At 43.1% G+C, this 72089-nt stretch overlaps 1 protein-coding gene and 3 long non-coding RNA genes across 8 annotated transcripts; 2 read left to right on the forward strand and 2 right to left on the reverse strand.

Moving 5' to 3' along the window:
• Positions 1-14635: 14635 nt before the first annotated feature.
• LOC133499569 (uncharacterized) lies at positions 14636-48080 on the reverse strand. Its single transcript, XR_009794695.1, has 3 exons — positions 47952-48080; positions 47845-47859; positions 14636-15009 (listed from the first exon to the last, which is right to left on the reverse strand). It is a non-coding gene; the product is annotated as an uncharacterized LOC133499569 (long non-coding RNA).
• On the forward strand, positions 24150-46594 carry LOC133499568 (uncharacterized). 2 transcript variants are annotated; one of them, XR_009794694.1, is made up of 4 exons: positions 24150-24202; positions 24341-24572; positions 45524-45586; positions 45917-46594. It is a non-coding gene; the product is annotated as an uncharacterized LOC133499568 (long non-coding RNA). The 2 variants fall into 2 exon arrangements; XR_009794693.1 differs by having other exon boundaries at positions 24161-24572.
• On the forward strand, positions 25541-29276 carry LOC133499918 (uncharacterized). The gene is made up of 2 exons (XR_009794778.1): positions 25541-25660; positions 26035-29276. It is a non-coding gene; the product is annotated as an uncharacterized LOC133499918 (long non-coding RNA).
• A 1803-nt stretch (positions 48081-49883) lies between the features above and the next one.
• On the reverse strand, positions 49884-56167 carry isl1a (ISL LIM homeobox 1a). 4 transcript variants are annotated; one of them, XM_061817359.1, is made up of 6 exons: positions 56026-56167; positions 55685-55874; positions 54729-54874; positions 53337-53620; positions 52246-52413; positions 49884-50888 (listed from the first exon to the last, which is right to left on the reverse strand). In XM_061817359.1, exons 1-6 carry the CDS (start codon positions 56051-56053, stop codon positions 50772-50774), a joined length of 933 nt encoding a protein of 310 aa, XP_061673343.1. In that variant the 5' UTR covers positions 56054-56167; the 3' UTR covers positions 49884-50771. The 4 variants fall into 4 exon arrangements, 3 of the variants coding, with proteins under 3 accessions (XP_061673343.1, XP_061673342.1, XP_061673344.1); XM_061817358.1 differs by having other exon boundaries at positions 54729-54988; XM_061817360.1 differs by having other exon boundaries at positions 53337-53649; positions 54719-54988.
• Positions 56168-72089: the final 15922 nt, after the last annotated feature.

Here is a 72089-nt window from a genome sequence, read left to right on the forward strand (position 1 = left end):
CAGGTGGATTATATTTTGTGCAGACGATGTAATCTGAAGGAGATTACTGACTGTAAAGTAGTGGTAGGGGAGAGTGTAACTCAAGAGCATAGGATGGTGGTGTGTAGGATGACTCTGGTGGTGGGTAGGAAGATTAAGAAGACAAAGGTAAAGCAGAGAACCATGTGGTGGAAGGTGAGAAAGGAAGAATGTTGTGTGGCCTTTCGGAAAGAGGTAAGACAGGCTCTCGATGGAAAGCAGAAACTCCCGGAAGACTGGATAACGACAGCCAAGGTAATCAGAGAGACAGGCAGGAGAGTACTTGGTGTGTCTTTTGGTAGGAAAGGGGAGAAGGAGACTTGGTGGTGGAACCCCAAAATACAAGGAGTCATACAAGGAAAGAGATTAGCGAAGAAGAAGTGGGATACTGAGAGGACTGAGGAGAGGCAAAAGGAGTACATCGAGATGCGACGTCGGGCAAAGGTAAATATGACAAAGGCTAAACAAGAGGCATATGAAGACATGTACACCAGGTTGGCCACGAAAGGAGAAAAGGATCTCTACAGGTTGGCCAGACAGAGGGATAGAGATGGGAAGGATGTGCAGCAGGTAAGGGTGATTAAGGATAGAGATGGAAATGTGTTGACTGAATAGATAAATAGAATAAATAGATGGAAAGAATACTTTGAGAAGTTGATGAATGAAGAAAATGAGAGAGAAGGAAGATTTAAAGAGGCAAGTGTGAAGGACCAGGAAGTGGCAATGATAAGTAAGGGCGAAGTCAGAAAGGCACTACAAAGGATGAAAAATGGAAAGGCAGTTGGTCCTGATGACATACCGGTAGAGGTATGGAAGCAATTTGGAGAGATGGCTGTGGAGTTTTTGACCAACTTATTCAACAGAATACTAGCGGGCGAAAAGATGCCTGAAGAATGAAGGAAAAGTGTTCTAGTTCCCATTTTTAAGAACAAAGGGGATGTTCAGAGCTGTGGGAACTATAGAGGAATAAAGTTGATGAGCCACACAATGAAGTTATGGGAAAGAGTAGTGGAGGCTAGACTCAGGACAGAAGTAAGTATCTGCGAGCAACAATATGGTTTCATGCCTAGAAAGAGTACCGCAGATGCATTATTTGCCTTGAGGATGCTCGTGAAAAAGTACAGAGAAGGGCAAAGGTAGAGGTGGCGAAGGTTAAACGAGGCTTATGATGACATATACACCAGCTTAGAGACGTAAGAAGGAAAAAAGGATCTCTGCAGGTTCACCAGACAGAAGGACAGAGATGGGAAGGATATGCAGCAGGTAAGGGTGATGAATGATAGAAATGAAAATGTGTTGACTTGTGCCAGTAGTGTGCTAAATAGATGGAGAGAATACTTTGAGAAGCTGCTGAATGAAGAAAATAAGAGAAGGAAGAGTACAAGAGGCAAGTTTGATGGACCATGAAGTGGCAATGATTAGCAAGGGGGAAGTTCCAAAGGCACAACAAAGGATGAAAAATGGAAAGGCAGTTGGTTCTGATGACATACCGGTGGAGGTATGGAAGCAATTTGGAGAGGTGGCTTTGGAGTTTTTGGCAAACTTATTCAACAGAATACTAGTGGTTGAGAAGATGTCAGAAGAATAGAGGAAAAGTGTGCTCGTTCACATTTTTAAGCCCAAAGGTGACTTGCAGAGCTGTGGCAACTATAGAGGAATAAAGTTGATGAGCCACACAATGAAGTTATAGGAAAGAGTAGTCGAGGGTAGACTCATGATAGAAGTCAATATCTGCGAGCAACAGTATGGTTTCATGACTAGAAAGAGCACCACAGATGCATTATTCGGCTTGAGGAAGCTCGTGGAAAAGTACAGAGAAGGTCAGAAGGAGCTACATTGTGTCTTTGGATCGAGAGAAAGCCAAGGACAGAGTACAAAGATAGGAACTGTGGTACTGCATGCATGCGTCTAGTGTGGCGGAAACATGTGTTGGAATAGTACATAACATGTATGATGGCAGCAGAACAGTAGAGGGGTGTGCCGTAGTTGTTACAGAAGAATTTAAGGTGGAGGTGGGACTGCATCAGGGATCAGTTCTGAGCCCCTTCCTGTTTGGTTTGGAAATGGATAGGCTGACAGATGAGGTTAGACTGCAATCCCCTTGGACCATGATGTCCGCAGATGATATTGTGATAAGCAGTGAAAGCAGGGAGCATGCAGAGGAACAATTAGAAAGATGGAGACATGCACTGGAGAGGAATGAAGCTTAGCCAAAGTAAAACAAAATATGCGTAAATGAGAAGGGTGGAGGGGGCAGAGGGAGGCTGCAGGGAGACGAGATAGCGAGGGTGGATAACTTCAAATACTTGGGGCCAACAATACAGAGCATTCATGAGTGTGGTAAGGAAGTAAGGAAACGGGTCCAAGCAGGTTGGAACACCTGCCGGAAGGTGTCTGGTGTGTTTTGTGACAGAAGAGTCTCTGCTTGGATGAAGGGAAAAGTTTATAAAACAGTGATAAGGTCGGCCATGATGTATGGATTACAGACTGTGGCACTGAAGAGACAATAGGAAGCAGAACTGCAGGTGGCAGAAATTAAGCTGTTGAGGTTCTCGATAGAAGTGAGCAGGTTGGATTGAATTAGAAAGGAACTTATTAGAAGGACCGCCAAAGTTGGATGTTTTGGAGACAAGGTTCAAGAGAGCAGACTCCGATGGTTGGTACATGTCCAGAGGCTAGAGACTAAGTATATTGGTAGAAGGGTGCTGAGGATGGAGCTGCTTGGCAAAAGAGTGAGAGGAAGACCAAACAGAAGGTTGATGGATGTTGTGAGGGAAGACATGAGGGCAGTTGGTGCTCGAAGGAAAATGCGTGAGATGGGCTATGATGGAAAAAGATGATGCGCTGTGGTGACCCCCAACGGGACAAGCTGAAAGGAAAAGAAGAGTGATACATCTTGGATACACTGTGGTGATTGGAGTGCATGTGGACGAGGTGGTGCCTCACCTGCTGTAAATCCACTGACAGATGGCAGGTGAGATGCTGAGCTGGAGAGGCTTGGAGGAGAGGAGTTCAAGGATGAAGGTGTTGAACACAGAGCTGGATTCTACGACCAGGATCTTCAAATAGGTCCCTGGGGTGTCAACATGTTCTAGGAGGAAGTGCTTTTCCATGTTGACTGCATCACCCACAGACCTAATTTCTCCTTAGGTAAACTGTACGGGGGTCTAACAGGGTACCTGTGATGGTCTTGAGGAGTTACAGCACAAGCAGGAAATACAACAACATCCACACAATGTAAGAATAGCTGAAAACACAGCTATAGAAACTAGGACAGAGAACACAAAGTTTTTAGATTGGCCTAACTTTTTTTTTTTCCCCAACATTCAGATGAAGTATGCCTTATGCCCATATTTAGTCATGACTCCATAATTTCCTCATGTCCTCAGTGGGGCTCTGCTCTGTAGCCAGATGTGTCCTTGACCGCATCTCTGCACGTAGGTAAACCTTGATGAACTGCATACTGGACACTTTATAATAACCAATTGCCAGCTAGAACCGGTTGAGACAGAAAAGGGAAAGCCGCGATGTAATGCCATAGGTTTGATACCACCCTTGGTCCGCCCTTCTGACAAGATAAAGGATGTATGCTTTCTCTGTACCTTCACACTTGTGATCTGCTCTCAACAGCCATTATCTGTAACTCATAAGTGCCCGGAACATTCTGTAAGTAAATTTTTCGAAGAAACTGTTCATCATCTCCAGCCTTTATTTGGATAACCAACATTGTCACAACCCGAAATTAAACAACAATTGGTAACCCCGAAGTGATTTCGGACTGAGGTGTTGGTTGACAGAGAGAATATCGGCCGGCCGACAATTGATAAGGCAAGAGGACATTTATCCTCCAAAAATGATCTTCTGTCTGTGAACAGGAGTTGAGGTCCGTGTCATGTTTGAATTTGTGACATTGTGAAATTGGTTTCTGGCTGGATGAGCAGTAGGGAAACTTTGGGTGGTATAGTCCTGAGTAGAGGTTGAAAAGCTTTAGAGTGTATGGGCGTACCACTCTAGAAAGGGTTTAGATTAGCCCTGTATTCGAAGGTTGTGCCAACACAAAAATGTTGTAAATCTGCCAGATTTACCAGACTGCCAGACACACCAGTAGGTTGAGGGCCAGTCTAACCCTACTTTCTGGACCGAGAAGTTGTCCCGTTCTTTTCAGAGATTCCTAGAGACTAGAATTCTCATCATATCATATAATAATAATAGTAATCCATCTGAGCAATGTAGAAATGAAAGTGACCTTAATAAAATGGCCTAAGAAGGGTATGATGATACCCAGTGGTAATTAAAAGGGAAAAAAAAGGGCATCCTTTTGCCACTGCTGGCTCGTGAGCGTGTCTCGCGCGCGCGCACACACACACGATTGTAGTATAGTGAGGCAAGCGTGCGTATGTGTATGTATATGTGTGTGTGTGTGTGTGAGTGCGAAAGCAACGGAGGCGACACTACTTGTACGTTTGCTGTTCTCATTCCTGTTTTTTTATATATATGCATTTTTAAGGCTGAGTTCTTTGAGTTGTTCGCTGCGTGAATGCGCAAGGAGGCCTACACTATGCTTTGTTGTTGCTTTGTCACTTATTTGCCTCTCTGTGACAAATAGAAAGACCTGTTGACTACCAAAAGAGAGGGAGAGAGAGGAGGGATTCGATTTAAAACAAGGAGGGACAGTTTGATAGGGAAAGTGAATGGTTCGATTTGCAAATACCAAACCATTTTGAACAAGTCTTGCTAAGTGAACAAGTGAAAAATGCATGTGATGTGTGTGTGTGTTGGAAGGTTGCCTGAAAAACAATAAGATAGTGAGAAAGAACAGTTAAAAGAATGGATGAGGAAGTGTTCCATTTGCTTCGACTGCATGTTTGGTGACATTAATGAAAGAAACGGAATAAGCTTGTGTTATAAGAGCTCTAAAGTTGGAAGTGGAAAAAATTAACAGAAATGTGAATGAGATTACTGAGGAAGTTGTGGAAATGAAAGCGGAAGCAAGAATGATGGCAATGGGATGTGCGTTAAAGTTGTCCCGTTTGGCTGTCAAGGAAGAAATTGTTGGTCTGGTACCGTCAACACCCAAACTGCCCTCCTTACTTGAAGGAGAAATGGCCTTGGGCGCTGTCTCCAACTAATCCATTTGTACCATCACCTTACCATAAACCAGGAAAGCTTTAAATGAATTTCATGTTCCAGTATTGAATGTAATTGCGGGCCGGCTCGAAGTAGATGTAGACGATCAAACATCTTTCACTTGTGCACAACAGACATCGAACATGGATACAGTTGCGGAAACTTTGGCTGCTGGAGTGACCGCCGCCATTTGTGAATTAGAAGGCAGATTGGAAAAAGTGGCCAATTTGAGAGCTGACCCATTCACGTTTGACTCAGCTAGGACTGTACAAGGCAGAATTAAACAGACACCAAGAGGTTCCATAAAATATCAGAAATCAACTTAAGAGAACCGCTACTGAACATGAAGATAGAGTGAATGCTGAAGCGGAGAAACAAGACAACGCTGAACAAGAAGTAGCCCAACTGAAAAGAGAACAGTGAGTTGCTGTCTACGCTGCGGAACACGCAGCTAGAGGCTTTTCGAATGGGGAAGCAGAAAACAGGTTACAGAATCAATTAGTATAATTAAAGTCTCATGTCCAGAATCTTTCAGGTGCTCACCCTGACTCCGTTTTGGATCAAACCAGAGGTCCTGAAGACCCAGAGGAATCCGGCATAGGTCCAGCTTTTCCTTCTCATCGGCCTGTGACTCGTTCCCAAATCTTGGAGGCACCCATGTTAGCCAAAGTTGACCCGGCGACTGGTAACTCTGCTATGTTTTACAAACGTTTCTCTCCCACTGATGTGAGAGTGTTGCTGCCGAAACTTCCACCCATGCAATCTGGTGGTGCCAATTGGCTTCAAGCAGTGCAGAGAGGGGTTACGGGACAAATGTTAACAGCAGGTGACATCCGTGTTCTCCTTACACAATTATGTCCGGTTTCACAGTTAACACCTTGATGCAAAATTCAGGTTTTTCTTCTCTCCTCGATCATCAGGCTCTTACACAAGAAAATTATTTGACCTTGTCTGCAGCGTTAGATACTTTATTTCCCATCCCTGAGTGGGTCATTTCAGATGTGGTTTCTGCCAAAGCAGATGAGCAGCCCGTGGCTTTTCTTGACCGAGCCCTCACTGATTATACTCTGAAAACAAAACTCGTCCCGACAGCCTCCGCTTTGCATTCACAAGTGTTCCAAGCAGCCATTTAGAAGGGCGTTCCCAGTCTGTGACGCAGGCCATGGAGGCCAATCCGGACCTTCCTGGTGCTGAGGTTGACCGGTGGTAAACATCATTTGAGGAGACATGCTAAAGAAAAACACAAAAGTACAGAAACACAACTTGCCATGTTGCAGTTGCAAAGTCTGAAAAAGTAGGAAGAAACTGCTCTTGCTCTGATCTCATCTCCCTCTGTCAGTTCCGGGCGCATAATGTATCAAGCAGGTTCATTCATGGGCCGAGGTGCGCCCCTGGTGGCCGTAATGTGTGCTTCAATTGTGGACAGCCTGGTCATTGGGCCCGCAAATGCTGACAGCGACCTCAAGCATCTGAATGGAGAATGTGGCTACAATCAAGGAGGTTACAACCAACCCCAAGTAAGCCAAACCAACAGTCACAGACTCTTTTGCATTCTTCTGTGTTTGCGCCTTACTGTCCAGTCAATCTTTTGGGCAGAGATTTCCTCATCGCCACATGCCATCTCATCAAATGCACCCCTGATGGACTCATCCTGTAATTTCCGGATGATAACACCTACTGCTGCTCGCCTGCCTCTGCCTCCGGTGCCACCTCCCAGTTCCCGCTTGTTGAACATCGCCCTGTGGCATGCGCCACTGCCGACATCTACTGGGCATCTACATATGTCAAGTGGTGTTTGATAAACAACCTCACAATAAACATCACAAAATCTAAGAAAATCATCCTTGATTTCCAGACATATGGCATGTACCTGGCCCCACTGTTCATCAACGTAGAGTGTGTGGAGAGGGTCCACTCCTTCAGATTTCTGTGAGTCCACGTCCAACAGCCATCCAACAACCGCACCTGGAGTGCAAAATACCATGGTGGTGGTGATAAAGGCCCTTTTGCGAAACAACTTCCTGAGAGTGCTCAGGAAGAACAATCTGGAAGCCAACCTGCAACTGGCGTTGTACAGAACCACTGTGGAGAGCATCCTCGCATACTGCATCAGAGTGTGGCATGCTGAGTGTACAACAGGAGACAGGAGACCCTCTCCAAAGATTGATGAACAGCTTCCAGAAGATCACTGCCTGTTCTGTACCCTTGCTAGAGGACATTTCCAGCTCTTGCTACCATAGCAGAGCTAATAACATTTCTTAGGAGTCTTCCCACCATGTTCACCACCTGTTTAACCTGCTGCCCTCTGGCAGATGAGACAGGTCCCACAAAGCCCGGACAAACAAAAAGTAAAATGTTATATTTTCCCGAGAGCCATCAACACCTTGAACTCAAGACCACTCAACTAAACTCTACCTCATCACCGTAATGAAAGTCTATGCAACGACACTTTCTTTTGTTTTTGTTTTTGTTATTTCTCAGTGCTATAACGGAGTACAAATCCATCTATTTTCTGTAAGACTGCTTTCCTATGGAGCTGGATGGCTGTCAAAACAATGTGAGTTCAAACTATGTAGAAACGAGGGTAATGGGCACATTTTAAAAAAAAAAAAAGTGACCATTTCAATTGTGTACACTCTCCCATTTTATTTATTTATTTATTTTTTTATTATGTGCCCATAACGCTCGCATTACATTGTTTTTATACCACCTGAAGCCATTGAGGCAAGCTACCGTTGTTTCAGAGTACGGCGCTACTTCTGGGTTGGTGGTTTCATCGGCATGAGTGATGACACATTTCTTTTAAAAGCAGCTGCACAACTAGCCGTTGTAGTTGACATTTTTTTCTTGGTTTAAGTTAAAACAAAGTCCCGGGCAGTCGTTTCTGATCTTTGGTGCAGTAGCAACAAACATGCTATGCTAACAATCGTAAAATGCCAGCTCCCCGAGGAGGTCATAGAGTTCAGGTTCGGGGCGCACATTACCGTTATAAATATTAATGTGTAAGACATCGTATATCATATCGAAATGTATATGTATACCTTTTTTTTAACCACTCTATGTACCTGTATACAACTATACAATGTGATTGTATTTTTTATTTTTCATACATACATAAATATAATGTGCTCTATTAATTTTTTTTAATATTTTTGGAAAAATTGCGCATTATTTTTGAGAAATTACTGTAATTCAGGGGTACATGGCTCATTTTAGATCCGTTTCTAGGCAACGGGTTATTGTAGTGTATAGCTAGATGTTTTAATTTTGTGCTGCAGGGAAATAGCCATGAGCACCTTTATAGCTGAGGCTACAAACATGTTCATCTTCCTCAAGTATGCACTGTGCAATGCGTACTTGTTTTCTTTGTCTTTGCATAATGGTGTCTAAAATCCAATACTAACATAAAAGCTTTGCTTGTTAGTCAGGATAGCATAAGAAGGCCAAGTCCTATGAGTATTGTGATTATATTTACCCAAGACCAGTCATTCCTAAGTGCATATGGCAGACTCGTGTGAGGCCAATTACAGGAATTATCTCATTCACTATTGTAAGGGACTGTTGTGCCATCTTCCATTTATTTAATCAGGCTTTTCACTTATTACAAAAGCCTAGTTTTAGCTCCAAATGTGACATATGTGTTTGTAGAAGCCAGGCCGAGGGGAGGGAGGGTGTATTCAAATATGTCATGGTTTTCCAATCTACAGCAATTTGTCAACAATTAGCCCTGCAAATTACATTTTTGTAGTATGAATCAAAACAATATGCTAAAACATTCCCAACATTGCGAGGCCTCTATCTATTCCATTTAACTTGATGCTCAAAAGAGCCCAATATATCTGACTCTCACTCCACTTGATCACCTAATTTGCATTTTATATTGGTAAATCAAATTAAGCACCCTTGGCTTTTAACATGATTGACTGCAGGCAGAGGCAATTTGGGTGGGATTTATTTTTTCCACAGCAGAAAAAAAAACATTTTTAATGGGCAGAGCAAAGAGTCTGGGTCCAACCCCATTAAACATTTCACATTCACTCAGCTGATTAAAAAGATGTACCCCCTTTTTGTCCATTTACAAAGGAAATATGCAAAATTAAACATAGCTGCTTTAGAAAAAAATATATATTTCCCTTCTTTTTACAAATGTTGCCCCCCATTTTAATTTATTTTATTTTATTTTATTTTACCATCTCCTTGCTTTGAAGGGTGTCCTGCATGTTTTAACTGGAGCCTAAACTCTGAAAGCAAACAAAATGTATTTGTTAAGCGCATTTCATACACAAGGTAACTCAATGTGCTTTCCATGACTAAAATCATTTGAAAACAGAGAGAAAACATTTAAAATGGTATAAAAAAAATAAAAATGGCAACTATATATATATATATAAATATATATATCTTCTTCTTTTCCTTTCGGCTTGTCCCGTTAGGGGTCGCCACAGCGTGTCATCTTTTGCCATCTTAGCCTATCTGCTGCATCTTCCTCTCTAACCCCAACTGCCCTCATGTCTTCCCTCACCACATCCATAAACCTTTTGGTCTTCCTCTCGCCCTTTTGCCTGGCAGCTCCATCCTCAACACCCTACCACCAATATACTCACTCTCTCGGCTCTGAACATGTCCAAACCATCGAAGTCTGCTCTCTCGAACCTTGTCAGCAAAACATCCAACTTTGGCTGTCCCTCTCATGAGCTCATTTCTAATCCTATCCAACCTGCTCACTCCGAGCGAGAACCTCAACATCTTCATTTCTGCTACCTCCAGTTCAGCTTCCTGTTGTTTCTTCAGTGCCACTGTCTCTAATCCGTACATCATGGCCGGCCTCACCACTGTTTTGTAAACTTTGCCCTTCATCCTAGCAGAGACTCTTCTGTCACATGACACACCAGACACCTTTCGCCAGCTGTTCCAACCTGGTTGGACCCGTTTCTTCACTTCCTTACCACACTCTCCATTGCTCTGTATTGTTGACCCCAAGTATTTGAAGTCGTCCACCCTTGCTAGCTCTTCTCCCTGGAGCTTCACTCTTCCTCCTCCGCCCCTTTCATTCACGCACATATATTCTGCTTTATTTTGGCTAATCTTCATTCCTCTCCTTTCCAGTACGTACCTCCATCTTTCTAATTGTTCCTCTGCTTGTTCCCTGCTTTCACTGCAGATCACAATATCATCTGCGAACATCATGGTCCAAGGGGAATCCAGTCTAACCTCGTCTGTCAGGCTCTCCATTACTACCACAAACAGGAAGGGGCTCAGCGCAGAGCCCTGATGCAGTCCAACCTCCACCTTAAATTCCTCTGTCACACCTAAGGAACTCAATTGTTCTGCTGCCATCATACATGTCCTGTACTATTTTAACATACTTCTCTTCCACACCAGACTCACGCATGCAGTACCACAGTTCCTCTCTTGGTACTCTGTCATGGGCTTTTTCTATATCCACAAAGACACAATGTAGCTTCTTCTGACCTTCTCTGTACTTTTCCACTAGCATCCTCAAGGCAAATAATGCATCTGTGGTACTCTTTCTAGGCATGAAACTATACTGTTGCTCACAGATACTTACTTCTGTCCCGAGTCTCGCCTCCACTACACTTTCCCATAACTTCATTGTGTGGCTCATCAACTTTATTCCTCTATAGTTCCCACAGCTCTGAACATCCCCTTTGTTCTTAAAAATTTAGCACACTACTGGCACAAGTCAACACATTTTCATTTCTATCATTCATCACCCTTACCTGCTGCATATCCTTCCCATCTCTGTCCCTCTGTCTGGTGAACCTGTAGAGATCCTTTTTTCCTTCTTACGTCTCTAAGCTGGTGTATATGTCATCATAAGCCTCGTTTAACCTTCGCCACCTCTACCTTTGCCCTTCTCTGTACTTTTTCACTAGCATCCTCAAGGCAAATAATGCATCTGCGGTACTCTTTCTAGGCATGAAACCATATTGTTGCTCACAGATACTTACTTCTGTCCCGAGTCTCGCCTCCACTACACTTTCCCATAACTTCATTGTGTGGCTCATCAACTTTATTCCTCTATAGTTCCCACAGCTCTGAACATCCCCTTTGTTCTTAAAAATGGGAACTAGAACACTTTTCCTCCATTCTTCAGGCATCTTTTCACCCGCTAGTATTCTGTTGAATAAGTTGGTCAAAAACTCCACAGCCATCTCTCCAAATTGCTTCCGTACCTCTACCGTTATGTCATCAGGACCAACTGCCTTTCCATTTTTCATCCTTTGTAGTGCCTTTCTGACTTCGCCCTTACTTATCATTGCCACTTCCTGGTCCTTCACACTTGCCTCTTCAACTCTTCCTTCTCTCTCATTTTCTTCATTCATCAACTTCTCAAAATATTCTTTCCATACATTAGGCACACTACCGCCACCAGTTAACACATTTCCATCTCTATCCTTAATCACCCTTACCTGCTGCACATCCTTCCCATCTCTATCCCCCTGTCTGGCCAACCTGTAGAGATCCTTTTCTCCTTCTTTCGTGTCCAACCTGGTGTACATGTCTTCATATGACTCTTGTTTAGCCTTGGCCACCTCTACCTTTGCCCTACGTCGCATCTCCATGTACACCTTTCGCCTCTCCCAAGTCCTCTCAGTGTCCCACTTCTTCGCTAATTTCTTTCCTTGTATGACTCCCTGTATTTTGGGGTTCCACCACCAAGTCTCTTGCGTGCTCGTTCTGCAAAGAAAGGACCAGGAAGCCGGCGTTTTCACACGCGAGTGGATTTATTCCTTCAACAAACACCTGGGTCTCGGGTCCCTCTCAATACAGCCCTGTACGTCTCTGTTCCCTCCAGCCGACGTACTTCACATCCGAGTTGCCCAGGACAATTTAAAAGTACAATCTACTAATTCACTATTGGTTATGTGTCTCCTGCAGTTATCCTTAGCGCTCTCTCATTGGTCTTTCTTGGTCCGCAGGATGGTGGGCCGACTCCTCCCGCCTGCGGTTGTTGTTTTGTTGCTCTCGTCTCCCTCTAGGTCTGGGTCAAGCGTCACGTCGCCCCACACCTGCTGATTGTTGTCATCGCCACCTAACCATCGAGAACATTCCGTTCTAGCACACTATCTGCTGTAATCACTTTCTTGCCACATTCTCACACTGCAACTTTTCATCCACAGACTTTCACACATTAAGCAGTATTGCAAATACATCGCCTGGTTGATTAACTTTTATACATTTAATTTCCTTCATTCCCTCTCATGGCCTCAGCCTACTGAGGCCATACCACCGACAATTCACACTCCAAACTCCCGGAGGGCGACAGCCGTCTGCTCCTCCTGGGGGGTCCTTCTGTGGAAGCATCATGTACTGTCCACCTGGTGGGAGCGGTCCCAGGGTCCAGTTGATTGTCCGGACAGTGAGAGACCTAATACAAGGTATACAACAATATCCGCATAGCACCATGATAGCCGCAAACACAGCAATAGAAACTAGCACAGAGCCGATCAAACCTTTGTAGCTTCCAAACATACTCAGCCATTCAGTGTACCAATTGGTATCCACTCCTGAGTGGTCTTTCATTTTTTTACTCAGTGTCCGAAGTCCATCCAATGCCCTGGTGAGTCGCCCATCTGGAGCTGTGTTATTGGGGATCAATGTACAACACTGGTCCCCGAAAATGCTGCACACACCCCCTTTCTCTGCCAATAGCATGTCAATAGCTATCCTGTTTTGGAATGTCATTAATGGTGAGGCTCCCAGCTGTTCGTGCACTGCTGTCAGTGCCTCAGTGGTGAAATTTGCCAATCTCTGAACATTGTAATAGACGTAATTAATCCTTTCCACATTTTTATTAATTGTTTGATACTCTCAAATCCTGCTGACACTTGATTTACCAATTTATATTCATCAGGTACCCCTCTAGGCACCACAATTGGATCAATATATGTCGGATCCCCTTGTTTAAGCCATTCGGCCATATTTCTTTTCCTTCTATTTAAAAATGGGTCTTTCCCTAATCTATTAATCTGGTCCCACTGCGTATGTTTCAGATCCACTGCCGTCACGCTAACTGGCATGATCAGAGTAACCAGGGCGCACTTACCTGAGGCATTGGGTGGCAATCTATCGTATAACACTTTTCCTCCACACCACAGCCATACATCCGCACGTGCAAGGGGTGTACTTGCTGGCAGAGACACATTCTCAATACACCATGGCTCTGGGATTCGACGGATCCCTGCGCCAGTTCCATGTAATTTGAGAAACGTAAAATTTTGTTTTGCGACCTGGGTGTTAAACATAGGCTTTTTCTTTTCCATCCCGGTCAGCGGGAAAACTTTATCCAATTCAGTGCAGTCACCAGTTAGAATTTTCTCATACAAAAACTGCACAATGCAGTTGGGGGCAATTACTCCCGCTGTAATTATGCGGAGAATAGGGTGTGCCTCAAGGCACACTAAACAATGACCATTGATCGTGTTGGCTGCCTGTTCAGCCATTAGTAACCAATTGTTCGTTACCATTGAAATGCCTGTGTGAATTAGGAATCAATCATCTACCTTCCTGAATCCGGGGAACACCTTAACCTGAACGCTACTTACCGACTTTCCTCCTCTAGTCAGGATGGTTTTGCTCTCTGTTTGATTCTTCCTACCGTACTCCTCAAATGCCGTCTTGTTGGGGCACAAATAAACACGTGTACAGGGATCCCATCCCACCTTGGAAACACAAACACTTATCGTCGTACATCCCGGTGCCCACTCACTTCCTCCCTTTGGCACGTTCCCTGGAAGGGGGTCATTTGTTTGATTCAGAGTCATTGATAAAAACTTGGTGTTTCCCTGTCCAGTCACTCTTACATTCCTAAGTCTATCCTGCCAGATTCGTGCTTTTTCACTGCCCCCTCTGACCTCTGTCAAACCTCTGACCGATGATATGAGAGACCGTCTTCCATGTCGGGAATCTCTCAGATCCTCTCAAATCCAAATACCATCCATAGGGCAGCCACGTGGTTGCTGCCCACCCCCCAATTAATAAAATACTCAAGTCTAACATGATCACTGTCTCGTTTACAACTGGCCCATGACAAAAATACAATTGGTTTGTAACCACGTCTCGTTCCTGTCCGCATGGGTCCCGTCCGAGTCGGGCAACCTCCCTCATCCCGACCACCTTCTCACCCATGCTCCTCTTACCTCTTTTCCAATACACCTCCTGGGGCCGACCTGTGTCCCCTTTCTTTTCCAGATTTAGGCTTCCCCACGTGCTCACCTGTGTCGGTTGATTACATTTTAAACTCATCAGTGTTGTGTCTGTGTCAGCTCAGCACCACCACCTTGCCTGCCTCATACCACACCGTTCCATTGCTGTCCACAGTCACTCCTTCACTTCTTTCATCCTGTATAACAGATTCGAGCGCCAGCATGGTCCACACAAAGCCTATTGATGTGAGGCAAAGCAATAAAATTGTAATCATAAAAGAACTCGGACATTCACGTCCCAATTGTTTTTCAGACAGACATTGTTGACATTGTTAATTGTTTTTCAGGCACAGACATTGTTGACATTGTTGACATCTTTGATTTAGACTCAATTCTGATCATCTTCACCTTCCCTCTCTTGACTTGCCTGTCCGGGCAGTCAACTTTCACGCTCACCATTGTCAGGTATAATGTCAGGTGGCGGTCTCAACTGCGAGTAATGATACCACTTATGACCCTTGGTCTCCAATTGGATGTCGTGTGAGGTTCTAGCCAGAACCCTAAATGGTCCTTTCCAGCGAGGGTCAGTCCACTTCCTGGACAGCACTCGGAGGTAACGTATGGAGTAATGTCGGAATCCCGTGGTGTTGACGAAGTGTCGACAGCCGCCTTTTCCGTGACCTGTGCAGACACACTGGAAACAAGTGCATGAAGATACTTCCAGTACAAAGCATGTGTTAAATCCGGAGTCGGCAAGTCAGCCGGCGGAACCAAGGTGGAGCTAGGACCTGGCATTAGGCGACCTATTAACAGTTCGAACGGTGCGAACCCAGTAATTTTGTGAACAGTTTGGCGGACCACCAACAGAGCCAGGGGCAAAGCTTGTAGCCACGACATCTTTGTCTGGGCCATGATTTTAGCCAATTTTTCCTTTAGATTCCTGTTAACCCTCTCTACTTTGCCTTGGCTCTGAGGGTGGTACACACACCCAAAACGATGCTTGAGGCCTGTTGTTAAAATGTGTACCATTGTCAGACCTGATTAAAGCAGGGAAACCATGAGTCGGAATGTAATGGGTTACCAAGGCTTTAATTTCTGACGTGGGATCTTCTTTTGCACACTTTTGTACTGCAATTTCACTCCCTTATAGGTAAATGCGAACATGTGTCGTATTGATTCTGCTAGTGGTAAGCAGAAATACGCATTTGTCAAGTCAATCACTGTGTACCACTGTTTTTGTGGATCCAAGGATGATAGGATGCGGTGGGGATCGGGAACTGGCAGAGCAGGAGTTACGGTGATGTCATTGACGGGCCTCAAATCATGGGCCATCCGCCACGTCACCCCATCCGCCTTTTGAACTGGGCGTAGGGGTGTTTTTCCACGAGAAGGCTGATGTTTCCAACACCCCCGCATCCCACAATCTGGCCACTGTGTCTTCCATACCTGAGGCCATCGATATTGAGGACGGCGGACCGGAATGGAACAATCAACCTCCAAGTGGATCGGCTGAACTGTTTGACACAAACCAACATCAAATGGACCCTGCGACCACAGGGCCTGCGGCATTTGATCCAACATAGCCTGTGTGGACTCATGATCAGTCTGCTCCCGCCCATGATGGCGGTCCAGAAAAACCAACTCGAGGTCTGCCTCGTCCACCATTTTTGCCATAATCCTAAAACTGTTAGCTGAGGCAGAGTGCCACACATCTGGAATTTCCGTTATCATCCAATCATGCTGTTGTGTTAATCTTTTCCCCATCTGCCCCAATTGGCGGGGCTCATGGCCTGGCGACACTGCCAGTGTTACATGGGGCAGACCTTCCTCACCCATTTTGAACCATTGTTCTTGCTCTGGCGACAACTGCACATTCGCTGCCACTCCCTCTGGGCCTACAAAGATGCATGGTGACTGTAGTGTCCAATCAACTCCCTTGATTTCTTCAAACGCATCTCGAAATACTTCATCCGAATCCCTATCGTAATATAGAGTGCAATGCAATGGGTCCACTGGGAGGTGGTACGGTGCCAAAGCCTGGATCCATGGTTTCCACAGTAGATACGTAGAGTAGACACCTCCTCCTAATGGGGTCTCTGGACTCAGCCGAGCCCAGTATATTTGTGCAGTCTCTGGTACTGTGGAGAGTGGGGCCATCAACCACTGGCCTCTTGTCATCATTGGTTGGGTGCATTCCAAGACCTGTCCGTCAGGAAATTTCACTGTGAGTCCCTGTTTGCCACAAAGAATTTGGGCTCTCAGTGCTGTTAACATGTCTCGACCCATCAAATTAATGGGAGTATCCACTGCATGGACATAGGAATGATACAATTTCTGTCCAGTATTTGTGATTTCCGTTTTTCAAAGGCCACGTGAAAGGCAGAGTCTGAGGACGTCCCGAGAAGCCGACCAACATTGTAACTCGTTTCGACAACGCTGTGCTTGTGTCCACCAACATCTGGATTGGAGTACCCGCCACCGTCAACTGAAGCATTGGCTCTGCCTGGCCAGTGCTTCCCGAGCTTCCCAGGCCCTCTATTCGTCCGGGCCGTACCATGGGTCAGCCTGGTAATACTGACCCTGTGGGTTCGGCTGCGGCCAAGGGCGGGCTTTTGTGGCCTTCCCTGGTTCTGTGTCCCCGCTTGCTGATTTCTTTGCTCTGGCCCCGGCGGTGGTGGGTTGCCATAACAGTCCCGAGCCCAATGATCCGGGGATCCACAATTGAAACAGGTCCCCGGGGCAAATCCATTCCGTCCTCGACCTGGGAAGGTACCACGACCACGCCTTCTGTATCCACCACGGAATCCTTGTCCTCGACCCCGTCCAGCCCCCACTGGAGTCTGATACATTTGCTTTTGTTTTGCCTTCTCCTGTTTTGCTTCACCATGCAACTTTGCAAGCTGTAATTTAACCAAACTCGTCGCCAGAGCATCAGTCTCCTTCTGGTCTTTGTTTGCTTTTTCCGCATAAATCCGGCAGTGATGTATCAAATGCCTCTTAAACCGCGGCTCCGGGCAGACCAGAATATCTGGATCTGTCCTCAAAATCGTCTGCACCTCGTTTGGGAGCCCATTCAACATCGCTGTCCTAAACATCATCTCGGCCTCCGGATAGCTGGCTGGATGTTTGCCTGTGGTTTCAATCCACAGCTCCATCGCTTGAGCATAATGTTGCTCCGGAGTCACATCCTTTCCGTAATTAAATATTGTAGGAGCCACATCCACTGGAGATGGAAAGGCTGCCCTCAATTCTCTAAACATGACATCAGTCACCTCTGCCAGTGGCGTTTCACTTCCCAAATGGTGGGTGCCGGATGCCACCTCAATATTCTGTAATTGAATTAGGGAACATGATCCCAAGATAGCCTGCCTAAAATCCCCCAATGCTACTCCCTGTCCTGACATCGCCGCCAAAAATTTAGTAATCCAGGCTCGTGCCCCTTTATCCAGGGGTGGCATTTTCTCCACCAACGCAGCTCCAACTAAGTAAAACTTCAGCTGTGAAGTCATGGTCTTTCCAGACCAATAATTTACCTCTGTTCAACATTCGAACCTGTGCACGAATTCCCTCCATGGTGTGGTGCCGTCATTTTGGCCTGGTTGCAACATGGGGATCCTTTCCCTTGGCCCATCTTCCTCTTTGGTGTCAGAGAGGGGTTGGCCATGCGAAGAGTCCCTCGTAGGTAACTTTGAGCAGAGCTGATGGCAAAAAAAAGATTTCTGGATGTCCCCAGGTGCCCCTGGACTACACTCCTCTGGCTTAAAAATTTTTGGTGTGCTATGTACATGACGTCCCATACAGTCAGAGGAGAATGGGTTTGAATATGTCATTTGCATTAATTTGCATTAGAGGCATTAGAGGTTGAGCAATTGTGTGTAGTGCTTCGTGCTTCGTGAACACCAGCTTTGATATACATCATTGCAAAAGGGTTACAGCGGGAAAACTGTGGCCTAGCTAGCACTTCCTCCCCAGCAGCAAATGTGTTTGGACAAGTTGCGTCACACACAAATGGGTTATAATGTTCACATTTCCTCACCGTCCAATATTGTTTGCTCACACACTTGACACTCCCAGGAGCGCTAGTCATCACAATACCAGAGTCAGGAGGGTTAGCTTCGGGTCCAACGTATTCACAGGGATTGTGAGTAGCAGCCATCACGCGTTAGCTTAACTCAGTTGAATAAAGCAAGTACTTTACCGATTCTGATCAAAAGAGACAACGCTCACCACTCCTTAGACAACATGAGAAGGTCCCTTCGTGGTGTCCAGTGTTAACCGTTCCTGCTCCGGTCGCTTGACCGTGGTCAGGAGACACAGGGGAGACGTTTTCTCCAGGGCCGAGGTTGTCTTCCATTCTCACATCGCATCCCCAAACTCAATGGCGGGAGTAGTAATCAACGGTTACTCAACTCACTTTAATGGCTCTTAGCAAACAACACTACCCAGGTCGCCGTGAATTCAACTTTTTCTCTCTCTAACACTCGCCTCTCACCTAACGCATGCGCAGTCCGTCTCACCAACACAACACACATGCCCACCTGCACCAAGCCCCTACCAATAGATTTTGATATTATTATCATCCTTTGTGTTAAAAAAATAAATGCTAATAATTCACACAAATGAGTAATACATATATGTATATTGTCATAATGTGGTATATTGATAAAACATCGAACTGATGAGAGGTTTAAAGAGTCGAGGAAATGATTTCATTAAAAGGGTTTGTAATGGGGGTGAATACATGCAAAGACATATTTCACACTGAAACGTTGAGATATAACGTTAACTCTTTTTTTTTCTTCTTTTTTTTCACCATTTCAGTTTTCAGAATTTTGGAGGAATGGCTAAACCCAAGCCCAATTACACACGGCCACTCTTTAGATTAAGTTCAAATTTGGCAAGCTTTTTAACAGCACTCACTTTATGGAATCTTTAACACTATGTTTTCATCATTTTAAGATTACTGTGTGCATTCTGGAACAGATACTAATTGTCATTACTTCTTACGTCAATTTGTATTAAAGTAATAATTTTGCACACTTTTTTTCCTCATAAAATACAAATATAATCTTCTTTTGGGGAAATGAACCTGGGCTCTTATTTGAAAAGTTAAATTTTTATGAATCACTGACAGCTTTTTTTTTTTTTACTAATAGCTGGGAAAACAATAAGAACTCAGGCGAATTACTGATATTGATGAAGCGGGAAAAACTAAAAATGATGCCTGATTCAAATCCCTTGTATAATGATATATCTGCAAATGGAAATGTGTTTTGAAATTCAAATAAAAGTTACACTAGTTGACAGAGCAACATTGGGGGTGAAGAGAAATTAATGTTCTTTCGGGAGTATTCCCACTGAGAATAATAGGTGCAGCACTGTGCCGGCACCAGGCGCTTCCCTGGAACGTGACAGTCAGCTTAATTGCAGCTTTTAGGATCATTACTGCTCCCATGTGAATGTCAAAATGGACAAGGCTAGTGGGCCTTTGACAAACAGGCAACCACCTCCCACCACCCTGTAGTCACTAGGAGCTGACCCCTAACCAGTAGAAAAATACAAGCCTTGCTTTCCGTCTTCTTTTCCTCAAATCACAAAAGGCAGAATACCACCTTATTCTTTTTAATTTTCTCTCTATATCAAACAAATAAAATACAGCAGACCTTCAACAAATTATTCCTTCATTAGTTGTTGAATACTGTGATATAGGTACATACATAAAGTTAAAGATGAATTCTTTGCAAAATTCAAGAAAATGTTCTACAAAAAGATAGGACACTGAACTTTTGTGGATTAAATTTGCTCTATATTTGAAAAAAAACATTTCATTGAAGATGTTCTGATACAGATACATAAATGAAAAAAGATGACAGCACAGTGACGCTCAGCCCTCTCTCTCTTCTACCTCCAACCTTTGTGACTCCAGTTGTCATGGCTGCGCCTGCCTCATGACAGATTTGCTGGTTAAGGAGCCCATTCATCATTTCAGAGCAGAAGCTTACATCCAACTCAAGAGCTGGAAAAAGTGGCTATTGAAGAGCCTTGGCCTCATCCCCACAATCATCAAATGAGGTCTTCCATTGAGCATCATTGCTCACAATGTGGGATATAATGTAAAGCACTCTTTCTCTAAAAGCCCTGTCAAAGTCTTTAGTTGCCATCTTGCTGTCATTGATGCCCATCCTACTTTTTTGACAACACACAATTTTCTCTAAGATGACCTTGCAACTTTGTTATAGGTACATTTGTTTGATTCATAGAGGACTTGCTAAATTCCATTTAAGTCTTCTATTGCAAAAATAATTTCTTTGCTCTCTAAGAGGAATTGTTGTTCTCCACCTGAAAACAGCACTACTGGTTATCTCACGGTCCTATAATTCCGAATGAATCATTTTAAAACCTAAATTCGAAAAAATGACATCTGCAACAATGGAAACCTGGTCAAATGGCATCACCAATGCTCTAACCACTCAGCTACGGGGCCTCTTATGACATATTAAGATGTTGTGAATAAATGATATTACTTCTTGCTGAACAGATGTTGAGTTGTAGAAAAAAAAAAGACTCACAATAAAGTGTCTATTATTGGTCTGTGATATGCGTATCAGGTAAGAGCCTTTTCAATGATTTTCTAGTCAAGCTTGTTTTTGGTTTCCAGTGGTTGTGACAATTTCCCTGGTTATCCTGGGCATACAAATCACACCTTTCAAAACAAGAAAGGTCAAAAACTCTCAGGTGTTGTGCTTTTCGAAGTGCTTCAAAGCCAAGTATGTTATCCTTGTCACCTGGAGAGAGGTTGCAACTGTAGCAAAGGGGGGATTTTGGAACCCAACATATTCTGAGTGTTTTTAGCAAAACATGATGCATTTTGTAGTTTTTCAGTGTTGCTTTAAATCTTAATTTTTTTTTTGCATTTGGCTGGCAACCAGTTCAGGCTGTACCCCGAATCATGCCCGGGGATAGCTGGGATAGGCTTCAGCACTCCCATGTCCCTTGTGAGGATAAGTGTCTCAGCAAATGGATGGATGAATTACTCTGAGTTGTTGACTGTGTTGTGGTACATTCACCTGATTTTGAAAACAAAGGAAAAGAAGAAGATTGGAACAGTTTATTTGAACCTGTACATGTACACCAGGATGGATACAAAAGAAGGAGAAAGGTATCTCTACAGGTTAGCCAGACAGAGATAGAGATGGGAAAGATGTGCAGCATGTAAAGGTGATTAAGGATAGCAATGGAAATGCATATGTTGACTGGTGCCAGTAATGTACTAAGCAGATGGAAAGAATACTTTGAGAAGTTAATGAGTGAAGAAAATAAGAGAAGGAAGAGTAGAAAACACAAGTGTGAATGACTTGGAAGTGGCAATGATTGGTAAGGAGGAAGTCAGAAAGGCACTGAACAGGATGAACATTGGAAAGACAGCTGGTCCTGATAACATACTAGTGGAGGTATGGAAGCAATTTGGAGAGGTGGATGTGGAGTTGGGGTTAACAACACAGAGCAATGGTGAGTGTGGTAAGAAAGTGAAGAAACGGGTCCAAGCACGCTGGAACAGTTGGCGGAAGGTGTCTGATGTTCTATGTGACAGAAGAGTCTCAGCTAGGATGAAGGGCAAAGTTTATAAAACAGTGGTGATACTGGCCATGATCTACAGATTAGAAATGGTTCGCTGAAGAGACAACAGGAAACAGAACTGGAAATGAAGATGGTGAGGTTCTCGGTCGGAGTGAGCAGGTTGGATAGGATTAGAAATTAGCTCATTAGATGGACAGCCAAAGTTGGATGTTTTGGACACAAGGTTAGAGAGAGCAGACTGAGATGGTTTGGACATGTTCAGAGACAAGAGAGTGAGTATATTGGTAGAAGGGTGTTGAGGATGGAACTGCCAGGCAAAAGAGCAAGAGGAAGACCAGAGAAAAGGTTGGTGGGATGTTGTGAGGGAGGACCTGAGGAGAGTGGTTGTTCGAGAGGAAGATGCACGAGATAGACTTAGATGGAAAAAGATGACACGCTGTGGCGACCCTAACAGGACAGGCCGAAAGGAAAAGAAGAAAAAGAATCTGTGACCCTGAACAGAAGAAGTGGTGTGGAGAACTGATGGATGGATAGATGAAATACTATTATAGAGTACATTGCTTTAACTCCCCCAACCTCTTTATCTTGTTTCTGCTTTTATCCTTGGTCTCTCACCTGTTCCCCTAGCCCAACCCAACACACTGAGTTTTTTTTCATGAGAGGCAGTTTTTCCTTATCTCTGTCACCAAGTGCTTACCTATAATATGTGTGTTTGTTTTTTGAGTACAGTCTGAAGAGCATGTTGCCATACCTACATCAGTGTAAAATGCCTTGAGAAAGCATCTAAGAATTGATAATTATAGGTCCACTTACCTTGATTATTCTTAAATATGGTAAACAAAATATTGGCTAAATGTACACAATGCAGATTGTTTTAAAATAACTCAAATTAGGGCATTCTCAGTGTTTTTCATCAAAGCACTTGACACAAATAATAAAATAATCCAATAACACAATCATGAATCCTAAAACAGTGCATTCAAAATACACCATTGCTTCTTTTACATTCATATTTCTCAGACATGTTTAACCCCTTTCCCCTCAATAGCATGTTTGAAGTAAAGCTGTTAGCAAGTGTAACAAACACCATATGCTAAGTCATTTGAAGTTTAATCTCTGTGTCACCTGTCACCAAAGCTCTTCTCCCCATAATTCTTAGCGCTAACATTTCAAAATTGATGGAGTGACACGGTTGGATCCAAGTTCAATTTTCCAGTAGAGTCTGGAATTCTATTCACAGTCATCTAGCGAAATTCTCTGTGAAAATTCTCATGCTTTCAGGTTATTTCCTTCTGAGGACACTGAATCAATTGTAATTGGACTGTTCTGCTTATCTTTGAAGATATTTCGCTCTCATCCAAGCTGGGATAAAGAGAATGATTCTACAAACTGTGTGTCCCATCTATTACTCATGTCTAATGGGCGCAGTAAATTAATAAATACTTTAAATGAAAATAAATCGCTTGGCATAGGAGTTAGTTTGGTAACGTGTAACATGAGCTAACGAGCTGAATAACGGTTAGTCACTTAAGTCATACGAATGTTCCAAGTAGGCGAATGTTATTTCCAGCGACTGTTCCGAGTCTGTGAATGTTCCAGAAACATCCAAAAGATGAAAGGAAGAAGGCAGTGTGGAATCTGTGTACTTATGCACTTGTCTGAAAGCAGTGGTGGTAGTAAGAAGCTCCGTCGAAAGCCATCCTGATCCTTAAATAGGCACTTCTCAAATGTTCCAGAAATCCACTTTTGACGTCGTAATCGAGTCCCCTTCTCTCAGAACGTAAACAAAAGATCTGTGTCATAACTTTATAAAGTACATAAGTAATAAAGTATGTAAGAAATAAAAAATAATGCACAAATTTTTCCCAAAACATGTTCAAAAAGTTAATATAGCGCATTATAATTAGGTATGGATGAAAAATAAAAAATACAATCACGTTGTTTGTTGTATGTGGATACATGAGGTGATAAAAAAAGTATACAAATATATTTTGATATGATATTCGATGTCTTATGTTATATATTTATATTTATTATAGTAATGTGCGCCCCCAACCTGAGCTCTCTGACATCCTCGGGGAGCTTGCATTTTATGATAATTGGCGTAGCATGTTTGTTGCTACTGCATCAAAGATCAGAAACGACTGACCGAGATTTTTGTTTAATCCTAAACTAAGACAAAAAATGTTGACCACAACGGCTAGTTGTGCAGCTCCTTTTAAGAGAAATGTGTCCACACTCCGGCCGGTGACGCCGCCAACCCGGAAGTAGCGCGGCAGTCTGAAACAACGATCGCTCAATGGCTTCAGGTGGGTATCAAAACAACGTGAGATCAAACTATGTAGTACGAGTTTCATGGGCACAAACGGGAGATGAAATGCTCGCTTTTTTAAAATGTACCCATTTTGCTGGTTTGTATTTAGTTTGAGCTCACGTTGTTTTCATAGCCACCTGACAACATAGTGAAAGCTGCCTCAGATTGGAGCTGAATGAAGGGTGAGAGGCTGCGGTGCAGATCCAAAACTCTTGGAATTAAAAAAAATGTTTCCTCACAAACGCCATGGCTGGCACACAAGATGACATGCAGTGGGAGCAAGATGTGATGTTCATGATGCAATGCAGGAGGGATCCGAACTGGACCAAGTCATCAATGATGAGTCCGACAGTGATGCACCAAAGGTAGCTACGATGGATATTTTTCGGATTGGAGATGAGTAAGACACTTCTTTTGAAGTCTTGGCCAAAGGTGTGTATTGTAGTGGATAAACTCCACGATGAAAAAACGTTTCATGCACAAATATTTAATGCAAAAAAATATTTAAGTTAAACAGTGTTAAATAGTTTAAGACTGTATTATCAACACTATTAATAAAATGTTATACCATCATTCAGCATTTATTTTAGTTGGTTGAGGGATTCTGTTCTGACAATTACCTGGACCAGGACAAGTGTGTCCTCTGGCCTGTCCTGAGATTATACTCCCACTACATCAGCACATGGACAATTATTATTATTAATGATTGTTGTACATATTTTTGAAAAACAATACAAGTACAAACCTAACAAAATATAAATACAGAAAATTCCCAATATTTTGACAATATGGGTAACAGCAAATTGGTGGTGGGCATTGTATATTGGCAGAAGAGTTTTCCTGCTTTTTTTAGGTCAACTTTGGGGGTGCACATTGTACTTCAGGACGCATTACACTCAAGAAATTATGGTAACTAAAATAAAAATATAGGCACAGATAACACTCTCCCCTTAAGGAGAAGAAAGTTACAAAGAAACTTCCTGTTGCAATATAACCCAGCAACACTTCAACATGTTGAAACAGAAAATACAGAAACGGAAACAGAAAAATACAATGCTATACAGATGAAGTATCAAACACTGACATCATTTTTACACTCTGGAAAGCGCATCAGCACAAACATTGTCTTGATCTTTAATGTGCTTGATCCAAAGATTGAATCCTTCTGTTCTGCCCTGCAAGATGTCATGGATTATTCTTCTGTTTTGCAAATTTTATGATCATTTTCGCTGTGAATCAGTTACATTAGTACACAGCCTCGTTAATTTAATGCTTTCGTGGAATTGTACATATATATGACCTCTGGGTGGCAGCACTCATTTAGTCATGCCTAGTACATTTACAGAGAAGACCCAAACTTCCTTTGCGTACCAAGCAGCAACCAAATGCGCATGAAGTTCATCGTCGTGTTGTCCATCATTTCATGTATGCTAGCCTTCGGAAAGCGTTGCTTGTAAGTTTGTTGTGATGCACTGGTCCAATCTTTGATGTTTATATTGGTGTGTGTTGTATGAGAATGCAAATATGTTCACTTTGATATCGTGCATTGGCGAGCTAATTGTGTACTCTTTGTTCATTGTATGTCAGATGTCAGGCAGTTTAGTAGTTTAGTTTAGTTTAATAGTTGTTTCGCTATTTGTGTGGATTTTTGTTATTGTTTTGTTGTTTCAGGTATTGCTATTGTAATATCTGTTCATAAGTGGATAGGATTTTACATTAGTTAACACTGATAGTTTAAGTTGGTATTTTAATACATTGTATTGATGTACAGCACAGGTTGAATGGACAACTCACTAAGTGCTGTATATTTCTTGTCACTGTTTACAGTTTCACTCTGCTTCAATTGTTCAATAAAGGAGCTATAGAGCGCTCATCTCCTGGCTCTTGAACAGAGTTTGACTGGGTGCTAATTCTGCGTTCTACACTGAGAACGTTAACACATAGAAAGAAAAGTACACTGAAAAGCCACAAATCAGTGGGCACAGCAATTCATCATGTATGAAGATAAACTGATGACAGCAGACACCAAGAGATATGAAGATGAGGAGATGTTACTGCAAGAGAAAAGCTCTCAGTCATCAGCATCAAAGTCGTCTGCCAACAGTGCAGCTGCCAAAGCCAGAGCCTTAGCTGAGGCTGCTTTGGCTAAGGTAGCTTTTGTTAAGAAGGAACTTCAAATCAAAAAAGAGAAAGCAAGACTGGACATGGAGAAGGCTATACTGCAGGCCAGCCTCGAAGCCTTAGAGATCGAAAAGGAGGCTGGTGCAGCTCTTGCGTAGACTACATCTTTATAGGCTGCAGCTAATAGCTCTCATCCCTCATGACCAAGATCCTCAGAGTCACCACACACAGTCAGAGACAGAACAGGGGAGTATGTGAAAAAACAGAATCAGGTAATCACCCATTCCACTTCCCCTTTCCTGCACAGCACTACAGCTGGTGTCACAATAAATGTTACGGGACAGCCATCACCAATGAAATTCGACATCCCGGAGAGGAGCCATTCACAAAATAATGATCAGGCTATTCCACCTACAACATATGGACAGACACATTACAGCTACCACCCAGCAGCAACAGATCCACCTGTTCCCCAAACTCAGGTAAGACTATCAGTCCAAAAGCAGTTTCCCAAAAGGTAACCATCTTCCTCAGTCAGACACTCAGTTCATCCAGACCATCCTCCTGAGCAGAGCTCACAACATCTGTATCAGACTGAGACTAGCCACATTGCTGACTTCACCAAATATGTAGCCCGGAGAAAGCTAGTAACCACTAGGATTACCAAGTATGATGACCAACCGGAAAAGTTCATGGCATGGGAGTCCTCTTTCCTTCATGCCATTCATGGCCTCGATCTTACAGGCAAGACGAGAAACAATCCCAGTTTCATTCTGTCAAGCAGTAGTTGTGGTTCAACCGAAAGGTTTACATTAAGACAGGATCCCGGAAAGACCAGAATAACAGCCCACAAGACAGATGTTTCTTCACCAACTGAGGAGAAGTCTACCTGCAGAGCAGAGGCAGAGAGGCGGGAGAGTGACCTTGACAAGTTCTGTCCCATCCACAAGAAGCCCCGTCCTCTAACAAAATGTAGAGTCTTCAGGTCAAAGCCACAGACAGACTGCAAAGTATTCCTGCAAGAACACAAGAGGTGTTGCAAGTGCTTTTCTGCAACTCACAGAGTGAGAGACTGTCATGTGGTTCTGAAGTGCAAGTCCTGAAGTCCCTAATGAGGACCTGTGCTGCCATCAAAGAGATGACTGGAAGGAAAGCAGTCGGATTCGCGATCGAAGCAGTGGTGGTGAGTGTTTTGACCTTCCACCTCTCATTGAATGTAATGAGATAATGAGCAACAGGTCAGAAATCGCAACACCAGAGGTTGCCCTTCTGCAAACCCACTTAAAGTCTGTAGCATCTTACCTCCCAAAGTTAGATCCTGATGCTGAAATCTTACCGTTGTTGGGAAGAGACATGATTAGAGTACATAAGGTGAGACAAACGGTAAATGGCCCCAACAACACACCTTTTGCTCAGAGCCTAGATCTACGCTGGGTAATCATTGGAGAAGTATGCATTGACAATGCCCAAAGTCCGACAAGAGTCAAGGTCTACAAGACAAATATCCTTTAGAACGGACGGTTGTCAAATCTCACTCCTTGCCAGAATTGCATCAACGTTAAAGAGAGTGCAAGCTATGGCAGGGAGTCAGAACTTGGAATCTTTCCCCGTGTGCTCAAACGCATTCCCTTGAAAGAGAGGATAATTGACGGCGGGGGTCTACTGTTTATCCTCACACGCCCAAACACTCCCATGTACCAGCTGAGGACAAACTTGATCACACTGTTTTCAAAAAGACAGAGAATGACAACATGTGTGCCATGTCATTGGAGGATGAGGTCTTTCTCGAAGTCATGCAGAAGACTCCTACAAAGATGAACAAAGCAGCTCGGTTGGCCCTCTGTCTTAAAGAAGACACCCAGACCACAGGTAACCACCCTCCACACTCAAAAGCAAGGTCTAACAGCTCCACCACGTGACTTCACAGAAAAAGATCTCTTCAAGTCTCAGTGGAAACAAGTGCAAGCGCTTGCTAATGAGTTTTGGGCCCGCTGTAGGGAAAAGTATCTCAGCACTCTTCAATCGAGGCGCCAATGGCTTATAGCACATTGAAACCTGCAGAGAGGAGACATCATGCTTCTGAAGGATAACCAGCTCCCTCGTAACGAGTGGCCGATGGGACTGGTCACCTCAATCTTCCCAAGCAGTGATGGTAAGGTTGGGAACATAGAGGTCAGGATAACCACTCTGGACACTGTCAAGACATTCCTCCTACCTGTGTCTGAGGTCATCCTACTTCTTCCCAATGAGAACTAAGGATCATTAGAAAATGACAATGCAAGTAGAGGAGTGACATTTGCACAATGTCAGGTGGGAAGTGTTCTGCCCTGCCAGATGTCATGCAGTATTCTTCTGTTTTGCATATTTTATGATAATTTTTACTGTTAATCAGTTAAATTTGTACACAGCCTTGTTAATTTAATGCTTTAGTGTAATTCTGACTTCTGAGTGGCAGCACTCATTCATTGGTTCCTAGTACATTTACAGGGAAGATCCAAACTTCCTTTGTGTACCAAGCAGCAACCGAACGCACATGAAGTTCATCGTCATATTGTCCATTTTCGTGTATGCTAGCCTTCAGAAAGCATTGGCTGTAAGTTTGTTGTGATGCACTAAGCCCAATCTTTGATGTTCATGTTGGTGTGTTGTATGGGAATGCAAATATGTTCACTTTGATTTTGTGCATAGCCTAGCTAATTAGCTACTCTTTGTTCATTGTATGTCAGATGTCAGGCTGGCTGTTTAGCTATTAGTGTGGATTTTTATGTTAACCTACCTATCGTAATATCTGTCTATAGGATTTTCAATTGGTTAACACTGTTAGTTTAGGTTGGTATTTTGATACATTTTATTGATGTACAGTACAGGCTGAATGGACGTGCTGTATATTTCTTGTCACTGTTTACAGTTTCACTCTGCTTCAATTGTTCAATAAAGCAGCTACAGAACGCTCATCTCCTGGCTCTTGAACAGAGTTTGGTTGGCTGCTAATTCTACACTGAGCACGTTAGCACATAGAAAAAAACAGTACGCCTTGCAAACTAAAACTCCACCTTATAAGTCTGATTTTTGTTCTTCATTTTGTGAAGAAAAAAGTCAAGGGATTGTGATCAGTAAAGACTTCAATCAGAAATGTTGTATTACCCAAGTACACTTCAAAATGCTGCAAAGCTATCAAAAGTCCCAGAGTTTCTTATTCAATGCTAGAATAATTTCTTTGGTGTTTATCAAACTTTTTGGAAAAGTAACAGACTGGATGATCAAGACCCAAGTCATCCTCTTTCATCAAGACACCCCCTGCACCTACATCATTTGCATCAATTTGCAATTGAAATGCTTTCTCAAAGTTTGGTGCCTGTAACATCGGAGAATTCATGAGTGTGGTTTTTACTTTCTGTTCATCCAAATAAGCCCAGAGATCCGAATGAGTACACTGCTTAAAATCATCCATCAAAACTAACTGCTTCAAACCCTCAAAATCTGAGATCCCCTATGAACTACACCACCTCTAAAACAAAGTTTCCTTTTCCCTAGAAAACCCTACAACACTCTCATTGTCCCTTTTATGAGTGTTTCTAAATATCTGACGGTCCACTTTGGGCACTAACTCATAGGCTTTCAGAAGGGTCTTTTTGACAAAAACATAATCAGAACTCTGCTCGACAGAAAGAGCAAAATATGCATCCCGAGTGTTTCCCTTGAAGACTGTTTGCAATAGCCTAGTCCATGACTCTTTAGGCTACTTGAGGTTTTTGGCAACTTTCTCAAAGTGGAGAAAGTACTTATCAACTTCTTTCTCATTGAAAGTAGGGACCATTCAAGCTTCTCGCGATCCACCAGCAGCGGCTGTGGGGGGTGGGCTGTTGCACGCGCGGATCCCCGTCGATAGTAACTGGGAAGTGTTACACATATATATCCATCCATCCATTTTCTTGGCCGCACGACGGTTGAAGGTGTGCTGGAGCCTATCCCATCTGTCAACGGCCAGGAGGCAAGTTTGCACACACGCAGACACGGGGAGAACATGCAAACTACACACACGGAAGTCCAGGATTGAACAGCTGCACCTCATAACGTATGTTGTTGCTTTACTGTACCAGCACGAGAGGCTCTAACTTAGTGCCTAATAACCAGTCATGATTAAATGCATGTAAATTTCCCCGCTGATGAATGAGCCTGTGACAGCCACAGCTTTATCCTGTCAGGTTGATCCCACGGGAGGTTAAAGAAGGAAAAATTTGGGTACGTTTTCTCAGTTTTGGTGCAGAAAAAGTTGGCATTTTGGCTTCGCTAGAACGAATGGTCTGTAATGCTAAGCACCGGCAACGTCAGGGGCGGAGTCAAGGATGCTTCTTCTGCGTTTGGCTCTGAAACCTGGCACATATCCAGATTTTGCTTGGATTTCAAATATGTTCTTTATTTTCAATTTTTATCTTCAATTTACGTCCAAGATATTTGTCATAATATTACTTCACATTGGAGGGTTTATTGTACATATGAATTTTGGGGAGAGTCTTCCTTTAATATCAATCTAATGTTCATTCAGGGAAAAGGCACAACATATTTTTCTAACTTTGAAAGAGCAGAAAGGCTGAGAGGGAGATTACCACTAGCAATGGTTATTTGCACATGCTTCCTTAGCAATAGCGCAACCTGCCTTCATTCTTCACCGTCACAGCCTCCCTTCATTGTTCTCTATCCACCTCACAGTAATGGTTAGTGAAACATCTTTTAGTTTTTTCATATGAATTATCAACACCCATCCATTTTTGGAGTCGCTTATTATCACGAGGGTCACAGGAATGCTGAAGCCAAACTGGTCATGGTAAATTTGTACTTTTAACGGTGAAATCCGACTCAAGTTGAAATTCGAGTTAAGTTGCCAGTGTACGAATGGATCTTAGTCATAGACCGAGGACTCGCTATATAGGATACCAAGCCCCCCTGATACGGGCTGTTCGATCCCCGTACAACCGGTGTGAGAGTTTGTTCTGCATTGCCGGCAATAAGTCGGACTCGTTTCCAGTGAGAGTTGGTTTCCGCCAAGGCTGCCCTTTGTGACGATTTTGTTTATAACTTTTTTTGGACAGAATTTCTATGTGCAGCCAAGGCGTAGAGGGCGTCCTGTTTGGTGGCCTCAGCATGGCATCCCTGCTCTTTGCAGATGATGTGGTTCTGTTGGCTTTATCAAACCGTGATCTCCAATGCTCATTGGAGTAGTTTGCAGCAGAGTGTGAAGTGGCTGGGATGAGAACCAGCACCTCCAAATCTAAGACCATGGCCCTCAATTGGAAAAGGGTGGTGTGCCCTCTTCGGGGCGGGAGTGATATCCTGGCCCAAAGGGAGGAGTTCAATTATCTTGGGGTCTTGCTCACAAGTGAGGGAAGAATGGAGCGGGAGATCAACATGCCAATCAGCGCAGCATCTGTAGTGATGCAGATTTTGTATCGGTCCATTGTGGTAAAGACTGAGCTCAGTCGAAAGGCAAAGCTCTCAATGTACCAGTCAATCTACGTTCCTATTCTCAGCTATGGTCACTAGCCGTGGGTCGTGACCGAAAGAACAAGATTCCAGATACATGCGGCTGAAATGAGTTTCCTCTGCAGGGTGTCCGAGCTCTCCCTAAATTGAATAAGCAGCATAACAACCTAGATGCAATTGTTATGTCACTTGTCACAGAGAAAGCATTTAATAAAGCTAACTTTGCTTTTCTGTTTGCAATTCATACCAAATAGAGATGCATTCATACATCGAATAGCAACATGATACAAGTTGCCAAAGTGACATTCACCACAAACAAAATTATTTCACAAACATTTAGATTACAAAGAGGAACCAGACAAGGTTATCCACAGTCACCTATGCTATTTGAAATATTCAAGTCTGATACAAGTTGCCAAAGTGACAATCACCACAAACAAAATTATTTCACAAACTTTTAAATTACAAAGAGGAACCAGACAAGGTTATCCACAGTCACCTATGCTATTTGAAATATTCATGTCTTCTGGAAGGGGGAGGTTGTATCACAGGCCACTCACAGTGAGATGAACCATGTGAAACCAACTTTCCTTCACTTCCTATGTGGTGGAGGAGATTTTCTACCTCGTACATGGGAGGAAACAGGACTGAATAAGAAGGTTAACAACAAACTTCCAAAAGATCCAAGTTTAAAACTGCAGAACGGATTTGCTCCACTATCGAAGGATTCTGGATCCCCCAAAGCAGCAAGTCAACGACTAAAAACCTTGTAAAAAGCAAAAGGCCACAGGGAACGCTGAAGGCTGGCCCTGAGACACTGATTGTGGGTGACTGTGCTGTAAATGGGATGTGTGGTAAGAACACAAAGGTTCACTGCTTTCATCGGGATATGGTTAATGATTTGAAGGAGAGAATTCTTAAAATTTCAGGTGAATATCCCACTCTGACAAACATCGCTCTGCATACAGGGTCAAACGATCTCTCCAAGCAACAATCTGAGGTTGTAAAATTAGACTATTTGGAGTATTAAACAGTGAGATCGCTGAATCCACCTGTTTTCATCAGTGGATCGGAACCACTGTCAGAGGAGGAGAGGAAAGATGAAGTAGGTCGTTGGCACTGAATAAATTGCATTTATCCTCGTGTGCTGACTTATGATCATGCTACCGTGAGAACGCTAAGCAGGTTTGGCCCTAGTTAGTACTTGGATGGGAGACAGCCTGGGAATACCAGGAGCTGAAAGCTTCTCTCCCCGGCGAAAATACACATGGGTTGCGTTAAGAAGGGCATCCGGCATAAAACTGTGCCAAACAAATATGCGGTCATCAGAGATGACACGCTGTGGCAAACCCTAACGCGACAAGTCGAAAGGAGAAGAAGGAAAAGATCTGCATGTGCTGACCATTCAGCACTATCAATCTTGTCAAGTGGATGGAACGTCATTTTTCAAGCACAAGTTATCTTATCAAGATTAAAATATATGTTCAACTGTAGCATAAATTGCACATCTTGTTCAATCCTTTTACCAAAAAATATAACTATTTATTAATTAAAGTCTGCGAATTTTGATCTAGTTTCCCGTACCTGACTAAAGCCACACACACCCTTTCGTGATGCATACCTCTGACATCATAATGAGGCGACTTGTGTTTGTGTCATGGCTTTATTGCTCGCAGCACTGCTTGTTGACGCCGATGAAAAACCGGTTTGTTTCGATAATTTCTCAGTAATTGTAAGCTAAAATCAATCCATAACAATGGTGAAGAAGTGTGTGGTTCAGTTTTGTCGCAATTTGAATTATTCTGGTCACTTCTTCTTCTCTTCCTTTCGGCTTGTCCCATTAGGGGTCGCCACAGCGTGTCATCTTTTTCCATCTTAGCCTATCTTCTGCATCTTCCTCTCTAACCCCAACTGCCCTCATGTCTTCCCTCACTACATCCATAAACCTTCTTTTTGGTCTTCCTCTCGCTCTTTTGCCTGGCAGCTCCATCCTCAGCACCCTTCCACCAATATACTGACTCTCTCGCCTCTGAACATGTCCGAACCATCGAAGTCTGCTCTCTCGAATCTTATCTCCAAAACATCCAACAAATGAGCTCATTTCTAATTTTATCCAACCTGCTCACTGCGAGCGAGAACCTCAACATCTTCATTTCTGCCACCTCCAGTTCTGCTTCCTGTTGTTTCTTCAGTGCCACGGTCTCTAATCCGTACATCATGGGCGGCCTCACCACTGTTTTGTAAACTTTGCCCTTTGTCCTAGCAGAGACTCTTCTGTCACATAACACACCAGAAACCTTCCGCCAGCTGTTCCAACCTGCTTGGAACCTGTTCTTCACTTCCTAACCACACTCACCACTGATCTGGAATGTTGACCCCAAGTATTTTAACTCCAATCTCACTATCTCTTCTCCCTGGAGCCTCACTCTTTCCCGTCCACCCCTCTCATTCACGCACATATATTCTATTGTACTTCGGCTAATCTTCATTCATCTCCTTTCCAGTGCATGCCTCCATGTTCCTCCACCTGCTCCCTGGTTTCATTGCATATCACAATATCATCTGCGAACATCATGGTCCAAGGGAATTCAAGTCTAACCTCATCTGTTAGCCTATCCATTACCAAAGCAAACAGGAAGGGGTTCAGAGCTGATCTCTGAGGCAGTCCCACCTCCACCTTAAATTCTTCTGTCACACCTATGGCACACCTCACCATTGTTCTGCTGCCATCATACATGTCCTCGACTATTCTAACATATTTTTCTGCCACACCAGAATTACGTATCCAGTACCACAGTTCCTCTCTTGATACTCTGTCATAGGCTTTCTCTAGATCCAAAAAGATAAAATGAAGCTCCTTCTGACCTTCTCTGGACTTTTCCAAGAGCATCCTCAAGGCAAATAATGCATTTGTGAAACCATACTATTGCTCGCCGATACTAACTTCTGTCCTGAGTCTAGCCTCCACTAACTATTTCCCATAACTTCATTTGTTTCCCCATCAACTTTATTCCTCTATAGTTCCCACAACTCTGAACATCGCCTTTGTTTTTAAAAATGGGAACTAACACACTTTTCCTCCATTCTTCAGGCATCTTCTCGCCCGCTAGTATTCTATTGGATAAGTTGGTCAAAAACTCCACAGCGACTTCTCACCATTGTTCTGCTGCCATCATACATGTCCTGTACTATTCTAACATATTTCTCTGCCACACCAGACTTACGCATGCAGTACCACAGTTCCTCTCTTGGTACTCTGTCATAGGCTTTCTCTAGATCCACAAAGACACAATGTAGCTCCTTCTGACCTTCTCTGTACTTTTCCACGAGCATCCTCAAGGCAAATAATGCATCTGTGGTACTCTTTCTAGGCATGAAACCATACTGTTGCTCGCAGATACTTACTTCTGTCCTGAGTCTAGCCTCCACTACTCTTTCCCATCACTTCATTGTGTGGCTCATCAACTTTATTCCTCTATAATTCCCACAGCTCTGAACATCTCCTTTGTTCTTAAAAATGGGAATGAGAACACTTTTCGCCCCCTAGTATTTTGTTGAATAAGTTGGTCAAAAACTCCACAGCCATCTCTCCAAATTGCTTCCATACCTCTACCGGTATGTCATCAGGACCAAATGACTTTCCATTTTTCATCCTTTGTAGTTCCTTTCTAACTTCCCCCTTATTAATTATTGTCACATTCTGGTCCTTCACACTTGCCTCTTCTACACTTCCTTCTCTCTCATTTTCCTCATTCATCAAGTATTCTTTCCATCTATTTAGCACATTACTGTCACCAGTCAACACATTTCCATCGCTATTCTTAATCACCCTGCTGCACATCCTTCCCATCTATATCCCTCCGTCTGGCCATCCTGTAGAGATCCCTTTCTCCTTCTTGCGTGTCCAACCTGGTGTACATGTCATCATATGCCACTTCTACCTTGCGCTAGGTCACATCTCATTGGATTACTTTCACCTCTCCTCAGTCCTCTCAGTGTCCCACTTCTTTGCTAATCTCTTTCCTTGTATGACCTTGGCTGTAGTAGTCCAGTCTTCCCGGACCTCTTCCTGTCCATCAAGAGCCTGTGTCACCTCTTTCCGAAAGGCCGCACAACATTCTTCCTTTCCCAGCTTCCACCACATGGTTCTCTGCTCTACCTTTGTCTTAATCTTCCTACCCACCACCACAGTCTTCCTGCACGCCACCACCCTATGCTGTCGAGTTACACTCTTCCCTACCACTACCTTAAACTCATTAACCTCTTCAAATTACATCGTCTGCACGAAATATAATCCACCTGCGTACGTCTACCTCTGCTTTTGTAAGTTACTCTATGTTGCTGCCTCTTGTGGAGAAAAGTGTTCACTGCAGCTATTTCCATCATTTTTGCAAAGTCCACCACCATCTGTCCTTCAAAGTTCCTTTCCTGGATGCCGTATTTACCCATCACTTCTTCATCGCCTCTGTTTCCTTCACCAACATGTCCATTACAATCTGCATAAATCACAACTCTCTCGATGTCTGGGATTTTCAGAACTACTTCATCTAGTTCCTTCCAGAATTTCTCAAAGACTCAAGGTCACATCCTACCTGTGGGGCATAGATGCTAATCACAATATACATAACACCCTCAATTTCAAATTTCAGCCTCATCACTTGATCTGATACTCTTTTCACCGCCTCGACATTGTTAACCAGGTCTTCCATTAAAATAACCCCTACTCAATTTCTTTTCTCATCTACTCCATGCTAAAATAATGTAAACCCTTTTCCTAAACTTCTCGTCTTATTACCTTTCCACCTGCTCTCTTGGATGCACAATATATCAGCCTTTGTCCTAATCATCATGTCAACCAAGTCCCGAGTTTGTCCTGTCATAGTTCAAACATGCAATGTCCCTACACTCAGTTGTGGGCTCTGTGGATTCTTCTTTTCCTTCTGCCAATAAATCCGGTTTCCTCCTCTTCTTTGTCTTCGACCCACAGTCGCTGAATTTCCACCGACGCCCTGCAGGTTAATGGTGCCGGGGGCTGGCGTTGTTCACCCGGGCCATGACCGATCTAGTATGGGATTCTTTCGATGAACGCTCATATTTGTTTGGCACAGTTTTTCGCTGGATGCCCTTCCTGATGCAATCCTCTGCATTTATCCCGGCTTGAGAATGGCCTACAGATTGCACTGGCTTGTGCCCCAATGTACGAAGCAAGAGCTGATTGAAATGAATTGTGCTCTCAAGGAGAACCGTTTTTTCCTTATCAAAAATAATTTTTGCACCATGAAATTGATTGAAATAAACCTGTGCTTTACCTATAGATTTTTTCTCATTTTATAAACTTTGAACCTTACTTTTCTACATTAATTATAGATGTTGCATGAAGCATCTTCTGCACAAGAGGTTGACATCGAATCAGCAGATGCTGAGTCTCCATCTTTGGTCCATTCCAAAAGTTGCCACACTGAAGAAGTGCCTGTTCATGAGAAAGGAACACATATCTTTCCGACAGCAGATAGCATACTGCAACATGTATTTCAACCTCAGGTGGCCTCAAGGGCATGAACATATTGATAAACAATGCAAGCATACAGTTCCATAAAAATGCTATTATTTGAGTTCTGTGGTGTATGTTTACCACATATACAAACATGTGCATCTACACAAAGACAAAACAAAAGAATTCAGAATGTAGACCATTTTAAATCCTGTGTACTCTTACTTTTATAACTTTCAGTATCAAATTTAGCAGTTTTGCTCATGACATCTTGAGAAAATTGTGACTAAAATGGGGATGGACAGTTCTGGGTACTGTCTCATTATGGCTCTCAGAAGATGTCCCAAGATTTTTACCACATGAAATATATTTCTGGTGAAGCAAGTTATGACCAACTGTTTCTCTCAAATTACATGACATCAAATTACGTGACAACTTTTCCAACAGATTTCATTCATTAAAATCCTTATTTGTGAAAATATACCAACTTGGACCCCTCCTCGAGCCCTTACCTAATTGTGGTGGAGGGGTTTGTGTGTCCCGATGATCCTCGGAGCTAGGTTGCTTTTGGCTTCATGTCCATGGTAGGGTCACCCATGGCAAAAAGGTCCTAGGTGAGTGACTAGAATGCGGGGTGCAAAAATGTAATTTTGGTCTGCCTTGCCAAGACCCGAGTCACCAGGGGCCCCCTCTGGAGCCAGGTCTCGAGGTGGAACTCTAAGGCAAGCGCCTGGTGGCTGGGCCTGCACCCATGGGGATCGGCCGGGCACAGCCCGAAAGGGTAACATGGGCTCACCACCTGTGAGAGGGGCCATAGGGGTCGGGTGCAATGTGAGTCGGGTTGTGTCCAAGAGTGGGGACCTTGATGAGCCGATCCCCAGCTACAGAAACTAGCACGAGGGACATCATCTCTTTGTCAGGGAAGGAGCCCGAATTGGTTCTAGAGGTCGAGAAGTTCTGACTAGATATAGTCTGACTCGCCACTACACACTGCTTGGGCGTTGGCATCACTCCTCTTGAGATGGGTTGGACTCTGTTCCACTTTGGAGTTGCCCACGGTGAGAGACGCCGAGCAGGTGTGGGTATAGTTATTGTCCCCCAGCTCGCACCTGTTTGTCGGGGTTTAGCCCGGTGGATGAGAGGGTAGCGTCCTTTCGCCTTCAGGTAGGGGGATGGGTCCTGACTGTTGTTTCTGCCTATGCACCAAACAGCAGTTCAGAGTACCTACCCTGCTGGGGGACTTCAATGCCCACATAGGGTGACAGTGAGACTTGGGAGGGCGTGATTAGGAATAACCCCCCCCCCCACTCTCCACCCCCACCCCACCCCCCAGATCAGAACTCGAGTGCTGCTCTGTTGCTGGACCTCTGTGCTCATCACGGCTTGTCCATAATGAACAACATGTGCAGGTATAAGGGTGTCTACATGTCAACCCGGCACCACGACACCCTAGGTCGCAGTTAGATGATCAACTTCGTCATGACCGCATGTCTTGGACACTCGGGTGAAGAAATTCTGTTCATTTACGTTTATTGTTGCGCAACTATTTGACGAGAACAGTGCCTGACAAGCAAAAGGCATCGTGTGGGACGGAGGAGGAGGAAAACTTTGACAGTCGAAGGAAACATACGTACAAACTTATGCACACACAACTTAATTCCACTAAAGTTTCTGAGGGCCCATGGTGAAGAAAGATGAATAAACACAAACAAAATTGTTTTAATTTTATCAATGTGCGTTAACTTGTGACAGCTTGTTGCAGCACTAGCATAATTTGGTGATAGTCGAGTGTCCAAAGGAATCAAAAAGGATCATGGGTAAAGAATGACATCTCTCCTAGTCAATGGGATGCCAGGAAGATACCACAGCGATAGCAGGACAGCAGCTCTATCGCATCACACAAACAAACATATGGAAGGTTTACATTCGATGGAATTTGGGGAATCCTGTGATTATTTTTTTCCTTTCATATCCTGAATTTCCTTCGTAAATAGAGACAATATTTTTTCAAGGAGGCATTTCGCAACCTGAATTTTTCGTTACTAGAGACATTTATAAGTAGAGGTAGCACTTTTGTTGGTGATTTTAACATCCATGTGGACAACCCTTAGGACAAAGGGACTAAAGACCTGCGTAACACTCTGGACAACTTTGAGCTGACTCATCATTAAACAAGGCACATTCTAGACTTACTGATCTCGAAGGGTCTGAGCATTTTAAAGGGTTACCTTGTCCAATGTGGGCCTATCTGATTATTCTGATATTTTCTTTGAGAGAAGAATTTCAGTGCACACAAATGTCTCAACAGCAGTAATCACAACTGTGTTAAACTGAAAACAACAGAAAGATCTTTAATCTGCTTTTTTGTATAACACCTGCCCTGTCAAGGGGTTCAACCAATGAGTTCGTCAGTAGTTTCAATACTAAAATTTTGATGTTATGGACACAATTGCTCTCATTAAGATGAAGGTTATCTCTACAAGGAAGAAGTCTCCATGGCAAAATTCTACACTGGCAAAAAATGGAGACTGTTGGATAGCTGAACGCAGATGGAGGAAAGCAAATCTCAAAGTTCAATATGACATCTATTAAGAAAAACTCCACTCTTATCATTCACACATTGGGATGACATGCAGAACAAAGAACAAACAAACTCATAAGAACAAAGAACAAGCGACATCAAGTTAATAGGAATGATTCCTTATAATTGTCACAGACATGTAAGATGCAGTCTTCTTCATTTAGAACAATATATTACTCAAACAACTGGAGAACTGGGGAGGACTTTCTAGAACTGTGCTAAAATGGTTCATAACATACATGGAGAGGAGGAAGTACTTTGTGTCAATCAGTAATGTTACCTCTCAGCAGACAAGAATGACTGGTGGAGTTCCCCAAGGTTCCATTCTGGGACCTCTGTGAAACATCGACATGCAGCCACTTGCACAGTTTATAAAGACAAAATGAGTTACCATAGCTATGCAGATGACACACAGATACAGTATGTATTACAATGCCACCAGGAGACTGTTGCCCTGTACAGGCTCTTTGTCAATGCATTGATGAGTTTATTGACTGGAAGTTCCCCAACTTTCTCCAGCTAAACAAAAACAAATCTGAGGTTATTACTTTTGGAGCCCAATAGAAGCAATTACAGGTCACCACAGAGCTTCAATCTATATGCCTTAGAACATCGAACCAGGCCAGAAATTGTGGTTTATTGATGGAGCCAGACCTAAATTTGGAAAAACACATTAAAGCAGTGGTCTCAAACTGGCGGCCTTTGGGCCATTTGTGGCCCGCGAGATATCTTGTGACCCCCACCTTAATATGAAAGTTTAATGTTAGTGGAGTCCTCAAGTTTACATGAATGGAACTTTTACAGTGTTGTGTGCAAAGCCAACCAATATGGATCTCGGGCACGTGCAAGCAGAGAAATATTTTTCTGAGTAGAAATTACAGCAATGTTGCCACGTAGCATTTTACTAGTAGTTTTTACACAACCCGTTGAAATAAATTTCTTTATCTTTTTTCATTCATTCATTTTCCGACCCGCTTACCAGGGTCACAGTGGAGCTGCCGCCAATCCCCGGTATCATCACACAAGATGTGAGGCACACTCTAAACTGGTTGCCAGCCAATCGCAGGGCACACACAGACAGACAACAGTCGCACTCACAATCATACCGAAAGCCAAATTAGAGTTCCTAATTAATGCATGTTTTTGGGGATGTGGGAGGACACCGGAATGCCCGGAGAAAACCCACACAGGCAAGGGGAGAACATGCAAACTCCACACAGGTGGGGCTGGGATTTGAATCCCGGACCTCAAAATTGTCAGGCCAACGGTCGAACCGGTTGGTCCACTGTACTGCTTCCTAGTTTATCTTCTATCTAAAAAGAAAAGGTGTTTGAGAACATTGAATTTTTTTTTAATTTCTAATTGAAATTGGCCGATGCTGCAGCCCAGCCTCAGCCGGACGGTGCCCCCAGCGGCCCTGAGGTAAATTGAGTTTGAGACCCCTGCATTAAAGCAACACAAAGTCATCCTACCATCATCTTAAGAATATGTCAAGGTTAAAAAATTTGATGTCTCAGCAGCACCTGGAAAAACTTAATCCATGCAATAATTTTTAGTAGGCTGAATTGTTCGAACAGCATCTTTGCAGGTGTCCCTAAAAATTCCGTTCAACAACTTCAGTTAATTCAGATCTCTATTTCTTGAGTCCGCACTAAGACCAAAAGAGTGGACCACATCAGTTTAGCTCTGAGGTCATTCCACTGACTGCCTGTCCATCAGAGGAAAGACTTTAAAGTTCTGATGCTGGTCTGTAAGCTCTGAATGGTCAAGGACCAAAATACCTCAGTGACCTCCTGACCCAGTATGAACCCTCCAGACTCCTCAGGTCATATGGACCCAAAAACAACAATTTTCTTCTCATCAGCCTAAAAAATGTTTCTCCATTTTTCTTTAAGCCAGTTGATGTGTTTTTTGGCAAATTGTCGCTTCTTTTGCACATGCCTTTTTTTTTTAACAGGGGGACTTTTTAGGGGATTCTTGTGAATAGATGAGCTTCACACAGACATCTTCTCACTGTCACAGTACTTACAGGTAACTCCAGACTGTCTTTGATCATCCTGGAGCTGATCATTGACAGAGCCGTTGCCATTCTGGTTATTCTGTGATCCATTTTGATGGTGTTCTTCTGTTTTCTGTGTTTTCTCTGGTTTTGCTCTCCATTTTAAGCCATTTGAGATCATTTTACCAAAACAGCCCATTTTTTTGCACCTCTTTATCAGGTTTGTTCTCTCCAATCAAACTTTTAATCAAAGTACACCATTCTTCTGAACAATGTATTGAACAACCCATTCTCCTTAGGCTTTCAAGGAGAAATGCATGTTCAACAGGTCCAGGTTTTATCCTCAAATTGGGACAACCTAATTCACACCTGTTTTTTTACAAAATTGATGGCCGCAGTGAATGAATGCCACACTCCCATTTTTTTTTAAACACACCACTTTCAACATACTGCCCAATTGCAGAGCCTGAAGAGTGTGGATATCATGAATGCTGGATCTTGTTGGTGTTTTGACCTACTGAACCTACTTGTAACCTTTTTCACTTCGAGTCCAATTAATTGTCCAAATGTCTAATTAATGTTGCATGTTTTGGATCCAACTTGCTGCCATTTTTATTATTATTATTAGTAGTTGTAGTAGTAGTAGTAGGAGGAGGAGGAGGAGGAGGAGGAGTAGTAGTAGGAGGAGTAGTAGTAGTAGGTAGAGTGAGAAGGTCGGTGATTTAGAAGGTGCTCAGTGTCGAGCTGCTGCTCCTCCGCATTGAGAGGAGCCAGATGCGGTGGCTTTGGCATCTGATCCGGATGCCTACAGGACGCCGCCCTGGTGAGGTGTTCCGGGCCTGTCCCACCGGAAAGAGACCCCGGGCATGACCCAGGACACGCTGGAGAGGCTATGTCCCTCGGCTGGCCTGGGAACGCCTCGGGATCCTCCAGAAGAGCTGGAAGAAGCGGCTAAAGAAAGGGAAGTCTGGGTATCCCTGCTGAAGCTATTTCCCCGTGACCCCACCCGGAGAAGCAGTAGAAAATGGATGGATGGGTTTTATTATTATTATTATTACTATTATTATTGTTATTATTATTATTATTGGGCGGCATGGGGGCTCAGCTAGACAGCGTTGGCCTCACAGTTCTGAGCTCCCAGGTTCAATCCTCGTCCTGCTTGTGTGGAGTTTGCATGTTATCGGCGTACTTGCATTGGTTTTCTCCAGGCATTCCAATGTCCTCCCACCTACTAACAACATGGATTTTTGGAGCTTCAAAATCAGAGGCGCCAAACAAATTTTTTGCCATTATGACTGTGAAACCATAAAAATATTTAATAAAAAAATACAAATGTTTCATTTGATCAACATCATATTCCATCTACCATCTGCAGCCCCTTGGGCAGCACAATATTGTGCTACCTTTGGCTGGTCCCAAGCCCGAAAAAATGCAGAGGATTGTGTCAGGAAATGTATCCGGCGTAAAAGTTTGCCAAACATATATGAGCGGTCATCATTCCATAACGGTTAGATCGTGGCCCGGGCTTCCTATGCTCGTCCCCGGAAATTTTAATCTGCAAGGTGTAGGTAGAACTACTGATCATGTAGGTTGAAGATGAAAAAGAGGAGGAAAGCTACTTAGTCGGCAGAGGAAGAAGATGAATGCACAGACCATACAGCTGTTTGTGGGAACTTTGAATGTTGGGACTATGACAGGAAAAGTTCAGGAGTTACTTGACACGATGATTATGAGAAAGGTTGATATATTGTGCAGCCGAGAGAGCAAGTGGAAAGGGAGTAAGGCTAGACGTTTAGGTGCAGGGTTTAAATTAGTAGATGGGAAGAGAAATTGAGTAGGGGTTGTTTTAAAAGAAGAGCTGGCAAAGAATGTCTTGGAGGTGAAAAGAGTATCAGATGATGTGATGATGATGATGAAACTTGAAATTGAGGGTATTAACTATAATGTGATTAGCGGCTATGCCCCACAGGTAGGATGTGACCTCGAGTTGAAAGAGAAATTCTGGAAGGAACGAGACGAAGTTGTCCTGAGCGTTCCAGACAGAGAGAGAGTTGTGATTGATGCAGATTTCAATGGACATGTTGGCGAAGGAAACAGGGGAGATGAAGAAGTGATGGGTAAGTATGGCATTCCACAAAGAAACTTTGAGGGGCCAATGGGGGTGGACTTTGCAAAAAGGATGGAATTGGCAGTGGTGAACACTGATTTCCATAGGAGACAGGAACATAGAGTGACCTGCAAAAGCAGAGGTAGAAGCACACAGGTGCATAATATTTTGTGCAGACAATGTAATCTGAAGGACGTTACCGACTTTAAGATAGGGGTGGGAGAGTGTGTGGCTCGACAGCATAGGATGGTGGTGTGTAGGATGACTTTGGTAGTGGGTAGGAAGATTAAGATGACAAAGGTAGAGCAGAGAATCAGGCTCAGAATCAGAATCAATGAAAAATTTGAGAAAGAAAGAATGTTGTGTGGCCTTTCGGAAAGAGGCGAGACAGGCTCGAGATGGACAGGAGGAGACTGGAATAATACAGCCAAGGTACTCAGAGAGTCAAGCAGGAGAGTACTTGGGATGCCTTCTGGTAGGAAAGGGGAGAAGGAGACTTGGTGGTGGAACCCCAAAATACAGGAAGTCATCCAAGGAAAGAGATTAGTGAAGAAGTGGGACACGGAGAGGCGAAAGGAATACATTGAGATGCGTCTTAGGGCAAAGATAGAGATGACAAAGGCTGACCTAGAGGCATATGACATGTAGACTAGGTTGGATACGAAAGAATGAGAAAAGGATCTCTACATGTTGACCAGACAGAGGGACAGAGATGGGAAGGATGTGCAGCAAGTAAAGGTGATTAAGGATAGCAATGGAAATATGTTGACTGGTGCAACTAGTGTGCTACATAGATGGAAAGAGTATTTTGAGAAGCTAATGAATGAAGAAAATGGGAGAGAAGGTAGAGTAGAAGAGGCAAGCATGAATGCACAGTTTTTTGCCGGATGCCTTTCATGATGAATCCCCCTACATTTATCTGCGCTTGGGACCGGCCTACAGATTGCACTAGCTTGTGCCCCCATCGGGCTGTATTCTCCATCCCACTCATTCATGCACGTACTGTATATACTGTTTTACTTTGGCTAATCTTCACTCCTCTCCTTCCACGTGCTTGCCTTTCCAACTGTTCCGCACCTACTCCCTGCTTTCATTGCAAATCACAATGTCATCTGTAAACATTATGATCCAAGGGGATTCCAGTCCAACCTCATCAGTCTAAACACTAACACCTATGATATACTGCTCTGCTGCACTATACAATTCTAACACATTTCTCCTCCACACCAGACCTCCGCATGCAGTACCACAGTTCCCCTGTTGGTACTCTTTCTTTGTCTAGATTCACAAAAAAGATACCTTTTCTGTACTTTTCCATTAACATCCTCAAGGCAAAAAATGCATCTGTGTTATTCTTTCTTGGCATGACACATACTGTTGCTCACAAATACTGCTGTCCTGAACCTAGCCTCCACTACTCTTTCCATAACTTCATTATGTGGGTCCTCAGCTTGATTCCTCTATAGTTCCCATAGCTCTGCACAATGCTTATATTCTTAAAAATCGTGACTGATATACATTTCCTCCATTCCCCAGGCATCTTCTCACCAGCAAGAAGTCCAAGAATATAATGACAGCATACAGATAAAAATAACTAAGGTGTGGCTTCAGAACAACTCTGTGACACTTGTATTAGCTCAAAAGCGTGCTTCTACTAAATACTGAGCAAAGGGTCTGAAGGCTTATGGTTATATGATATTTAAATTTGTTTTTTTTTTACAATTCTGCAACTATTTAAACAATTCAATTTTCCCCATCACTATGTGGTGTGATGTATACATTGAATGAAAAAATTGGACTTGAATGATTTTAGCAAGTGGCTTCAATTTCACAAAGAGTGAAAAATTTAAAGTGTGTGAATACTGTACATACCCATTGTATTTATGCAAAAAGCATCCATCCATTTTCTAAACCGTTTGTCCTCACCAGGGTCATGTACGTGTTGGCGCCTATCTCAGCTGACTGGACAAGAGTCAGGAACTCCTAAACTGGTCGCCAGGCAATCACAAAGCACAAGCACACAAAGACAACCCTTCACAGTCATAGTCCCACCTACGGGCAATTATATTCACAATGTTTCTTCCTGCATTATGTGTTTCAGGGGGATCAAATCTTATTCCGTTCAGTGACCATTCAGCGTAGTGGAAACTTCATTGTTGATAAACTCAAGGCATGAAATTGGCTATCAAACTATGGCCACAACTCTAAAACAAATTAAATCTAAATAAAATAAAATACACATTCCTTGTCGGCCACCACACACGACTTTTCGCACCAAGGCAATGGCGACAGAACGGCATTTAACTCATTCATTATATTCAATACGTCCAATTGACCAACAAATTATGCCCACAACTCGAAAATATACATCTTCCCAAAGTGTAATGTTTATTATGTTATTTGGTCTATGTGTCTTGCTGTTTGCCGCCACCCTGTGAATTATTCCCAGTCGGAACGCGGTTAGAAAAGACGCCATAAATCCGGCAAAGCAGTGTTATGGCAACCACCCTCGCAATTGTTGCGGGAGCGAGGACGAAAGGATTAGGAAAATGTATCCACGGGGAACGATCACACGCCGTGGCCGCATATGAGGCACACTCGCCCCCCTCGTCGACACGCATGTTGTACATCTGAATTTCAATAAAGGGAAATATGTCCAAGATGCGCGGTTCAGAATCATTCTGCCGACTTAGAGGCAGCTTTTCTGCAGCCCGTGAAAGCGTGTGATAAATTCGGTTTTAGGAGTTTTGAGAGAAGGAAGTAGCCTCTGTGTATTTGACAGCTGAAAGTTCCGGAGTCAGGATTTTGAGAGCAGTAAGTGACACGCCCATGGCCTCAGAAAACCCAAAGAATGTCTCAATTCTTGACAATTTTGAAGCCTCATTTCACACACTTTGTCGTTTTTTTAATGTCCATTCATTCATTGTCTTATTAACAAGATTTTTTTTCTTCGATGTGTCAAGATGACATGACTTTCGTTTCTTACCATCTATTTTCGGGTCTTTAAATAATCCTGTAAAACAATATTCGATGCTTTGTATAGGCCTATTGTATTTGTATGGCTTGGCAGCAATCCGGCCGTTCTATCTCTCACTAGTTTAAACCCTGAAAATATATTTTTAGCGTGAGTGAAAACTTTTGTGCATTGAAGATGGCTGGAATCTGTGACATTGGTCGATGCTTTCAGTTCACTCAGGTTTCGCTGCTTGGTGTGCAGCAGCCTCAACGGGAGTATCACGCGATTTGAAATACTCTAGTCTTTGTCACTGGTCAGGCTTCAGATTATTGTGAAAGGATGTGCTGAATACAATAAAATACAATTGAATACCATAAATAAACAAATAAATTAAGTGAAGCAAATTATACAATAAGGGCAGCATGGTGGATCAGCCGGTAAAGTATTGGCCTCACAGTTCTGAGGTGTCGGGTTCAATCCTGGACCCGCCTGTGTAGAGTTTGCATGTTTTCCCCGTGCCTCTGGTTTCCTCCCACATTATAAAAATATGCAACATTAATTGGACACTCTAAAATACCCCGAGGTGTGATTGTGAGTGCGGCTGTTTATCTCATTGTGACCTGCAATTGGCTGGAAACCAGTTCAGGGTGTACCCCGCCTCCTGCCTGTTGACAGCTGGGATGGGGTCCAGCACTCGCAGAGACCCTCGTGAGGATAAGTTGCAAAGAAAATGGATGGATGGGTGGATCGAATTATACAATTTGAGTGCATCCGTAAATTTAGAACTGTGCCTCACTGACAAAGCCTTTAGTCCCAGCCCAGCCCACCCAGTAAAATTTGCCTAGAATCACCACTGGTGACATTTACACAGACATTAAATAGTGTTAAAAATTTCACTTACAAAGTCGCCTGTCCACTTTAAAAAAAATATTTTGGCGAGTGGCACATACAATCCATGAAAATCATGTAAAATCTACATAATTATTTTCCATTGGTAGAGTAGCTTACCCTAGAAATTTGGGTAAATTTTACCTTCACTATCGATTTTACACCAGAAAGAAGTGTTCCCGTGGAAGAAAAAAAAAAACATCTCAAAGTAACCGTACTACAACATGTATCACCTGACTCACAAATGACCCACAAAATGGCTGGCGTGTCATCCACTCCATCCATGCATCCATTTTCTGAGCCGCTTATCCTCACTAGGGTTGCCTGAGTGCGGGAGCCAATCCCAGCTGTCATCGGGCAGGAGGCGGGGTACACCCTAAACTGGTTTCCAGCCAATCGCAGGTCACATGAAGACAGACAGGAGTTCAACTCGCAATTACACCTATGGGCAATTCAGAGTGTCTAATTAATGGATGTTTTGGGGATCTGCGAAGAAACTGCAGTGCCGGGAGAAAACCCACGCAGAGACGGGGAGAACATTGAAACTCCACAGGCGATGCCCAAATTTGGTTCCATGAAATAACTATAGATTGAGAGAACATGTATGTTGAGGAACTGAACACAGAGAACCCTCAACTCTACCTAACTCAGGTGCTGTGGATGAGATTTAATTAGAAATGTGTGCTAACCCTTGTTCACATTTTGTATGTAATTTCTCGCAATTGAATTAAAATATACTTTTCCCCAAATCTAGTTTAAATTCACCCAATTAAAGTGGCTGCCAATTGTTAGCCCAACTGTATTGGGTAAATTGTATAGTTTTTTTTTTGTTTTTTTTTTAATAGTGTAGAGTTAAATAAGGTTTTGCAATGGAGAGAGCTTGGCTGATTATTTCAAGTACTCTTGACGCGGAAAGCGTTTGTATTTAAATCGTTACAAACTGGATGTTATCGAAAGAATTGCTCAACTTTTGGAGCCCTAGTTAAGATGGAACATATTGATTAAATTGGCCCACCTGATTGCCTATACAATTAACATTACAATTGTCTAGCCATCAATCCATCAATTTTCTGAGCTGCTTATCCTTATAAGGGTCGCGGGACTGCTGGAGCCAATTCCAGCTGTCACTGGGCAGCCAGTCAATCACAGTGAGAGACAGCCAACAGTCACACTCATAATCACACCTAGGGGCAAGAAGAATGTCCAATTAATGCATGTTTTTGGCATGTGGGTTGAAACCGGAATGCCCGGAGAAATCCCACGCAGGCACGGGGAAAACATGCATACCCCACACAGGCGGGCCGGGATTTAAAAAAAACGGACCTCAGTATTGTGGGGGAGACGCTTTAAACAGTCGTTCCGCCGTTCCGCCCATTACATTTGTAATTTATCAGAATTTATTTTCGTGCATCATGCAATCAAACAATATAACACACTGTTTTCTTGGTGTTTTAGGTCAAACGTAATATTTGGTTGCCTTAAAGAGTGGTGATAATTTGAGCAGCACATAGACACACACACTAAAACCAACCATTGGGAAACTTCTTAATTTCTAATTAGATCAGAAGAAACATATTTTCCCTTTGGCCACGATCATATACATCATACGAAGGACAAGAATGATCTTTTTCTTGATATCCACACATTTGAAGTTTGTAAACTCTTGTCTGGAAATAATTAGCTGAAAATCATGACAACAAAGGAAAAAGGTGGTAGGGGTTGTATATAGAATACTTATTGGATTTGCTTCCATTGAGTTCATGTTGAAAATTCCGTTGCCAAAAAATCTTTATTAAAAAAAAAAGGAATTTGTTCATAACATTTTATCTTTATTTTGTGACAAAGATTTCAGTGCCTGGATTGATCCGTTTATTTTTTTTTTTCAGGATCATGACACACTCCCAGCCCAAAAAAGGAAAAAAATAGCATTTGTCGTCAGGGGCGAAACAGCCCAAAAAATGTGGTAGCGTTTGATTTATATCATTGGATGACAAGATATGGATTTTATCAAAACTGCACATATCCCAATCAATAAATACGACTATGACTTAAATAAATGAATAAACGTACATATAAATATATTAATAAATAAGCAATAGTAATTCAACATATAACTGTCAAAAACTCTTAGCCCTAAATCAGTTTAAATTCTGAAGGCAAATCTAATTAAAACATCTGCTTCAACAGACGCCCAGTTATTTCTTTCTTTGAAATTGTGTGTGGGGGTGGGAGAATGGGGGTTTGAAGTAGTTTTGCCTTCTGCAAATAATTTAGAATTATAGTAATGTCGCAATTAGCGTGAGAATTGGGAAAAAAAAAACAGATCAAACCTCGATTTACTTTACTTTATAAAGTTACCCAAAATCTGGCTATTTTGTTGACAATAAATAATACCTATTAAGTCCCAGAGGAAAAAAAAAGAGCGAACGTATATGTAACTTATAGATAAATACGTGTACACATCTTTGGAACAGAAAACTATATTTTCTTTAACCCAAACTTACAAAAATGTGCCACGAACCTTGCGGCGAAAAAGAGGTATACCTTGTTGCAAATGCTTCAGAACTTGGGTCATGAATGGAATCAGTGAAGAAAATCAGAGCTTTTCCCCGAGGAAAAAAATAGAATGACGATTCATCAAATTACAAAGAAAAGTATTTAAATTAAACTAGTGAACATTAGGGCTAAGTTCGTCTCCGACTCAGAAGTCCAAAGTTAACGCCGTCCGGTTTGTGTCTTCTTTTGGCAAAAACCGTATGGGCAAGCAGCGTCGTCTTGAGTGTTGCAAGTTTCTCTCTTCTGCTTTGTTTTAAAGATTGCATGTTGATGTTAATATCCCATGATTGTCTTCACACCGTCAAAAATTCAAGCACGTTGGTCGTAGTCTGGAAGGATGAGGCGAACATGAATAACTTCAGTTTGTGCAAACAGCCTTTAGATTTAGGCCTCAATGGGACTCGACACCATGCTGTTCGGTGTGTCCGGAAGTTGAGACGACATGGACGCAACCTCGCTGCCAGTTGAGTTCGAACCCGGTCCACCCTCCGAAAAACTAACCTGTGGAAATCAAACAGCGGTCAGAAGCTTCACAACAGAGAATAAATAATAATAATAATAATAATAATAATAATAATAATAATAATAATAATAATAATAATAATAATAATAATAATAATAATGAACGGGGGTGCAGCTGTAAAAACGTAGCCTCACAGTTCTGAGGATCGGGCAGTTCAATCCCGGTCCTGCCTGTGTGGAGTTTGTGTGTTCTCCCCGTGCCTCTGGTTTCCTCCCACATCCCAAAAACGTGTTATTGGGAGAGTATAAATAGCCCCCTAGGTGGGATTGTGTGACTGTTGTCTGTCTCGATGTGCGCTGCGATTGGCTGGCATCTAGTTCAGGGTGTATCCTGCCTCCTGCCCGTTGACAGCTTTGATAGGCTCCAGCACTCCCGGAACCCACGTAAGGATAAGCGGCTGAGAAAATTGATGGATGGATACAACTACTACTACTACTACTACTACTACTAATAATAATAATAATAATTATTATTATAATAATAATAAAGTATTAGTAGTAGTAGTATTGTGAAATTCTGAAATCTCAATAACTACACGACATATAATTCCCCACCCCGACCTGTTCAAATTAATTAAACTCACCTGCCTTTTTGACACTGTACTCTAGGGAAATAAATACTTAATTTGATCATTTCTATACAATTTTAGACAAATGAAATATTCCCATTTTTTCGTTGAAAATCAACATTTCGATCATGTGGACAGAATTACAATTAATAAATGAGACCCCCACCCCCACCCACTGGAGGATTGACGTAGTAGCGCTAGAAAGGCGATCGTTTTTAAAGAACACTTCATCATTTCACTTCATTATAAATATTTGTTAAAACAGATATTTAACCACGAATTGTGTTTGTCATACTTTACTAATCAATTAATCCAACCTTAAGTTTGATCTCATTTGTGATTTTATTATTGCATGCCGAATGATAGGGTTGGTTTGCAGACTAAAATGTATTACCTGATTTTTAGATATATCGGTAGAAACAGCTTGGGAAAATTCATCAAACATCATACGATACTATAGATTATTCATGACTTCAATTTGTCAACATATGTGTGACTGTGGGCAAGTAAATAAAAACGATGCCCGTCTTAAAACAAAACATTGGAGAGACATCATCTGTGTGGTGAACACAGTTCTTTCTTTATCCATTCATTTTCTGAGCCGGTTTGACCTCACAAGGTTTGGAGATTTGAACCCCGGTCCTCAGAACTGTGAGTCCAACGGTCTACAGCTGTGTTACCGTTCCGCCATGTTTCTTTCTTGTGTTACTTAATCGGATAACAAAATGAGCTGTGAAATAATTCTGAGGAAAACCAAAGGAACGCACCAGTTGCTGAAACGCGGGCTGGTCGATGTCGCTCTGAAGAGCAAAGTCGCTGAGGACTTTCCAGGGCGGCTGGTAACTCTGCACTTCCACAGGGTTGGCCTGAATGCCACCGTCGTGCCGCTCCGGACTGGCCGCCACCATCGGTGTGCCTGTCATTCCCTGGATGTTCTGAAAGCATTCAGGTTGCTTAGCTCAGAGTATATTCACTGAAGATGATTGCAGATGACGACTGGGTGTGGTTAGACTTGTTACAGTGGGTTCATGTTATCGGAGTAACAGAGTTACTGGAAAGTAATCATCCGCCAGTCAAAACATTCAATAAACACACAAATTATTTTACTCGCTTAGAGCTTTGAGGGTATAGAAAGGTGTCATTTGCACTCATCATAGCGCGCTCCACACCGTGGTAGTCGGCCGGGCAGAAGAGGCCATCTTCGGGCATTTGGGGGGGGGGGGGGTGATCAACCACCCCTATTGAATCCAAAATGTATAACCATACAGTACTTGTACAACCGTAATACAATACAGTAAGTTTAATTTCTGTGGTATTTTTATCACTCAATATAGAGGGCAGGCGTACGCCATAAAAAAGTGGAGGTTTCTGTTAGTATTGCTTTTCTATCAAAATGAGTTGCCTTGTACTCAAATTATAGGGTTACAATGTTGGTTAAATAAATCCAATCTAGTCCTCATATGCAGTGGCTCGATATTTAAATAAACTTTATCAGATTCAATGGATTAGTTGGAGACTTTCTGAAAAAATGTTATGCTTCTCTTTTTTTTTCTAAATTGTATCACAATGTACAACATAACGAAATACTCCTAACCCCCCAAGATCCACCCCTGGGTGCCAGTTTTGTCATTCGTTTTTGTTAATTAATTTGTACATCCACAGCTGATCCATACAGAGGAGCATAAATGGAAGGGGTAAACAAATATTTAATATCTGTGACCCTAAAGCGTGTGTTATGACGTAACCCTACTGTTTACTGAAATGAAGACGAGAAAAAAACTCGCAATGTTTTGGTAAAGTTTTCTTTGCAAAGTATTTTTTTCCATGTAAAAGACTCGCGTTTAATGAAATCACTTACCGTCTTGTCGTTTGGCTGTTGTTGTTGTAGTTGCTTCATCAGAATGCTCCTCTTCTTGTCTTTGCACCTCTTGTTCTGGAACCAGACTCGGATGACACGCGGACTAAGGCCAGTCATCTCCACCAGCTGTTCTTTCATCAGAGCATCGGGCCTCGGGTTAGCGTTGTAGCACGTTCGCAAAGTGTGGAGCTGCTTCTCGTTTAGAACTGTCCGGACCCGAGTTGTCTTCTCTGGCTGTTTGTGAATGTGAGGCCGAAGTGCAGACTGCCGGGCGGAGATGGGTTCTGCTGTGACAATGGACAGGTTAAGTAACCTGAAGAATAAAACATTTGTTTAAATCGCTAAATTTTATACGTTATTTCATTGCAATAAAAAAAAATCGGCACCATAATATATCCACTATTCAGAACAATCCATCTTTTGCATTATGTTTTATGGTGTCGGGGAGTGCTGGCTATCCCAGTTGATTTTGAGTGAGCCGATGTACGCTCCAGACTTGTTGACAGCCAGTAAAAAATACAAAATCAACCAGAACAGGAGTAAACGCATGCAATTATACAACACAACAACACATTGATTCACACGCATACACATGAAGAGTTCATTTATTCATGGTCACAACAATACCCAAAATGGCCATATCACATATCCGATCATTACACGCTGTGTAAATACAATTCAGAGAAAGTCTGAAGTCAATGTCATCTATCACCATGATGTCAAGTTCCTCTAAATTGCATCATGCCAAATATAAAGTAAAGGAACTGATTCTTCAGCAGAACAGAATGAACCAGAATCCCAGACTCCATAAATGAACAGTTGACACAACAATAACGACAAAAAAAAATCGTTGGAATTTAAAACATGTAGGTAAGACATTATTAAATGTGTTAAAGTAATTGATTCACTCATTCATCTTCCGAACCCATTATCCTCACTACGGCGTAACACAGTCTATCCCAGATACTATGGAGGGGAGGTGGCGTACACCCTGAACTGGTCGCCAGACAATCACAGGTCTCATATAAGCAAACAACCATTCGCACTCACATTCACATCTACGTGCACTTTAGTCTTCAATTAATGTACCACGCATGTTTTGGGGATGCGGGGGAAACCGGAGTACCCGGGAAAAAAATAACCCGTGCAGGCACGGGGAGAACGTGAAGACTCCACACAGGCGAGACCGAATTTGAACTCAGAACTGTAAGGCAGACTTGCTAACCAGTCGAACCCTCCTGGCGATGTTGAAGTACCATACAATACTTATTATTTTCGAGTAGAAGGGGGGAACCGTGTCACTTTAGCAGATTTTAATCTTATGCAACCGTACATTCAGTATACATTCATGTGGTTGCGTCTGGGCCTCCCACTGCACGGACTGGCCTTTACCTGCCATTTGCAGAGGTCTGGCGGGGTGTAGCGGACTGAGCGGGTCTCCGTGTCCCAGAGTGGCCCGCTCCACAACGTCGTGGTCGGCCCGGCAGAAGAGGCTATCTTCACGCAGAGCGAACTCGTCCCCTGGGATGAGCTGTCTGCTGCAGGCCACACAGCGGAAACATTCGATGTGGTAGACTTTGGATCGGGCCCTCATTACAAAATCGTTCTTGCTGAAACCGATGTTGCATTTAGCGCATTTAATCCCGTATAACCTGCAGGACACACCAAATGTATGACAATCAGAAACGATACATAACAAGAACAACGACACATTTCTATATGTTGTTCATTATTAATTTCTTTACGTCATGTGATGAACACTTTATTGTAAATGTAATCGTGGTAATTTACAAAAATTTCTATATTGAATAGATTGCAACCAGGCTGACATCACTTGTTGGAATGACTGATTTTAACAATGAAAACTACAGAAAAAAAGTGCACAGATTAAAATGTAAAGCAAAGCAAAGCAAACAAAATGTATTTGTATAGTGTATTTTATACACAATGTAACGCAGTGCGCTTTACATGATTAAACGCATTCAAATACACAAATAAAACTTTTGAAAAAGTACAATGAAAATCGCTTTCAGTAGTTTAAAATGTATCACGTATTGCTATTATTTAATTACTTTTCGAGGAAACGAGAGTAAAATGAGGTGCGTTTACTACATTTTCATCATGTGCAACTGAAAATTAAGTACTTTACTAAGTGTACTATAGTTATAGTTATCATTACGTGTGGAAAAAGTGCGGTCTATCAAGTATAAGTGGGGATGCGTCCGAGAATATTGGAAATAATTTCAAACATATTGGAAATATTTGTATTTATAGAAATTATATCTCAAATCCACTGCAGTTCCGGACAATGTTCTGAAAAAGCGGTCGTTCTGCACTGGTCGTTTTACCTGATGTAATCCCGTTTACAGTATGTCTTTCCGTCCCTGACAAAGCATGTGCAGGACTCGTCCAGGTACTGACTGCACTCGGCGCATTTGAGACAGGCGGCGTGCCATTCCAGATCTGGGGAGACGCGCAGGATGTACTGGTCGTGTATCTGGTTTCCACAGCCCACACACAGAGACACCAGCCGTTTTTCTATAAGACAAATGTTAATATATTGATGAATGTGATTTATTTATAATCATGTTGTTCATACGGTGATGGTTTTTCTTTAATTGAGTAATGACACCATCGATTTAGTGTCGCAAAAAGTTGAATGAAATATTAAAGAGGGCTTGAAACTTACTTTTCGGTGGATCTCCCATGTCTCCCATTTTAACAAAGGTAAGGCGATGTTAGGTCAACGCTCAGAGCGGACTGCAACGTCTGCAGGACGCCTTGGTGTGTCTTCTGCTGTCCCGCCCGGGGGGCTGTCAGGCTCCGAGAGGGAGTGCGTGTGTGCGTGTGTGTTTTCCCCCGGTGTGTGTGACCCTCTGATGCTGGTAGACGTAGACAGCAATGCGTCATCTGCATAACCATCTGATTGGCTCTGCAAAGTCTGGGCAGCAGCACCCACCCCCAGGCACCCCCACCCTAGTGGCACAGTTATTGGTCCAAGGCTTCCGTTTGTCAGATTTTCATATTTTGCTTGTACTATTGTAAACCAAATGCATTAAAGTTTGTTTACATCGAGGTGATTCTAGGATCAGAAAGTTCGGGGTGCCGAGCTTCCGGGCAGGCAAGATAAAGTCTGCTGTCTACATTTCAACGCAATTTTATTCCCATTTTTATGAAAGAGAAGCAGTATTTTGGGGGGAACGTTTTTAATATATATCGGTTATTCAAATACTGAGCCAAAATAAAAGAGTAATGGATTGTATTTATAAAAGAAACACATTGTATCCACATTAGTTTCTGGGAGCTGTTTTCTTTGTTGTTAAAATATTACGTTTCAACCAATTGGTATACACCACAGTACCTGTTTTAAAGGCGAAAATCAAGTAGAATTGTAAATAAATCCCTCAAATTTTAGAGTTGTGGAGATTCAATTTAGGGGGGTTTGAGCTCTCCAAAATCGTCTAGAAATGTCTTTTACAGCAGTCTACTTCATTTGGAGTGGATACTTTGGAGTTACACAGCCACTAACGTGGTGAAACTACGGTTTCCCCCCTAACAAATTTTCCCTGATATAATCAATCAGCCGATGTGAGACAAAATGGTTCTCGTTGGTACTGTGTAGTGTGACAGACGATGCTCTCCAAACTTGGATGGTGCCTTTTTTTGAGTAATTTTTGACATTTCTTTCCATTTTTGATGGTATTGATTTGATAAGGGAACTTGGGACGTGTGAAATTTTCTAGGATATAAAAGGTGTTGCATGCATTGGACGATCAGAACTAAACGATGCGCTTCAGGCGACAGGCCTAAGACAAGCAAGGACGCGAGTAGTACACAAAAACAAACACGCCCTCTTGTGTTGGTAGATTAATAACATATCACCAGGAGAGAAATCCGTGCAACATTGGTTCTTTCCACTCTCAGTTGGTCATCGATAAAAAAAATAAAAGTGACAGATTGTTCTGTGATCTGTTTTTAATTTAACTCAAAAACGAAAATTTAAGTTAATAAACCAAGGAAATTTGGGTCAGAACGAGCATTTCCCAATAGAAAACAAATTCTTCCTCGCGTATCATTGTGCGGAAGTTGAAATCGGAATTACGTGACGAAATAATTTGCCACGTCTATTAACTAGTCATATGCAGTGTTCCCTGTGGACATTAATGCGTTGAAAACAATTCGATAGGATAAGCAAACAGCAGTGAAAGCACATCTTCCGTGTCAGACGGAATGTATAAGGCTGATTACAAAAAGGCTTAAAACACTTTCGTCCTTCATATACTGTACAGGCTGTAATGTGGATGATACATCACTGATGCGCTTACAAATTGACTTGTGAAAATATATGGGTCAGGTAAAAAAAAATCCAATTCAATCTTGTGTCCTATTTTTCAATTTTAAAAATTGAAAATAAAATGTAAATTTACAATGTGGAAAAAAAATTACCCTTCGTTTTTGTGATAGAGTAAAAAAAATAATAGACAAACTAGTCAATTGACGTCTTGAATAAGAAAACGATTCCCAAATGAAAATGGACTTGAAGAAATGATACATGGACTGAGAACACTATTATTAATCACTCATCATTAATAATTAATCATATTATTATTAGTTTACTTACATTTTTTGAAGCAAACATGCAGTATTAATAGTTGGGAATAATTTTAATATAATCTAATTTGTACGAGTTAGCACTTTAAAAATACTTACTTGAATATTGAAACAGAGATTCAATAGTCATATACTTGGGTGGTTGTGGCTCAGTAGGTGGTGTGGGCTGTCCAGTGTGGGAAGGGTCACTTGTTTCAATCCCAGCTATGACTGTCCACATGTTGACGTGTCCTTGAGCAAGCCACTGAACTCAACTTTTCTCCCAGCCTTGCATGGCAGCAGTTACCCATGAGTGCACAGGTGTCAAACTCAAGGCCCGGGGGTCAGATGCAGCCCGCCACATGATTTTATGTGGCCCGCGAAGGCATGATTTTTTACATGATTTTTGTTAAAATTTGTACCAAAATTCCAAATTGTCATATAATAAATGATGACGTTGAGATATCACAAGCATTTCTGTGTTACCAAACATCAACAATGTTTGAAAAACCCATTGTCCTTGATTTCTGATTCCAAAACTAGTTGATAACATTAATGCGTAAATATGATGGGTCAATTCAAGATTTTAATGGTTTCAGTCATAATGCCCCTCTGACAGAAACCATAACGACAAAGTGGCCCCAATAAAAATGAGTTAGTGTATGAATGTGTGTGTGAGTGGGTGAATGTGAGGCACTCTAAATTGCCCCTCTGTGTTATTGTGAGAGCGGCTGTTTGTCCTTATGTGCCATGCGATTGGCTGGTAACCAGTTCAGAGTGTACCCTGCCTCGTGTCTGATGACAGCTAGGATTGCCTCAAGCAATCCCCTCACCCTTGTGAGGATAAGCAGCTAAGAAAATGGCTGTATGTGTGTGTATATATATATATATATATATATACAGTGAAGAAAATAGGTATTTTAACAACCTGCTATATTGCAAGTTCTCCTCAAATCATGGAGGGATCTGAAATTTTCCTCGTAGGTGCATGTCCACTGTGACAGAGATAATGTAAAAAAATAATAATTCAGAAATCACAATGGCTGCCACCACCATGTTTGACAGTGGGGATGGTGTGTTCAGGCTGATGAGCTGTGATGCTTTTACGCGAAACATCATTTTGCATTGTGGTGAAAAAGTTTGATTTTAGTTTCATCTGACCAATCACCTTCTTCCACCGGTTTGGTGTGTTTCCCAGGTGGCTTGTGGCAAACTTTAAATGAGCCTTTTTATGGATATCTTTGAGAAATGGCTTTCTTCTTGCCACTCTTCCATAAAGGTCAGATTTGTACAGTGTATGACTGATTATTGTCCCAGGGACAGACACTCCCACCTCAGCTGTAGATCTCTGCAGTTCATCCAGAGTGATCATGGGCCTCTTGGCTGCATTTCTGATGAGTCTTCTCCTTGCTCGAGGTGAAACTTTAGAGGGACGGCTGGGTTTTGGTAGATTTGCAGTGGCATGATACTCCTTCAATTTCAATTTGATTGTTTGCACAGTGCTCCTTGAGATGTTTAAAGCTTGGGAAATCTTTTTGTATTGAAGTCCAGATTTAAACTTCTCCACAACAGTACCTCGGACCTGCCTGGTGTGTTCCTTTGTCTTCATGATGCTCTCTGCACTTTAAACAAAACCTTGAGACAATCACAGTGCATATGCATTTAAACTGAGGCTTGATTACACACAGGTGGATTCTATTTATCATCGTCAGTCAACATTGGATCATTCAGAGATCCTCACTGAACGTCTGGAGTTAGTTTTCTGCTCTGAAAATAAAGGGGGATTTGTTGTATGCCCCACTTTTAAATTTTTTATTTGTTAAAAAAACTATAACATATACAAGAAATTTTGTTCCACTTCACAATTGTTCCCACGTGGGTTTTCTCCGGGCACTCTGGTGTCTTCCCACATCCCAAAAACATGCAACATTAATTGGACACTCTAAGTTGTCCTTAAGTGTGATTACGAGTGTGGCTGTTTGTCTTGATGTACCCTGCCAAACAAATATGAGCGTTCATCTAAAGAATCCCATACCGGATCGGTCGTGGCCCGGGTTAACAACGCCCGCCCCCGGAACTGCTAACCTGCAGGGCGTCGGTGGAAATTCAGCTACTGTGGGTCGAAGACAAAGAAGAGGAGGAAACCGGATTTATTGGCAGAAGGAAAAGAAGAATCCACAGAGCCCACAACTGAGTGTAGGGACATTGCATGTTTGAACTATGACAGGACAAACTCGGGACTTGGTTGACATGATGATTAGGACAAAGGCTGATATATTGTGCATCCAAGAGAGCAGGTGGAAAGGTAATAAGACGAGAAGTTTAGGAAAAGGGTTTACATTATTTTAGCATGGAGTAGATGAGAAAAGAAATTGAGTAGGGGTTATTTTAATGGAAGACCTGGTTAACAATGTCGAGGCGGTGAAAAGAGTATCAGATCGAGTGATGAGACTAAAATTTGAAATTGAAGGTGTTATGTATAATGTGGTTAGTGGATATCCCCCCCAGGTAGGATGTGACCTCGAGTTGAAAGAGAAATTCTGGAAGGAACTAGATGAAGTAGTTCTGAGCATCCCAGACAGCGAGAGAGTTGTGATTGGTGCAGATTGTAATGGACATATTGGTAAAGGAAACAGGAGCGATGAAGAAGTGATGGGTAAGTACGGCATCCAGGAAATGAACTTTGGGGGACAGATGGTGGTGGACTTTGCAAAAAGGATGGAGATGGCTGTAGTGAACACTTATTTCCAGAAGAGGGAGGAACATATAGTGACCTACAAGAGCGGAGGTAGAAGGACGCAGGTGGATTATATTTTGTGCAGACGATGTAATCTGAAGGAGATTACTGACTGTAAAGTAGTGGTAGGGGAGAGTGTAACTCAAGAGCATAGGATGGTGGTGTGTAGGATGACTCTGGTGGTGGGTAGGAAGATTAAGAAGACAAAGGTAGAGCAGAGAACCATGTGGTGGAAGGTGAGAAAGGAAGAATGCAAATAATGTCTTGGTGGTGAAAAGATCGAGTGATGAGGCTGAAATTTGAAATCAAGAGTATCCCAGACAGCGAGAGAGTTGTGATTGGTGCAGATTGTAATGGGCATATTGGTAAAGGAAACAGGGGCGATGAAGAAGTGATGGGTAAGTATGGCATCCAGGAAAGGAACTTTGAGGGACAGATGGTGGTGGACTTTGCAAAAAGGATGGAGATGGCTGCAGTGAACACTTTTCTCCACAAGAGGCAGCAACATAGAGTAACTACTGACTGTAAAGTAGTGGTAGGGGAGAGTGTAGCTCGACAGCATAGGATGGTGGTTTGTAGGATGACTCTGGTGGTGGGTAGGAAGATTAAGAAGACAAAGGTAAAGCAGAGAACCATGTGGTGGAAGCTGAGAAAGGAAGAATGTTGTGCGGCCTTTCGGAAATAGGTGAGACAGGCTCTCGATGGACAACAGAAGCTCCCGGAAGACTGGACTACGACAGCCAAGGTAATCAGAGAGACAGGCAGGAGAGTACTTGGTGTGTCTTTTGGTAGGAAAGGGGAGAAGGAGACTTGGTGGTGGAACCCCAAAATACAGGGAGTCATACAAGGAAAGAAATTAGCGAAGAAGAAGTGGGACACTGAGAGGACTTGGGAGAGGCAAAAGGTGTACATGGAGATGCGACGTAGGGCAAAAGGTAGAGGTGGCAAAGGCTAAACAAGAGGCATATGAAGACAGGTACACCAGGTTGAACACGAAAGAAGGAGAAAGGGATCTCTACAGGTTGGCCAGACAGAGGGATAGAGATGGGAAGGGTGTGCAGCAGGTAAGGGTGATTAAGGATAGAGATGGAAATGTGTTGACTGGTGCCGGTAGTGTGCTAAATTGATGGAAAGAATACTTTGAGAAGTTGATGAATGAAGAAAATGAGAGAGAAGGAAGAGTTGAAGAGGCAAGTGTGAATGACCAGGAAGTGGCAATGATTAGTAAAGGGGAAGTCAGAAAGGCACTAAAAAGGATGAAAAATGGAAAGGCAGTTGGTCCTGATGACATACCACTGGAGGTATGGAAGCAATTTGGAGAGATGGCTGTGGAGAATTGGCCAACTTATTCAACAGAATGCTAGCGGGCGAAAAGATGCCTGAAGAATGGAGGAAAAGTGTTCTAGTTCCCTTTTTTAAGAACAAAGGGGATGTTCAGAGCTGTGGGAATTATAGAGGAATAAAATTGATGAGCCACACAATGAAGTTATGGGAAAGAGTAGTGAAGGCTCGACTCAGGACAGAAGTAAGTATCTGCGAGCAACAGTATTGTTTCATGCCTAGAAAGAGTACCACAGATTCATTATTTGCGTTGAGGATGCTTGTGGAAAAGTACAGAGAAGGTCAGAAAGAGCTACATTGTGTCTTTGTGGATCTAGAGAAAGCCTATGACAGAGTACCAAGAGAGGAACTGTGGTACTGCATGCGTAAGTCTGGTGTGGCAGAGAAGTATGTTAAAATAGTACAGGACATGTATGATGGCAGCAGAACAATGGTGACGTGTGCCTTAAGTGTGACAGAAGAATTTAAAGTGGAGGTGGGACTGCATCAGGGATCAGCTCTGAGCCCCTTCCTGTTTGCCTTGGTAATGGATAGGATGACAGATGAGATTAGACTGGGATCCCCTTGGACCATGATGTCGCAGATGATATTGTGATATGCAGCGAAAGCAGGGTGTCACGACCCATCGGAACGGGAGTAGGATCCAAATGCAGGACTCGGAAGATGCAAGGTAGTTCGTGGAGAAACGTTTATTATTCAGTGGTCGCGAATCGCGCACGCAGTCAGGTGCAGCAGCAGTAGTTGGGGCGTCGGGCGAAGAGAGCAGGTTAGCGGGCAGGGAGGAGTCGTTACACGGGAGAACGATCAAAGCAGGCAGAAGTTTCAAAGGAGTCAGGCTTATGGGGTCGGTCGGAGAACAGGCAGAGGTCGGTACACAAGGGATGTCGATCAGGGATACGGGAGTACTCGAACGGGACATGAACCTCAACAATCTGTCTCGGACCAGTCGTCATCGGGATCATATAAATACACAGGATAATCAGCCCGCATGAGGCACAGGTGTGCGCCTCCCAATCAGCGCAACCGCGCGGGCACCCACGCTGGAGCGGCAGAATCATGACACAGGGAGCATGCAGAGGAACAATTAGAAAGATGGAGAGATGCACTGGAAAGGAGAGGAATGAAAATTAGCAGGAGTAAAACAGAATATAAGTGCATGAATGAGAAAGGTGGAGGGGGAAAAGTGAGGCTACAGGGAGAAGAGATAGCAAGCGTGGAGGACTTCAAATATTTAGGGTCAACAATCCAGAACAATGGTGAGTGTGGTAAGGAAGTGAAGAAACGGGTCCAAGCAGGTTGGAACATCTGGCAAAAGGTGTCTGGTGTGTTATGTGACAGAAGAGTCTCTGCTTGGATGAAGGGCAAAGTTTACAAAACAGTGGTGAGGCCGGCCATGATGTACGGATTGGAGACGGTGGCACTGAAGAAACAACAGGAAGCAGAACTGGAGGATGGAGAAATGAAGATGTTGAGGTTCTCGCTCGGAGTGAGCAGGTTGGATAGAATTAGAAATGAGCTCATTAGAGGGACAGTCAAAGTTGGATGTTTTAGAGATAAGATTCGAGAGAGCAGACTTCGATGCTTTGGACATGTTCAGAGGCGAGAGAGTGAGTATATTGGTGGAAGGGTGCTGAGGATGGAGCTGCCAGGCAAAAGAGCGAGAGGAAGACCAAAGAGAAGGTTTATGGATGTGGTGAGGGAAGACATGAGGGAAGTTGGGGTTAGAGAGGAAGTTGCAGAAGATAGGCTAAGATGGCAAAAGATGACACGCTGTGGCGACCCCTAACGGGACAAGCCGAAAGGAAAAGAAGAAGATATACATATATATATACACACACACACACACATACAAAAATCATTACTAGAAAAAAATAGTGGTTCCAGCCCATCTCCCAAAGTTAGCTGGAAAAAGGCTACAGGGCTCCCGCAACACTTGTGAGGAAAAGGGGTCTGGAAAATGGGTAGATGGATGGACAGAAAGGGCAGTTGTTTTATATTTATTATGTTGTATTTTTTTTAATATTTTTTCAATTTGATTATATTGGCTAGTCTATTATATTGTCCATTGTTTGTATTTATTCCATTTTCTAAATACTTGCCTTTTGTGATGAACATTGTCTCCTGTGAATAAAGTCATGAAAAAGGAGTATCTCGTGGAAATAGTTTTATTAATATTTTTTTTTAAGAAAATAACTGTGGAAACTTCACAAGAAAAGAAACATAGAATACAAGAAAATAGAACCAGTAATATGGAAACTCCTGGAAGACAACAAAACCAATACATCATAAATACTGGATAACATGATCTGAAATGGGCGCCATGGTGGAGCAAATGGTTAGAGCATTGGCCTCACTCTTCTGAAGACCAGGGTTCAAGACCTGGCCCCACCTTTATGGAGTTTGCATATTCTCCCCGTGTCTGTGTGGGTTTTCTCCGGGCACTCCAGTTTCCTCCCATATCCAAAACCATGGAACATTAATTGACCCTAGCTGTGATTGTGAGTGCGGCTGTTTGTCTCTATGTGTCCTGCAATTGGCTGGAAACCACTTCATTGTGTCCCCGCCTACTGCCCGTTGACAGCTGCGATAGGCTCCAGCACTCCCCGCGACCCCTGTGAGGATAAGTGGCTAAGTAAATGGATGGATGGATGGATCCCAAAAACATGCATTCATTGGAGACTCCATATCACCCCTCGTGTTATTGTGAGTGTGACGGGTATCTGTCTCTGTGTGCTCTGCAATTGACTGGGAACCAGTTCTGGGGGTAACCCGCCTCCTGGCCAATGACAGCTGTAATATGTTCCAACATTCCCGGGACCCTCGTGAGGATGAGCAGCTCAGAAAATGGATGGATGATCTGAAGTGAACAAGATACACAAATCCATTCCTATAAAAGAACACAAACACAAATCATAAATCTAATTTAAAATTATTTTAATGTTGTTGTTGCTTTTTTTTTGGTTGGTCCTGGTATCGAAGAAGAAACTGCAAGGAATGGTACTGCATACTATTCAGAGCTAAAGTAATACATTATGAGCCATCTTTCAGAGCTCACTTTTACTGTGACTTCTACTGATGAAAGAATATAGCAAAGATTCTGAACAACCGAAGAGATTCTCCTTCACCACTGCCAAAAGAAACAATCCTCAATGATAGGATATCTCACTTTGTCACCTTCACTCCAAACGCTTTCACAGTTTGCACCAATCAATATAGGTTTAGTACCAAATAAGATATTCATTAGCAAATAGAAACTTCTTCATAAATTTGAAACCAGTCATTTTAACCTTTTAACACAAAGACAGCACAGTCCTCTCTTGATATAATCACATATCACATGAACAACCCCCCCCAAAAAAGAAAACAAAAACACATGAAACATTACATATGCTATATAGGAATTTCAATTAGTCTCTGAAAGTAAAACAACAATCTCCAACACGGGTCTTCAGAACAGCTACGTAATCCCATCTTTAACAACCTGCACTTCCACACTTCCACTTTGTGGACCTTTTTTTTACTGCGAGGTAAGGTCTTCCCTACCCACTCCATAGGCTTTTCATTCCTATGTGCTTCCATCCATCCATCCATCCATCCATCCATCCATCCATCCATCCATCCATCCATCCATCCATCCATCCATCCATCTTCTTCCATTTTTCCAGGTTGCGTAGGCAGTAGCTGCAGCAGGGATACCCAGACTTCCCTTTCACCAGCCACCTTATCCCGCTCTTGCAGAGAGATCCTGAGACATTCCCAGGCCAGGAGAGAAACATAGCCTCTCCACCATGTCCTGGATCATCCCTGAGGTCTTTTTCCGGTTGGATGTCCCTGGAAAACCACACCAGTGAGGTTCGGGAGTAATCCGGACCAGATGCCCCAGCCACCTAATCTGGCTCCTCTGAATCCATAGCAGAAGCGGCTCGACACTGAGCCTTTCCAGGATGACCAAGCTTCTCACCCTATCTCTAAGGGAGCGCCCAAACACCATCAGGATCTTATTATTTCGGTCACGACTGATAGCTTGTGACCATAGGTGAGGGTAGGAATGTAGGCCGCTGGTAAATTGAGAGCTTTGCCTTTTGACTTACCTCCCTCTTTACTACAACGGACCGATACAAAATCGATATCCCTGCAGACGTTACACCTAGCTGCCTGTGAATCTCAGAATCGGAATCAAAATCAGCTTTAATGCTCAAGAATCTAACATCACACAACGAATTTGTCTCCAGCAGTCGGTGCCGCCCTATCATGACATTCAGAACAAAGAACAAAAAAAAAACCCAACACGAATAAAGAGCAAGAGACATTCAGTTAATTATTAACTATAATAACTATTAACTATTCTTTATAAGTCACTGATGTGCAAGATGCAGAGTCTTCTTCATTTAGAGCAGTTAAGAGTGTGTCAACTCCCCACAATATGTTATGCTTGTACACAGTGACCTTACCTGTTGCGGTTCAACGTTATAGACCAGTACAATGACAATTGTGCAAAGGGAGCAGTTTAAAGTGATGAATCCTGTGAGAGTCTACAGTATATATAACTAATACTAATCCTGATTGGACCAGCAGGATGTGACGGTGTGTCCGAAAACGGCACAAGGCAGAAAATAGTAGGTTTGCTGATCAAGAATTTAATGACCTAATTGCCAGAGGGAAAAAAAACACTGTTTGAATACCTGCTAGCTGTGACTTGACTTGATCGGTAGCGCTTATCCAACGGAAGGCGCTGGAAAAGCTGGTGGCCAGGATGTGGAGGGTCCAAAAGGATCCTGCCTGCTCTGCACCTAGTTTGAGTGACATCCAAATCTTCAAGAGTGGGTAGAGCAGTTTTGATTGTCCATTGCAGTCTGAGTTTGTCCTTTATTCCACAATAAAGCCCCAAAACAGACTGTGAAGGAAGGACTCAGGACTGATTGCATGACCGCTATGTCTCAACAGCTCTTGTAACAGCATGGTTTCCCTCAGAAGCCGCAAAAAGTACATTTTTTGCAAGGCTTTTTTTGAGGATGGACTTGATGTTCGTCTCCCACTTCAGGTTCTGTGAGAGTGTAATTCCCAAGAACTTGAAGGTCTCGACAGTTGACACAGGTGGACAGCGTCAGGGGCAGCTGTGTTGAAGGATGCCTCCTGAAGTCCACAATCATCTCTACAGTCTTTAATGTTCAATGCTAGGTTATGTTAGACACATAAAAGCTCCATTCTTGACACTTCCTGTCGATATGCAGACTCGTCACCATGATTGATGAGGCTGATGACAGGGGTGTCATTTGCGAACAGCATTCCCTCTAAGGACTCCAAACAAGGTGGGTACTCTTAATTGCTGTTTGATGCATAGGCAAAAACAATAGTGAGAAGCCATTCCCCACCCAAAGCTTGATGGAGGCTTCCCTCTCATTCAAACTGGGTGAACCCTAATGTACAGACGCCAAGGCAGGGGGGGCAATAAGAATACCAATACCTGCTCAGCACCTCCCACCGTGGGGCACTGCAGCATGGAACAGAGTCCAACCCCTCTTAAGAGGACTGGTACCAGTGCCCAAGCGGTGCGTAGAGGTGAGTTTGACTATATCTAGTTGGAACTTCTCGACCTCATGCACTTGCTTGGTCTTCTTCCCTGGCAGACAGGGGACATTCCATGTCCCTTGAGCTATTTTCTGTAGCCGGGATCATATTGCCCTGGGCCCCGCCTTCAGGTACCGTCCAGCTCACATTGCACACGACTGCTGCGGCCCCTCTCACAGGTGGTGTGCCCGTGGGAAGTGGAGTGGTGTGAAGCCCCAGACAACGTAGCTCCTATGATCATTGGGACACACAAACCCCTGCACCACAATAAGAGAAGGGAAGATGACATAAAATGATGATGAAACCAGCCATATCAAACGAAACTGGAAGATTTTATTGACAAGAAAACGTTCAAATTTTCTCATTGATATTTTATCATAAGCGGCACAGTGGAGCAGCTGTAAAGCATTGGCCTCACAGTTCTGAAGTCCAGAGTTCAATCCCAGTCTCATCTGTGTGGAGTTTACATGTTCTCCCCATGCCAGTGGGGGTTTTATCTTGGCACTCCAGTTTCCTCCCACATCCCAAAAACATGCAACATTAATTGGACCCTCTAAATTGCACCAAAGTGTGAATGTGAGTGTGACTGTTCTGAGTCTCCATGTGCCCTGCGATTGGCTGGCAATCAGTTCAGGGTATCCCCTGCCTCCTGCCCGTTGACATCTGGGATTGGCTCCAGCCCTCCTGTGACCCTTGTGAGGATGCGCAGATGCATGGATATTTTATCATACACTTTGTGAATTCATTATCTGTTCATTTCCAAGAGCCCAAACATATGTCAGAATTCATGAAGACACACCTGCCTCTAATTATACACGTTGTCACCAGATGGTATCATCTGCACATTAATCTTTAAAAAACAATCCTTTTCTCAAACCAATTGGCGTGAAACTGTTCAAAGATTCATGGAGCTTCATCTGGAATCACTATTATGTGGTGGGAAACTGTGCATAGAAGGTGTTCATGTTGTCAGCTAGTTTTCTATTGTACTTGGTTTAGGTGGTTGGTTGCTTGGCATTGGTTAGCGATTGTCCATCCATCCATCCATCCATCCATCCATCCATCCATCCATCCATCCATCCATCCATCCATCCATTCATCCATCCATCCATCCATCCATCCATCCATCCATCCATCCATCCATCCTTTGATTTTTGTACCGCTTCTCTGGGTCAGGTCGCAAAGTAGCTTTGGAGCTTTAGCAGGGATACCCAGACTTCTCATTCCCCAGCCACTTCCTCCAGTTCTTCTGGAGGCATCCCGAGCCGTTCTCAAGCCAGCCGAGAGGCATAATCTTTCCAGCGTGTCCTGGGTCATCCCTACCCTCTTTTTCCAGTGGGACATGCCCGGAAAACCTCACCAGGGAAGCGTGTGGGAGGCATCCGGATCAGATGTCCAGCCACCTCATCTGGCTCCTCTCACTGCGGAGGAGCAGTGGCTCGACACTGAGCCCCTCCCAGATGACACAGCTTTTCACACTATCTTTGAGGTAGAGGTTGTTCGGATAACCTGCAGAGGAAACTAATTTCAGCGGCTTGTATCTGGGATCTTGTTCTTTCAATCATGACTCACAGCTTGTGGCCATAAGTGTGGGTAGGAATGTAGATTGACTGGGAAATTGAGAGCTTTGTCTTTCGAATCAGATTCTTCTTTACCAAAACGGACCGATACAAAGTTCATATCACGGCAGACACTGCACCGATCAGCATGTCGATCTCCCGCTCCATTATTCCCTCACTTGTGAACAAGACCCCAACCTACTCCACTTGGAGCAGGATCTCATCCCTGACCCAAAGAGGGCACGTCACCCTTTTCCAACTGTCAAATCAACTAACAGGAAGAGCACATGTCCCCCTCCACACCTGCAGGAGGCAGAGAAACCTCAATCACACAACTCTTTAAACCTCCTGTCAGAGGCCACGGGCGGCAAAAGAAATAAATCACTAACAAAAAACTGAAGCAACCAAGAAGCAACTAAGAAACCCAAAGGCACCCCTCAGTTTCCGGTCAGGATTGGTTGGGTGAACTCCCATGCACCCTCTGGGATCCTGCTGTGGGTGTAGAGCTGATCCACTGTTCCACGGCCAGGACGAAAACCACACTGCTCCTCCTGCATCTGAGATTCGACTTCCGACGGACCCTCCTCTCTGGCACCCCTTAGTAGACCTTACCAGGGAGGCTAAGGAGTGTGATCCACCTATAGTAGGAACACTGCAGTGCCCCTTCTTAAAAAGGGGGACCACCACCCCAGTCTGCCAGTCAATAGGCACTGTCCCTGATGTCCACGCAATGTTGCCGAAGCGTGTCAACCAGGAAAGCCCCACAATATCCAGAGCCTTTTGGAATTCCAGCTGAATCTCACTCCCCACTCTACACAGTGTTGACAGTGCACTGCTTCCCACTCCTGAGACGCTGGATGATGGACAAAAATTTCCTCAAAGGCATCTTGAAGTCGAACTCCTCCTACACCCGGGGTGCTCACCAAAGTTGCATTCCACTTGGCCATCCAGTACCTATCAGCTGCCTCACCAGCTAAGTATACTCACATACTGGTCGGTGGCTCTCACCATGGGCAACTTGAGAGTGGAACAGAGTCCAACCTCTCTCAAGAATAGTGGTATCAGAGCCCAAGCGGTGTGTAGAGGAGAGTCTGATTATATCTAGTCGGAACTTCTCGACCTCACGCACCAACTTGGGCTCAATTCCTGGCAAAGACGGGACATTCCATGTCCCCAGAGCTAGTTTCTGTAGCCAGATATCAGGTCGCCAAAGTCCCTGCCTTTGGCCACCGCCCAGCTCACATTGCACCCAACCTCTATGGGAAGGAGGACTCATGTTACCCTTTGGGGCTGTGTACAGCCGAGCCCCATTGATGCAGGTCCAGTCACCAGGCGCTCGTCTTCGATCCCCACCTCCAGGACTGGTTCCAGAGGGTGGCCACCGTGACCCATGTCCGGGCAAGAGAAACTGAGACCCAATATTTCCACTCATTATTGGAGTTTTGGAGTCGCACTTTGTCTGTTCCCTCATCGAGGACCTATTTGGCATTGTGTCCCGACCAGGGGTGTGAGGCCCCAGACAACTTAACTCCTCATATCATCGGGACACACAAACCCTCCACCACAATAGGTGATGGCTCGAGGAGGGGGGTGAGTGATTGTAATACGTGTAAATCATTATGGGTAAATTATTATTCTAATTTTACTGAAAATTTTCTTTCTCCAGTGTTAAGTTATTAAGGCAACTTGTTTCTACCGCAATTTAGGAGTGCCCTGTCCCGTCTTTTATATTTATCCTCTTTGGCCTTGCAAAGTTTGGGAGAGAACCACAGTTTGTTGTTATTGAAATGGTGAAATGACTTTGTTGGTACACACACATCTTCACAGAAATGGAGATAAGATGTAACAGTATAGTCATCATATAGTCATCTAGGCTGCCAGCTGTGGTTTTGAAGACAGTCCAATCTGTGCAGTATAGACAGCTTTGAAGTTAAATCTTTTCTTTTTTGGTCCACATTTTATTGTTTTCACTGTATGCTTCATTTATTTAAGTACTTGTTAGTATATTAGTATTAAGTAAATTCACCAATGATCAGACGAGCCCAAGAGCTACACAACATATAATATGTTGTGTTTTTACTGAGGTTTCACAGAGGTCAAAAAAGTTATTTTCCCTGGTTGACCACTGGCTGTGCTTCTGGTATTTAAAGAGTTCGTGGTTGAGTTTAGCTTTTTTAAAGTCCCAAAGAACAATGGGGGGTAAGTCTGGGCGCTTTTATTTCAATTTCATTTACTTGTTCAGTGAGTGCGGCATTCATTTTAGTTTAGGGGGGAATGTAAACTGGCGAGAATGAAAGCTGCAAACTCATGAGGAGAGTAGAATGGTTGACAGAAAAAAAAAATATATATATATATATATTATAATTATAGTGTGTGCTGAGACATCAAAAGAACATTTTTTTACTGATATAAAAGCATATCCCGGCGCCTTTTGTTTTCCCATATATGTCCATGACTCAGTTTGCCAAGTGAAGATGGAAGCCCGGAGGCATAATAACACCATGAGAGGCAACCTCAGAAAGCCAAGTGTGCTTGAAACACAGGGTGGCGGAATGTCCAAAGGCTTTGCCGGTCTTTGTCAGAATATCCATTTTGGTGGGTAACGGGGGTACATTTTGATTGATGGATCAACCAAATTGCTAATCTGTATTGTCATTTGCGCATCTTTACTTGGATGCCAGCTCAGTTTCCACTGTGGTGTCACCTCTTTCTCCAAGAAGTATAGACCACATTCGCCCCCACAGTGAATAACTTGAGGAAAAAAAACTAAATCTTTAAGTTTTAAACACAAATCTATAGCTTTTACAAGAACACTATACTATATATTATACTATACTTGATCCACTATACATAAAATTGGCATCTCTCCATTTAATCTTTTTCTTTTCCTTTATGCTTGTCCCATTAGGGGTCACCACAGTGTGTCATCTTTTTCCATCTAAGCCTATCTCCTGCATC

This window comes from Syngnathoides biaculeatus, chromosome 4, assembly GCF_019802595.1.
Source record: "Syngnathoides biaculeatus isolate LvHL_M chromosome 4, ASM1980259v1, whole genome shotgun sequence".
Lineage (NCBI taxonomy): Eukaryota > Metazoa > Chordata > Actinopteri > Syngnathiformes > Syngnathidae > Syngnathoides > Syngnathoides biaculeatus.

Excerpts from the sequence above, each read along its gene's own strand:
- isl1a (XM_061817360.1), bottom strand. The coding sequence starts at position 56,053 with ATGGGAGACATGGGAGATCCACCGAAAA. Across the intron at positions 54,989-55,684 it reads TGTAAACGGGATTACATCAG|GTTATACGGGATTAAATGCG; the intron begins GTAAAACGACCA and ends TGTGTCCTGCAG. Across the intron at positions 52,414-53,336 it reads AACAGCCAAACGACAAGACG|AACATCCAGGGAATGACAGG; the intron begins GTAAGTGATTTC and ends GAATGCTTTCAG.